Below are 72,089 nucleotides of genomic sequence, written 5' to 3' on the forward strand. Positions count from 1 at the left end.
ATCTTAAAATGCGCACACTTTTTATTGTTTGTTGCTGTGCTTTTAATTGAATTTTATGATCAATCTTATTGGATATAATAAATTGAGTGTGGTACCTGCGTCATAATTCATATATTTTAAGGTAACCACAGTGTAATTACACGTAAATTTATTATAATTTAAAAAATTATATTTAATATTTTTGAAGTTTGTTTTTGTCTAATAAATTTAGTCCATTCGATAGTCAAAATTCATTGAATTTGTTGATATTAAAAAAAAAAAAACTGATATTTACCCTTAATTGACTTATTACTAACTCATTGCAAATCAAATAATATTTTTGACTAAATTGCTCTTATAACAGTGTAATTAGACTACCTCCGCAACATTAAAAACGTGAGACGTATAGGGATAATTTGATCATAAAAATTTTTATTTGATCTGTAATAAATTAATAATAAGTTAATTGAGGATAAATATATATTTTTTTCTGATTTTTTTTGTCAATGTCAATAAATTCTGTTAATTTTAACCAATGTAGATACTTATTTATTAGATGGAAGCAAACATTAAAAATTGTAAATTAATTTTTCAAACTACAATAAATTCAAATGTTATTACATAAAATTTTAAAGAACAAGAATATAATAATCCTTTATTTAAATTTTATATATTAATATGACACGAAAATATAATAAAAGATACGCATACACAGTATATAAGGGTGCTTACATGAGTGGATTAATAGGGCATAGACTTTTTACCCATTTGTCTTTGTGTGTAAATAGGGAGAGAGGAGAGAGGAGAGAGGAGAGAGAAGGGCATCCATGTTAATATTTTCTGTCTATCCTGACCAGAAAAATGTCCTCTTCTACTAGAAATGGTTGTGTGCACCTCTCATCAAACGCTGTGCTTCCTGTCCTTATTAAACTCTTAACTCACTTATTAATAAGCATTTGTTTATTTCTCTCACACATCCACACACACGTACTCAGCTCTCTCTTCCTGCACCTGCTCACACACAGTACACACACTGCACAACTCTCCATCTCCACCCTCTCTCTCTCTCTCTCTCTCACTTAGAGGCACATACAGAGAAAGAGAGAGAGAGGTCACCCCAAATGATCTCATCTCTTACACAGATTTAGCCCAACACGCCCAGGTTTAACCCATTGAGAAACTCCAGAAAACACACACCACACACACACACACACAGACTTCTCTCTCCCATCTCCCAATACCTATCCCACAAAGCACGAAGCGGCTCTTCATTGTTCACCCATTTCTTAACCAACCCACATTACTCCACACACACACAAAGTGACAGAACACGGACAAGAGTTACAGCACATGCATTCATGAGCAGAATCCTGGGGAATCGATCATCTGGTGCTGGTGCTGGTGCTTGTGGCTGCTATACCGCTTTCAAATCTCACTGTCGCACGAGAGAAATTTCAGAATAATTTGTTTTCATTAAATGGGGTGTCTCATATCTCAGCTGGCCGCCAAATTTGCTTTCTTCCCACCTACGCCGCCCACTTACAAGGTCAAGAAAAGGGACGACGGCAAGCTGGTGGCCGTCTCAACGACGTCGTCCCTGCCAATAGCCATCGATGATTCCTCCCTGGATGTGTTGTCCATTCAGACTAAAAGGGGCAACAAGATTGTAGCTTTTTACTTGAGGAACCCGTACGCGAGGCTTACTTTGTTGTACTCTCATGGCAATGCGGCTGATCTGGGACAGCTCTATGACCTCTTTGTTCAGCTCAAAGCCAACCTTAGAGTTAATCTCATTGGGTCTGCTCCTCTGTCTATCTTTCTTTTGCTCTCTTTTGAGTTCTCATCTTGAGCCCAAAAATTGAAAAAACAAATAATGGAATCTTGTTGATCTCTTGCCCATTTGCTCTGGTCGAAAAATTTGGGTTTTTGTTTTTCCTTTTTCCTTCTAATATTTTGAGAAACTTACAAGTCATCTTTGATTGTGTATATAAATTTTGGTCTACGTATTTTGTACATAAGGCAAGAAAGTTTGGTTCTTTTAATATTTTGCTGCTGTTGGTTCACCATTCGATTTTGTTAAGATTTTTCTTCAAGTAATGGAAGTGTAATTTTTCTTTTTAATATTTTAAAAAGTTTTTATTTTGGATATGGTGAATTTTGTGTTGTGTGATATGTGGGGTTTTCAAGTAAATATACAGACACATGTGCCTCACACACTGCGTTGGTAATCGTTCACCTTTTCAGTCAACCTTTCCTCTGCAAAAGTTCAATTGGGTTTCTTCAAGAGAAGGGCTTCCAAGATTTATTTTTTTCCTATGGTGAAGCTTTTATGCTTCTGTTTCTACAATAATGGGCTTAGATCTGAAATTGTTGTTGATTATGTAACAAACCAGTGATCCAGTCTGCAATATTTTGTCCACGATGTTCATTGACTGCTGGGTCTTGTCTGGATTGTCCAAAATGGACAATGGATTTTCACTTTGATTGAATAAAAGCTGAAAAATAATGTAAATGTCGTTCCTAGTCCTTTTCCTGCTTTCAATTCTTGTTGTATTGCTAATCTTCTTGTGTGAAAGTGATGGGTTTTACTGGCGATTCACTAGTAAAAGTTTAAAAAAGAATTTAATGGTGCCTCAGGATATGGACATCTTGTTACTTTGCATTTTTGGAGGTTTGTGCTTCTGGACAGTGACTTTTCCATCTATAATTTCATCTTGATCTTGATTTCTCTGTCTATCTGTGTTTTCTTGTGTTTGTCAGATGCAATGATTCTGAAGCTCAACTCCGGGAAAGCTTTTTGAGTCCTATTTGCTTCTTTTTCTGCTTGTGTAGCTAAGAAAAGAACAAAATCTCTTCGCTTTTGTTCATTTTTCAGAAATGTTTTTACAGGGCTTATGTCAATAGTGGACCATTACTTGTATGCATGGAGAACGATTTTATTTGTCCCACACAAATCAAATGGAGATCAGTTAACATTATCAACTTACTCCCCCATGTTTATGTGAATATTAGGAAGTGTGTGATTGTCTTGTACAGTTGCACTTTCTTTTCTTTTCATGTGTGTAATTCAATGAATCGACTTAATTCTCCTAAGGTTTATTTGCTAAAAAGTTACTTTGACTAATTAATCATGTTACACTGAGTTGGTTCTGATTGTATTGTGCAGGTATGACTATTCGGGTTATGGAGCTTCTACTGGTAAGGTAATTTCAATCCACTCAACATGATGTTAATCACTTTTCTAACTTCTCCTCTTTCTAAAAGGAATTAGTAAATGTTTTCTTCATATACTGAAGTGTAAATAGGAAAAGACATCTCGCATATTCTTGCTTATAAAGGTACGTCTGCGAGAAATTGCCTAATATTTGGTATAAAAGAATGTATACATAAATATAAACTCACCATTCCATTGTTTCTAATTTGTGAATAATCTCAATTATCATTTGATATCAGATTCCCTCTGGTTGCATTCTTGGATTACTGTAAACATAAATGGTTTTTTCTTGTTCCTGTAAACCAAATCTTCTAGTTAAAAAAATATTTGTTTCCTTGATAATGATCCAGCCAAGTGAATATGACACATATGCGGACATAGAGGCTGTATACGAGTGTCTTCAAACTGAGTATGGGATTAGCCAAGAAGATTTGATTCTATATGGGCAATCAGTTGGAAGTGGACCCACATTACATCTAGCAGCTAAATTGCCGAGGTTGAGAGGTGTTGTTTTGCACAGTGCTATCCTGTCTGGCCTTCGTGTTCTCTGTCACGTGAAGTTCACTCTGTGCTGTGATATTTACAAGGTTAGTATCATTATACTGTCCCAGAAAGGAACATACGGTGGAGTTGCTTATGAGCCAATCTGGAAAATAATACATAAAGTATTTAGTTTCTGATGTATTTCCTCAGCAATGTCTTCGAATACTCGAGCTGGTGCAAGATTATCTAACATGGCTGTTAATCTTAACACATATTTTGGGTGTAACTAACTAAACAGGTTAAAGAATCTTAAGCTTGGCAAGTTATTTGTTCTGAAAAGCTCTTGTAACTAGAGTTTTGTATCTCTTGCCGAATTGTGGGCATCTCAAAGTTCTGCCACCTGCGCTATAATTGCTGCTCATTCCTCATGCTGAAACCTTTTGCTGTCAGTTATAGTTACTAACTATATCTATCTATGCAGAATGCGAACAAAATCCGGAAGGTCAAGTCTCCTGTGCTTGTTATTCATGTAAGTGATTGTGGAATCTTTAGACATTTGGAATTAAAATATTTGAATTGCTCATTGACTAAGAAATTGCTATGCTTCAGTATTCATATTTAAGCAATATCTGTATAGCCTGTTACACGCATCTTTTATTCGATGTGTTTCATTGGCTCCTTGGTTTCGAAATTCTTTCTTTAGCTTGCTAATGCTTAATGCTACATAATCTTACCACCTGAAGGCTAGTATAGCTCGCATTAACAGTACATACCTTTCTTAAGGCATAGTTCCCATGTGGGCCTACTTGTTTTCAGTCTAATGAAAATTAATGTCATAAAATTGAAAGTCGTGTGTAAGAGGTCCAGCGTCTCTGTTAGTTGGTGTAGGATCTTACTACTATTTTTTTGAGTACTTGTGAAGAGAATAATGTGGCTTCTGTTAGATTTGCTGCAAAGACAGGGGAAATGGCCATAGATTGATATCTGAAGTCTTCAAAAGTAGATAGTACACTAAAGTACTTGTTAGTGCTGTCTGATTCCACAAAGATTTTGGCCAGGAATTCATCTTTCATTCTGATGAAGCAATGCCTCTTGAACAAGAAACCTCAATATCTCCAACAATTAGGACCTGGACTAGACTTACCATAGGGACATGAAAAATTGGATGAGAAAGCACAATCTTGAACTCAACAAAAGTGGAAAGAAATTAGGTTCTCTCTACGATTCCTGCCCTCATAGTATCTGATAGAGAAAGCTGAACATGGGAATCTCTTCAAGGTGGGAAGGCAATTTAGATTCACTCCATGATTCCTAAAATCTCCAAGAAGATATAATCTGATGATAGTCTCACATTAAATTTCCAATAATTCATTTGGTAGATTATACAAGCGATGTGCTAAAGGAGTAAAGTAGATCATATTTGTGGACTTGTAGATATCATGAAAATGCAAGGCTAAACAATAGACTCCAACTTAAAAAAGTTCATTAGACTAATAAAGGCAAACTGTCGAGAGAGCAGTCGAAGAACCAAGAAAGAGTGAGATCACCAGAATGCTATTGACATATTAGCATTACCTGCATTATCTTAACATGCGATTTCAGATGAACCTTTTCCCTTTGTTCTTTTTCAACGAACTCATGTAAGGGTAATTGTTTAGTGCAGTTTGGTTCCTGCAACTGAGATGCTAAGTTGGTTTCAAAAGAGGTCGCAGTTCAGTTTCCTTGTCATCTCCTTTGCTTCTCTCCAAGATACTGTTCTTTTCTTTGCATTCTTCCTCTGAACTTTAGCATTTGTATTTTGCTCTGAGGTCACTAAATACCATCAACAATGAGCTTGTTTGAACTTTGATAATCCACCCTTCGATGTAAGACTATCAACTTCTTGTTCTACTAGTTTTGGCAGTATACTTGTGAAATTAAAAAGTCAATGCCCTCCCATACTACCATAATCTTCTTTAGTTAGCCCCGCTTTTCTGTGATATGCCTTCTGCCATTGCCTTTCAATTCATTTTGCCTCAGCGGTGTCTGGTTTTAGTTCCATCACTATCTTCAAGTGTTTTTATAGAACTTGACCTCTTTCAATGCAGTTGATAATCATAAAATCGATGATTGATATTATTAAATTGTGTTGAACCAAATTTCTTTCTTATTATCAAGGATCCATGGAAACTTGAAAATATTCTTGTACGAATACTGTGTGGAATACAACATTCTTCCGAAAATCCACTTGGCATCCTATGTTGACTGATCTCTGACATAATTGACGGTGTGTCTTAACATGTTTTCAGAGGGCATGCCAGACATGTTTCATATATATATATATATTCTAATCACCAGAATATCTGCATAAATTTGTCATCCAAATGCCTACACACGTTTTCATGTATATATGTATGCAAATGCTTGTAAAATATATCAATATATTATATATTGGATTATTATGTCTGAGCCATGTAGTGTCCTAAGCTGTGACGATAAGTCAGCATCTGCGCACCATGGGTGATTATGGAAGTTACTGATGGAAATTTTAGTCTTAGTGCTTTGTTGCATGTGAGATCTGACCAAGACAGAATATTGCTGTTGAATAAGAAATTTCTTAAGTTTTAAGATGCGAGGAAAAGACCCTTGGTTACATAAAGGAGAATGAGAAGATTAAATAAGAAAAAGATTGGAGCCTCTCCAAAATTTAGGTGCTGATCTTCTGTCTGTATTATGTTTCGATCAAGTTGATAAGATCCTAACTCCTAAATAGTGGATAGGTTAATGTGGGACATTAAAGATTGATGCTCCATAATATTTTTAGTCAATGATTAATGTTAAAAGATAAATTCATCACTTGATAAATTTGTGCTCACTAGGGTTATAAGCAAGTTGGAATAAACATGTCTTTTGAGCTTGTGTTAATATCTTTTACGATACCAAACTCATAAAGCCAGCAATCTAATGAAATATTCATGGAGATTATGTATAAATTTTCTATATTTAAGAATCTACCAGGAACTAAATGATCCTCCATATGTTCCAGTTTTGGTTGCTTGAATTTCCTTCTCGGCTCGCTTAGAATAAAGCTCCATCTCCTAAATTGTTGTTTCCTTCTGTTGAATGACCACCCCATCTCAAGATGCATAGTAGGCCGGGCTGGGCTAACTAAACTCGGGACTGAATTGAACCAATAAAAAAATGGCCTGGTTCGGCCTAGGCCTACCTCAGTCTTGGGCTGGTCCCATGAATCAATACTTGGGACCAGCCCAGCCCAATGGCTGAGGACCACCTGGTCCTAGATTGGGCTTGTTGGGTCTTTTCTTTAAGTTCATTAATATATATTCTTAACTATTATTTTTCTATATATAAATTTCGTGTAATTTAATTTATTATTTATTTATTTCAAAAAACAATTATAAATTTAAGTAATTGTTTATAAGAAAACCTCATATCATAAAAAAGATAAAATAAACAAGTATATTCAGGCCTGGTTTGGGTTTCAACCGGGCCGGTCCATTGGCTGGGCGTGGGTTTAAAAATGGACCCAATTGGGGCCCACTTAGAGACCCAGGACTGCCCCAATACCGGCCATAAACATTAGTGAGCCAGTCTTGGGACGGACTTTTTTGAACCCCATCTAAAAGGTGAAGTTGTTAAAGAAGAGAATCATTTAATATTTATATATAGTACGCCTCCTCATGTGCAGGCTGTATTCGTTTTATTTGTCAAGCTTTGCACATGTAACTCTGTTTTTTTAATAAATGGGTGGCAGTGAGACTGGTAGCTATGAGCTCTTCTTTGACTCGACTTTAATACCATGTTGAATGAATGCATCATCTAAAGATAAAAGTTTAAACTGTTGGAGAGAAAAATCACCGTATTTAATATTTCTAACACGGTAACACCTAGGAATTACCATGCCTATTAAAATAATGATGTTACACTACGAAGTCTCAACCACTACTTAGAAGGTAGTAATATAATACACTGCTAAATTTCAACCACTATTTTGAGGGTAATACTGTGATACCTAACTAGGTCTCAACTACTGCTACTCCGATGCAATAATCTAAAGATACACTGAACTTAGAATTTTACATCTATCTAAAACTTCATACCAAGTTTAGTGTGAGTCAGTTTTATGGGATGGAGGAAGTGTTTTCGGGATTGGAGACAAGTGTTGTAAACGAATATTTGCTGTAACCTTTAAGATAGAATTCTGTTTTCATTTAAGATTATGGCGGTATATTATGCAGTTCCATGTGGGTGAGTGGCTATGAACTCAAGTAGGTGACCTACAACACGAATGATGTAGATGAGGAAAATTTGCTGGATTAGAAATGAGTCTTTAATAACGAGTATATTCCTGTTGAACTTGCCAAAAATGGCCCACTCTGTAGATATTCCTAGTGAAGCGAACCTTGAAACTATGTTGTCGGTCGAATTGACCATTGATGGATCCCACGTAATTTTGTCCATCGAGATTTCTATAGTTTATTATACTGTTTGTGATCGACTATTTTAATCCTAGCCAAGGTTGATTCCTATCACTATATATTAGCTTCTAGAGCTTTATTTGTGTTTGGCATGAAGATACGCTGGATGATTAGTCTGAATAGATACTTGTAATTATTCATGTTGTCCAGACAAATGGATATAGAATGTCGCAAATTGTGGCATAGGGATCAAGGTTTGTTGGATGGAGAAAGACCCCTCGTACATCTCAAGTGAGAAGGAGACAATGTTTTCTTTGCTGCATTCCCAGCCACATAACTTACCCCTCTTTCGTTTTGACTTGACTGTCTTTGTTTGAACAATTTATACTTGGAATTCAAGCACTGCTCATCATCCAACACTGGTTATTCCTCTTACATCCCTGCTCACATGTCTTGCACGATATTATGAGCTCTCCTATGTTTTCTTTGCTTCTTTCAACTCTTAAGCTCCACTTATCCTTTCTTTGGCAGAAATTATTTGACTCTCACAAACTAATAAAAATCTCTGATCCGTGAGAAAGTAATGATAATTGTGCCTTGTACTTATAAATTCCTTATTTTCAATCTATATTATATTTCTCAAAGGAGAGTAGAGCCCGTGAAGCATCCCTGAAAGTTTATGACTCTTTAATGGTTAAATAATTACCAGAATGGTCAATTATTAATAAGCACACAATTCTTCAAGGGAAGGAATAGTAGGTGTCAGAGTATTTATGAAAAATGTAGGGGTTTGCATAATTTTACTATCTTCCATGGGTTGTTAGTGTATTTTCCCAAACATTTAAGTAATCCAATTGTTTAATTTACACGCTTTCTGTTTTGTGTAACCTTTAATTTCAAGTCACTTCGTTTCCTTATGTTTTCTGTCTTCAGTCGCTAAACATAACAATCAGAAGAATTTTTGTCTACTTGACCTCAACTGCTTCTATTCAAACTCTTGATTTTTGCTTTGAAGTACGTGCAATAATATGTTCTCAAACTTTGTTGAGCACCGATCATTCTCGTTTCTTGTTTTTCTGGATGAGTCTTGATTCGTTTAATTTGTTGCGAGATTGTCTGAATACTTTCCACAGCCCCTCTTTGCAATTTCACAGTTACGGGTTATGCAATTTACAGGGAACGGAGGATGATGTGGTAAATTGGTTGCATGGTGATGGATTGTGGAAAAAGGCAAGGGAACCGTATGAGCCCTTGTGGATTAAAGGAGGAGGCCACTGCAACTTGGAGCTGTATCCCGATTACATCCGCCATCTCTGCAGGTTTGTTCAAGAAATGGAGAATATGAATACTGAAATTCGGCTCAGAAAGATCCGACAGACTCTCCCCCTTCAGAAAAGGTCCAAGTCCGCTTCCAGGAACTCTACCAACAGTTGCTGTAAAATTCAGTTCAGACGACCCAAATGCCCGGAATGTTTGAATCCTAGCTGCATAAAATCCTGCTGCTGGTGGCCAAAATGCCCCAAGTGGCGGCCAAAATGCCCGGCGTGCTTCAAACCAAGCTGCTCCATGTGTTCGTGTCGGTGCAAGAAATGCTCGTGCAGGTGCACCATGTGCTCGTGTTTGTGTGCTGCCAAGTGTTCATGCTGGTGATATTTAACAGGGGGTATAATAAGAACGTTAATGATGAAGAGGAGAAAGGCTTAGATTGTTGTACAGATTGGAGCTCTTTAACACCCTTCTAATGGTGCAGTAGCCTGTGACATTTAGGAGTTCAAATTCTATACAATGCATTTTTCACTTTTCTTGCTTTTATAATGGGATTCACTATTGTAATCCTTTTCTTGCATTATATAGGTGGAAATATGAGTTTGTTTGTACCATTTTTTCTTCTTTTTCTACTCAATCTCATTGCAAGACCTCAAATGCAACTACCTTACTTTTGGGCTCTGCTGTGCTCTCAAACACTTTCACACTACATAATTCTATGGTCCATTAGTTTCTAGACGAGGTCACTAGTTTGGGTCTTTCCACTGTGCTAGTCTGGATCTATTTTATCGGGAAGAATGCAAGCAATTCCCTTATGATATCACAAATGAGCAAATTACTCTCTTATAAAAAAATAAATAGTGATTTATTTCTCTATACTTTTTAAAATATTACAATTACCCCCTTATAATTTTTAAAATCAAGCAAGGAGGTAAATTACTTTATTTTGAAAAGTATAGGGGGTAAATTAGTATATTTTTTTTATAAAGGGGTAATGTGCTCATTTTCAATATCACATGAGTGAATCACTATTCACCCCTATTTTATCTGTTGTAGAGAGCCTTTGATTTGACTAATATGTTAAAACATATAGAAACTTTCTCATAATTTTTTTTGTGTAATTTTCAATTGCTTGTGTGAAATTTATTATAATCATAAATTTTTTCCCGTTATTTGAAAAATTATAAATGCCCTTCTGAAATTACAAATCATCTAATAAATAACCTCCTCTGATAGTTCACTGTAGGAAGGTGTTTGTTAAGAAATTTATAATTTTAAAAGATATTTGTAATTTTTCAAATAATAAAGGTGTATTTATAATTAAGACAAACTTAGAGGAGCTTCTTATAATTTAACTAATTTTTTTTAAATAAAATAATATGTATTTTGAGGATGAAAGAAAATGCCTCTATTATTTTCTTATAGTTTTGTTTATTCATGTGGATGTGTAATACATATAGCTACCAAATCTATGGTTAAAACCTCATAGAGAAATATTGATGTTTGTTTTACTATTAATTTTTTTTTTGATATTATATTATGCGTACATTTACTTTATCAATTAAAAAAAATAAAAACACAAAAAAATAAATATAATAATATAATTTATCGTTAGAATTATTCTATAATGGAGGTCGTTTTTAAAATTGATTTGGATCTGATATCTATTAAATAGCACTAAAAAATGAAAAAAAATGCAATAATATAATGAATCATTATTTTTATTTTTTTTTAAGTATCACGGTTCTAAAATTAAATGTAGAAAAATCTTTTTTATTCCAAATATTAATTTACTCAATTCTGATCCATTCAGTTTTTAAATTTTTTATTGAACTATAAATAATTTTACTATTTCAAGATATAATATCTATCATTACAAATTTAAGTTTATATTAGAATAAATATATAATTATTTAATTAAATAAATATATCATGAACAATTAAATGGGTAGTAGACATAAAAAAGAGTGTACCCATAAATTGGTGAATTTGCATGAACTCCGTGTAGTTATTAATAGCCTATTAGGAGGGTTTTTTTTACATACTTTTTAAAACATATGGGGATTTTATGCATTTTGCCCGTTGTTAATAGATACGTTTCACCACTTTTATGATTAAAAAAAATCCATACATAATAACTTATTAAATGGCCTAATTAATAACTATTTTTACAATATCAATCATATTTTTATTAGTAATTATATTAATAAAACTATAATATGTAATACGAATATTTGATTTCATTCACACTTTTTATAATATAGTAATCTTTATCAATGGTTTTGTGCCTATTTTTTTTTGGGGAATGGATATTTGTGGTGATTGTTTAGAATTAGCATTTAAATCTTGTGATATATACTTTTTCAAGGAGCAATTTCTGTCGTATATTGTTGAAAATATTAAAATTTCCTCTACTATATTATAAATGATGAAGAAAACCATATAATATAGGCAGTAGCTATACTTTAAATAATTAAATTACATTTTTAGTCTATCTTAGTACAAATTGAAAGCCCTTTTTGTTGATTTAATTGATTGTCATTCGTCTTTTAACCTATTTTACTCTTCAAAATTGTTATTATAAATGACAATTTATTTACTTAATTTTTATTTAATATCTAACCTAACTGTTTTAATATGATAAGTGATCTAATTAATGCTCATTTATCTTTATGCTAGGAAGTCTGTCAGTGCATTAACTCCATTGTGTTTTTGTGAATTTTTCTAGTCATTTTGTGTTGTGCACTATAAAAAGATTATTTTAGTGGGACGATTTTTGTAACGTCTTTTTTATTAATTTATAACGTTTTTTTTAATTGTAATGGTCTTCATAATGAAAAGACCTACCGCAGTTAAACGAGGCGTTACAATTTTTTTTTAACGATTTTATAGTTTTACTAAAATAAAAATTAAAAATAATACCAGAATAAATCAAAAGACACTCGAATTAACATTATTGAAGGCCTAAATTAATACTTGAGGAGATCAAAGTGTCAAGTTCCACCTCCGAAGTTGTCAAAATTGAAAATCACATCCTTGAATTAAAAAATAAAAAATTTCAATACAGATTTTATACCCACAAAATATTTAATTAGATTAAAATATTCATTTGTGCAAAATGAGTGTGCCAGAAACCAGATTGCCTCCACCTCCTCCATATTTATCCAAATGCTATTGGGTTGGGAAACATTTTAACTGTTATGTTTCATGGGATGTAATTTATTTTATTATTAGCATTATGTATGTATATATGTTCCAATGAGTGTATATATGGACACAGTGATGTTATCTAAAAATAAGTTTGGAGTCTGGGTTTGAAAACTACGGACGTTTATAAATAAAGAAGCAAGAAGCAGTTGGGGATCATAAGAAATTTTCTCCGATTCTTCAAAGCATAATAGTTTAAATTTTTAAGTCTTTGTAGTTTTTAATTTTCAGTTTTATGGGGGTTTCCCCAACGAGTCAAGTCCTCTTTTCATATGAGAGACCAATCAGTTGTCTCCTCCAACTGAAAAAATAATATTTTATGTAATATTCCATATACTTCTTCAATAAAAGTAAGATTTTTATACAATTTGTTGTCCAAAATTCTATTAAGTCTCTATATTGGAGTACTTTCTAAGGTAGCAAACGAAATAGGATTGTGTTGTTTGTTGTTGAATGAGCCAAGTACCTGAGAACCATATGTTGGGATAGTGTGGTTGGAGGAAGTTCGTAAAATCGAGGGTAATGCTTAAGCGTGAATCATGTTTGTGCTTTAATTATAGTTAATAATAAATAGTTGTAGCAAATAGTTATTAACTACGGTCACATATTGGTTGGTGGCCGTGGTTTTTGCGAAGGTGGCTAAACATTTGCTATGGTTAAAAGTCAAGACAAATATTTTGACCATAGCTCTTAACCGTGGCAAATAATTTTTTCATGATAGAAAAGCTAGTTTTCTGAATTATTGTTTGACCATAGTTTGTGACGTTCGTAGAATTTTCCACGTAATTGGGAGACTAATTGGTAATTATTAGAATTTTACATTTAATTAGTAAACAAATTATAGACTAAATTTGAGATATAATAAAATTTGAACGGATTAAATTGGAGTTTGTTATAATATTTGAAAGCAAATTATATTAATTAAGAAAATTAGGAAGTATGTAATGGGTATTTTAAGAAAAATTTAATTAAATAAATAAAATAATAATAATATTATATATAATAATATGTTTATATAAACATATATATATATATATATATATATATATATATAAATGATAAGAGAAGAGAGAGTGGATGAGAGTGGCGGCCACCTCTCCTCTCTCATTACACCTATATATATGACATATACATATATATAAATTTCTACTTCAGAAATTTGCAATTCCTCGCGGGCGAAAGAAGAAATAGGTAATTTATGTTTTAATTTTTATTAATGTATATAATTATATTATTTAATTTGTCTTTTTATTAAATATACTTTATATAGAACGATGTACTATTTTACCAGAGTATTTTATGATTTTGGCTATTTAAATTAGTGTCGTATTAACTATCACATTTGCTATAAAAATGATATAGTTGAGTAATTAAAATATTAGATTTTTTAGATTTAATTATTATTATAGCTAATTTACACAATTCCATTGAAATGATTAACCAAATACGTAATTCTATGTTTTGTTGCTTAATTAAATTATATAGTAGCGATAAACTGATAGAAAATTCATAAAAATATCTCGAAAAATTATATTTAAGAAATATTATGTTATTAAAGAGGAAAAATGAGATTTTAACGATAATATCATTTACGGATGTTATTAAAAACTATAGTTATAAATATATATAAAAGGTTTGATTAAATGAATTCTCATGAATTATTTGGTAAATTAAATATATGTTTGAAAAGCTTAGAAAATGTAGTTATTTAAAAGAAAATAGAATAGGGATTGGACCTTAATATAAATAGAATATTACAAGATTGGTAGAAAATATACGAACATTGTATAATAGTTTATTTAGAGTTTATGATATTGTATATATATTGATTATACGTATAATATTTTGTTATAGGACGTGACGACAAAGTAGATGGTTGAGCAGTCCCTCGTGAAATCGAAGCATTTTGAGATATAAGGTAAGTATAGCTAATTGGATTTATATATATATATATATCTATATGTGTACTATTGTATATATTATATATATTGGGTTCTTGGATGCGAACGTGAACTTTGCATTATATTATTATGCGTGGCTTTCGTATATTGATTGTTTATATAATTAGTTGTGGATTATTTGTTAGATTACCTTAATATCGGTAGAATTGCTACTATGTGTCATATGTGTTTGTAATAGTTGGACGTCAGAATGGTATGATGACGTGATCGTATAATTGATTGTGATGAAATCAAATTGGGAGTTATTATTGAGGAAGTGATTATTATAAAGAATAGAATGACGATTGTGAGTTGAAATAAAAGATGATGCTTACCTAGTTGGGAACACAGTCAATGGTTTATGAAAATGTGATTGATAATGAGATATGAAAAATATATGATTTAAGCTAGGTACCATGGCGCGTAGGGTACCGGGATATTTCGGCGCAGCGGAGAATATCCTATATTGTTAGCTACACACAGGGGTGGTGTGGGGGTACCATGTTTGTTGCGATGTCCTGTACTAATATTGCTACACAGCTGAAGTAAAAGAGTATGGGGACATCACACAACGAATATCCTGTGCTGTATATGATATGACAATGGCCGGCGAAACCATTGACTGATGTACTCCAGCTAGAGTAAGTGGGGCCCTTAACTAATAAATGATAACGAATGAATATTATGTCGCGGATTGGTTTACAGTTGTGAGTATGTATTACTTCTTATATCTGATGTTGCTATATGATGAATGACTATTGTCGATGTGACTGTATTTACGTGAATCATTACCTATGTATATATATAGAGGCTGATTAGTTATACTTATTGAGTAGGCAGCTCATTCCTTGCCACGTACTTTTCAGAAGATAGGCACATTGACTAGCCACATCGGACTTCGAGCCGTGATGTGGTCTTTATTAGGTGGGTCAGTCGGAACATCTGAAACCAGAGTTTTTGATTGTTGGGTTGTTAAATATTTTGGTCTTTTATCGGGATTTGTGTTTTAGGTTGTGGTATGATTTTTCTTGAGGTTATGTACATGAGAACATCCAGTGAAGGTGAATATAAACTTTTGGAGGTATCTATAATCTTTTGTGGTATATATATATTATTAATAAATTAAAATTTATTTTACGAGTTGAAAGAGAATTACTTATAGAATGAGTTCTGATTAAAAAAAAGATGAAATAGTAATAATTAGATGTAGCGAGTAGGGGATGCTACATAGTTAAAATAATCATTTATTATAATTTTTAGTCATAATTATTAGTATTGCAGCTAATAATTTTTTTTTGGTACTGTGTTCATTATTTGGTGTTTTTTTTGTTTGAGCTCACATTTATAGAAGTCTGTAAGTGGGCTCTGTTCTTTGTTTGATTTTTTGTCTGTAATGAAACTTTCATGGCTTTCCACTTAAGAAAAATCTATGAGCAGGTAGGTTATAGATTATGTAAAATCATAAGAAATTGCAAAATTTAAAAACCAGATTTGTGCTAATGGAAAACAAAAGAGATAGTTAATTACACTTACAGTACCTCTAAAAATGCGAAATTATCTTTTTGTCTAAAAAAATTCCAAAATTACAGTTACAATTTTTTCGAAAATTCACCGTTTATACTTGACTCATTTAGTTATGGTTTGGACAAATAATGCTGAAGTTAGTAAAAAATTTACATAAATTTTTATTTTACCCTTTATTTAATATTTTCATGTAACAATTTGTACCTATAAGGGAAAAAATGTAATGATGTTAACCACATTATATATGTATATATATTATATTTATTCATTTAAGTACAAAAACATACACGAAAATGTTATATGAAGGGCAAAATTAAAAATTTTATGTATTTTTTTGCTAACTTCGACATTTTTAATTCAGAATAGCATCAAGTGTAAAAGGAGAATTTTCAGAGAGATGTAACTGTAATTTCAGAACATTTCAAGGAAAAAGGTATATTTCACATTTCAAAAGGGGTTTAAGTATATAATCAACTCCAAAAAATACTATTTTTTGTTCTTTCTTTTTCTTTTTACTTTCTCGGGGGCGAGGTGTTATTATAGCACAATTTGAAGAAAATCAACTAAATTTGGGTGTAAAACAACAAACGTAGTTGTTCCCTTCTTCTACTAAAAGATAAATCGTAGAAGAAGAAGTAGATTTTGCTCGAATCAAATTTGATAATATGTGATCAATCACATCAAAAATATTATTTTATATATATAAAAAATACGCTCATCATTTTAATTCAGACTAAATTTTCTATAAGTTTATTAATAATATCTCCATAAAAATTAATGAATGATGAGTTTACAATTGAATTTATAGTCTTTGATTACAAAAATTACAAAGATGTAGGAGCAGCAAGAGGAGCAGCAACTGGCCCAGGGGTGACGCCATCATGACTCAAAATTGCCAACATGGCTCGATGATTCTCTTCTTGATTCTTGCAAAGAGTTGGCAAAGATACTCCTACACAATTTATAGCATCTATTTAGTTAATGATCGAATCTTGGGTCCATCCGTGTTGCAAAAAACAAATCATTGAATATATGCTTTGATTATGCTTCAAGAAATACTGAATATACAAGCAAGGTATATTAATAAAAAGAGATTACTAAGTAATATTTTATATGGAATAATTATAGAAAATTACCTTCACTGGCAGCAAGATTGAAAAAGAGGTCAACAATGTTAGGGCAGTTATGGTAGCAAGCAGGAGAACAGAGATGGGCAGTGAACTCCGATGAGAGAAAGACGTCGGAGGATATTCCTACGGATTCACGGCAAACACCGCACGCTTTCACACATTGTTCTGTCTCAATGTATCCAGATAATTTCTCCACCACAACCTCTGATGTCTTACACTTTTTTTCTTGTGTATTTTTATGGCTCTCCAACACACACCTCTTTCCCGATGATGCAATCGCAAAAGAACACAAGTTTGCAGGTAAATTATCACAAATCACGTCCGCTGTACAAAACAAAAATTAGAAAAATATTCAATCATATTATTACAAAAAAATGTATAATATGTATGTATGTCTAATTTTTTAACATATTTATTGTTATCATTATGAGAATCAAAATGATACAGAATATAACACAATATCTGAATATATATGGAAGGCATACCTAGTGTTCCCTGAATGAAGAGAGAGCAAGTAAAGAAGAGAATCAATGATAATTTCATTGAAGAACCCATTATTTTGTTTTGATGTGGGGTTTCTTTTCTTTGCCTTTTGTTTTCTTTCTTTTTTCTTTTGGGGTGGAGGTGTTGGAGATTTCTGATGTGATGGAATTTATATACAATGAAGAAGAGGGAGAGAGGGGGAGGGAGAAAATTTTTGTGACCACAAAAATTTTGTTGAGAAAAAAATACAAAGTCTTTGAATCCTCTAAACCACAAAAGCTATATGTATGTCCTTAAAAATAGGGGTAATTATTTAAAAAATATAGAAAAAATAAAAAATTAGAAATGTAACGTGAATTGAAAATATTTAGAAAAGTAATTTACAATTAAAAAAAAAAAGGAATTTCCTATGTCACCGCGGTGACATAGATTTAAAAACAAAAAATTAATGATTACCACGGTGGTAATTATATTTTAAAAAAAATAAATTAATGAGCTACAGCTGTAACTGATCGTGGTGGCAATAATCTATGTATTTTATATAAATCTAATTAGAATTAATAAAATTAATTAATTTATTAAAAATATATATTAATGAATCAGGGATTAGAGTGGGCGTGACGGTATGGTTGGGAAGAAGGGTAAATTTTTTAAAATAAATAATTTAATAATTTAAAATATCTTATTAATAAATAAATTAGTATTTTATTAATTATAATATAATTTATATAAAATACATAAATTATTTTTTAATTTTAATTTTAGTAAAATTTAGTTATAAATAAAAATAGAGGATAAATAAATTTTTAATTTTAATAATTTTTCTAAGGGATAACTTGCATATTAATTAAATAATTTAATATTTTAATTATTAAAAGGTGAAACTTTATACAAAGATTCAATAAAAAACTATTATAATAATTTATATTTAAATTAAAAATTAGTATAAATAATAAAAAAAGTATAAGGGGTCACATTACTCATTTTAAATATTACTTTTACACTCCTTCGACTTTTTGATAATTATAAAAACACCCCTAAGGGCATTTCTATCCTTGAAAAATTATTTTACAGCTTGACCTAGTCAATAGGGGCATTTTTGAGTTTTAAAGGGGTCCAGGGGTGGTTTCTGTAATTTTTCAAAAGGAAGGGGTAGTTCGTGTAATTTTCTTTGCTTTGACAAAAAAAAATTAATACACACATATCTTCGCCGAATAAAAAAAAGTTGCATATCCCGATCCTTCTTTATAGGCAACACTGTCTCTCTCCTTTATCCAAATTTAAATCTTATGTATTTAAAATATATATGTAACTTAAAATCATTCCTACACTCCATACAAAATTATTTCTAGCTCAGCAAATGTAGTACTACGAGATATTTTCATAAATCCCATCATACGACGATCATAACTTACAGAACCATTTCAATTAATTCTTTGACCTCCAAAATGTATAACAATATCAACTATGTTCTGCTCTATCATATCTTCACAACAAAAACAAATACATATCAAAATCTCAACTTTTAATAATATTATAATAAGAATCTTCAAATGCATAACTAACAGAAAACTTTAATAAAAAGACTTACTATAACCTTTTTTAATGGTAAATCTTCAACTTGTTACAAGAATAATAGAAAGAAGGTCTTTTTTACTGAAGAAGAAAACATAATTGTGAATGAAAATGGAGTTAAGGTGTTTAAAACACAAAAAACCATGATATTTTTTGTGCAGTTTTATTGGACGAATGGGTCCTATCCTTCCTATCATTGAGTGCAGCCTGCAGGAAATTTAAATGTTTTCTAAAAATGTGGCAGCACCGCGAAATGGGGTATTGGTGCTGCCTATATATTTTTAAACCTTGAAAAAGTACCTCACCTTTGTAAAATTTTTTTTTTTGATATTTTTTAAATAATTTCTCAATCTGTTTCACCTCAAAGAGTATAATTCTTTAAGTTCAAATAAAAAAAAAAATAGAGTATTTCTCAATTTTCTTATTTGAATGTAACATATTGGGCAAAATTACACGTTTTAGTCCCATAAAAAATATGAGCTTAAAAAATTATAGCCCTCTACTTTACAAAATTTTTAAATAATCCCAAAATTAAAAAAACTCTACAGCTTAGTCATGCGTTTGGATATTCAAAATGGTCCCAAAACTGACAAAAATTCGACACATTTAGTCCTCTGCCTTATAGAATTTATGGAACTAAATATTTTGAATTTTTTCAAGTTTTGGACAATATTGAAAAATTTATAAAGCATAGAATTAAATATGTAGAGTTTTTCCAATTTTCGGATATTTTGAAAATATCGTAAAGCATATAATTAAAAATAAAGAACCCCTATCATATAGAACTAAATATGTAATTTTGCCAATATACTAATTTAAAACAAGATGTGTGATGGGGATAGACCAGCAATGGTAGCGAAAACATCAAAATACCCTTATAGAATAAGGATCTGCATAATTTTTTTGCTCGGGTCATGTGCCACCCGGTTTGACCCGACCCATTGTCCGCAACTATAATTTTTGATTAGTAAGTACTTAGAAGATCGAAATCACGACATGTGAACCTGTAAAATTACAGACACTTGGCCTATAAACACCCAAAGATATTTTGGTGCTTGATACATTATTACTGTCACAAAAGCTTCCCTACTTTTCCTTCGATTTCACTTCTACTGAATTACACATCAGATGGTCTTTGTTAGGAATTACCCAACAAACTTAATTATAGCACCCCCTACTTCACTATATTTAATTATCACTATTTCACCATTTCCTTAATTACAACTGTTCTATAAGCAATTTATTTGCAACCCATAAAATAAATTTTATTTTGTCAATATAATATATAAATATTACAAGAGATAATAGATATCACCAAAAATTTATATTTACTCTCTCCAGATATCCTCATATAAATAACCTCAAAGGAAAATAGCGCAAAAATCAGCATTACAAAATTTTAAACCCGAACCCGCCAAAAGACAAGTATATTTAATAACCACACAACCAAAAGGTCGGGTTTTAAATGTCACGGCTAACCCACCTAATAAGAATAATGGCATGGCTCAAAGTCCAGTATATCTATTTAGTGTGATCTATCTCCTGAAAAGTACGTGAGAGGAATAAGTAGCCTACTCAGTAATTATAGCTACTAGTCTATATATATAAACATGAGTTAATTATTTTTTTATTATAGAAAAAAAATTATTTTATCATAATTATTTTTAAAAGAATAACACAAATATGACGAGTCGCGATTTGAAATCGCGACTCGTCATTAAATATTTAAAAAAATAGGCAAAATTTTCCAAGTCGGGAAACAAAATCCCGACTTCAAGTCGGGATTTTGAATCCCGACTTGGAGTCGGGATCTTAAAACCCGACTTCAAGTCGGGATCCTGAATCCCGACTTGAAGTCAGGATTTTATTTCCCGACTTGGGAATTTTGCTTTTTTTTTTTCGTTTAAATTATTATTATATAATTTAATTTATATATAATTAATTTTAACAATATACTAAAATCCAAAATTAATAAAATTAACATTGCATTAACTTAAAAAATTACAATTAAGGGTACAAATGTAATAGTTATTTATTTTGTATAATTGTAAAAAATTACATTAAATATATAAATGTAAAAGTGTATATTTTTGTACAATTGTAAAAAATACAAAAAATATACAATTAATCCTGGCTACCCGGTACTGGCACATCCGATTGTGTTGAAGAATTTCTTTGTTGTGCTTGTTGTCATGCACGCCTTTGCGCCCAATCCATCTCGTTGTGAATACGTGTTGTTTGATTTCGACCAGGGCGCGAAGAGATGCGAATAGTAGGATCGTGGACCAACTCAAATCCCGGTACATCCCAATAATCTTCGGAATGTACAGGTTCAAATGACTTAGAATATGTATTCTTATAAGTCATTATATCGTAATAATCCTTCACCATTGATGCAACATTAATCATGAATGCAGCGCATACCTTTTGAGCGTGACTGCAAGGTATACCAAATTGAGTCCATTTGCCGCAAGAACATTCTCGGTTCGCAATTTTGACAACATGGGTGTTGACTCCATGTCCACCGTGACGTCTTGTAACAACCGAGGCGGACTGTTGGAACTGATGGTGTTTGGTGACGGTATGTTCAACAGAATTTTGATGCCCACGTGTGAACATCTTATATGCAAAACCCGTCCACAGTTGGTTGTTGGTCAACATTACAGTACTTCTTGCTAACCTCTCACGGAAATAATGGACACTTCGCTGAAACGTCATCTCAGCAATTGCTGTCAACGGTAGGCGGCGAGCCCCTTTCAATACTCCATTTATGCATTCCGACATATTTGTCGTCAGAATTCCGCATCGCCATCCACCGTCATGTGATGCTGTCCATTTTTCCTTGTCGATCCTATCTAACCACTGAAACGCCTCGAGGGACTGTTTCTTTATCTCCTCCATAGTGCGATTGAATTTTCTGATCTGATATTCAGAGCCAGCTCTCCAACAACGATCCTTCAACACGACATTTTTGTATTTACTGTTGAAATTGGAACACACGTGCCGCAAGTAATATCGGTGCACGCCGTTAGGTGGCACGAAATCCAGACATTCACGTACAGCTCTTGTGATACCAGCATAGCGGTCAGAAATAAGGCAGATACCCCGTCGCCCTCGTATAATGTGTCTGCTCAATTGTCTAAGAAACCACTTCCAAGATAAAAGTGATTCTTCATCGACAACAGCAAAAGCAAGAGGAAGTACCTGTTGATTTCCATCCATGGCAGCAGCAATCAACATCTTGTGCTTGTACTTTGTGTATAGATGGGTCCCATCTACACTGATAAGGTTGCGACAGTGTTGGAACCCTTCAATGCACGGCTTGAACGCCCAGAATACCTACCCTATCACATATGCACCGGTTGATGTGTCGCGGGCTTTATGTTGCCATTCAACAATCGTTCCTGGATTATATTTTTGGAGGGCTTCCAAGTATTTGGGTAGCTTTTGAACGGAGCTCTCCCATGTGCCATAAACCATCTCACGTGCCATTTTCAAACTGTACCATGCCTTTTGATATGCTATATCGTATCCGGTATGGTCTTTCACAGTCTGGATGACATGCTTGATTCCGTACGACGGGTTGCATTTTACATGTCCTAACAATAAAGAAGCAACATATACTCTATCTAAATTACCGTGTTCGAGGGACATTTGATTCAATATACATGTATGGTCCCCTCCGTATTTTGTTATTGCCCACCTTTCCATTTTTGGTTTGTAAATGCCTCGCAGCTCCCATCTACACCGCATAGCTGCAAAAAATAAACACGAATCAGTCGAATAATTTTGTATGTTTAGACATATACGACAAAAATATATATATATATATATATACCTTCGGTGGTATGCCTACACAATACTTTCCACTTGGTCTTTGAACTCTCAGGTACCCAATACTCGCGTCGGGCATATCATATTGAGTGATCTTTCACCGCCTCGATTAAAGCTTCTTTATTTTTGAAAAGCATTCCCACATCAAGTCTGCCTTCGTTTTTGTCATAAAATTTTGCATACCTTAAGTTCGGTACATCAATAGAATCCACTGGTACCTTCGGGAATGTTTGTTCAAAAAATGGTATGGAGCGGTAAAATGTTTCCTGAGAAGTTCGTTGTGCCGTAACCGGCTGAGAGGATGTTGACGTACCTTGTGCAACATTTTCGGCGACAACATTTATGTTAACATCTTCGTTTCCATCCTCAGGTGGAATTGGATAATCCACTTCATCCGGTTCGGAAGCTGCATCTGATTCATTAGCCAGGCTGTCCGCAATAGGGTCTTCTGGCTCGGCAATGTGTTGTGCAGAAGTTGGTATAAAATGGGAGGTGGATGGAGTATGTGAGTGGATGGGCTCTGTGTAATTAAGTTCAATATATATATTATATATATATATAATATATTTATATTATATATATATAATATAAATATATTATATATATAATATAAATATATTATATATATAATATATATATATATATTAAAGGGGGCTGGCAAAGGGCCAGCCCCCTTTAATGTGGAGGTCTGGCGCTGCCAGCCCTCTTTAATGAGGGCTGGCCGCTAAAGAGGGCTGGCAGCGGCCAGCCCTCATTAAGGTTGGCAGCGCCAGCCTTTGACCAAGGCTGGCGCTGCCAGCCTTTAAATTTTTTTAAATTTTTTTTTTAAATCAACACCTCATCACTGCATTAGTGGAGAGGTGGCGATCGGAGACGCACACTTTTCATTTTCGTGTAGGGGAAGCCACAATTACCCTACAAGATGTACAAATAATTTGGGCACTCCCAATAGACGGCGAGCCGGTGACTGAAATTGATTTCGACCGCACAACACAACAATGGCAAGAATATTGCCTGACTTACATAGGCTTTAGTCCGGATGCAAATGTGTTGAAGGGCTCGAGATTACAGGCATGGCAATTACATCTCATTTGGCGGCGGTCGAAATTACTTATAATACTCCCCAGGCTGTCGTCGTCCAGTACGCACGTGCCGTTGCATTACTTTTATTTGGGGGATTGATGTGCCCAGATTCCTCAGGTAACTATGTCTCATTACTATATCTTTCAAAATTAGAAGATATAGAAACCGCGAGGAACTACAATTGGGGGAGTGCTGTGCTGGCATTTTTATATCGCGAATTGTGCAATGCCAGCACAAAAGGCAAAGCGGCAATTGGTGGAGCGCTGCAATTGCTACAGGTAAAATTGACTTAAAAAGTCTTACACAATTTTATTTTTTTTTTGCTATTGATATTCATTAATAACACATATTTGTATTGTTCGTGTAGATTTAGGCGTGGTCACGGATTACGCTACTTTGTCCTGGACTTGGTGCCCAACGACTATTTATGGGCCAAGTGCAAATGGACAATAATCGCTGGCTCCCAGCAGCACCATATGGTGCTACTTGGAATTGTCAGCACACTTTCACCACTACAGTTCGGGGAACTGTACGAGTAATACGAGAAATTTTGGATGAGATGCAGGCGGATCAGGTAACTAAATTTTAATATTATTCGTATATTTATACCGTTTCCTTAAATTCATATTAATTTACATCTTTGTTTTTATTACAGTTCATATGGCAGCCGTATGACATGGACTCGGATGTCATTATGGCTTACGCCGATGAATTGAACCCCCAGTTGTGGAGGTCATCTGTTCCGTTAATATTCTACGCAATAGTTGAAATGCATCGTCCCGAACGAGTTGTTCGCCAATTCGGGATGAGGCAGAATGTACCAGAATCGACGGATATCCGTGATATGAGCCTCCATCAGATTTCCCGTAAAAATCACGCGGGCGCAGATTGGTCTTTGCAACACATACAATACATCAATAGATGGCAAAGACGATATGACACGGTTGTACATAGGCCACTCATTTCTAATAGAAGGGAAACAGAACGAGGTTATTGGGAGTGGTACTACAACATAACAAGAAATTTCGTGTCGTCATCTACTGATAGACGTGTGGAAAGCGGGTACCAACCTGGAGAAACACCTATGTTGCAAGTTGTGGTACGTTATTATATAATATTACATGTTTTATTTTATATATATTTTTAACAACACAAGGCTAATTATTTTTCTACACTTTTCAGGCAAATGAGGTGAATGCCCTTGAAACTTTATGTCGATCTAGACCACCAAATATCGAAGGATATAGTCAATTGGTGGATAGATTTGAACATGGGTTACATATTATCAGGGAGGCTATAACCCAACAGCCACAACAAATTGCTTCTCCATCCGATGATGCTCCCACAACATCCCACAGGCAAAGAAGAAGTTCTAGCCGAATGTCAACTGGTTCAGTTGAACGTCGTGATTTTGGGGTGGATATAGCTGGTCCTTCTACAGTATATCCACCTCAAGATTATTACGTACCTCAACCGCCTCAAGATTATTATATGCCTCAACCATCTCAAGGTGATTGGTTTCAATCGACTCCATATATGTCAAATCAAACACAAGATTTTTCTTTTGACCTTGGTCTTGGTTTTAATCAACCATATACACAAGGATATAATATTTCACCAGTTCCATTTCCATCATTTGGTGCATATCGTGACAATGTGGAGTCAAGTTCTGAAACATCAAGTCGGTTTGTTGGTGAAGAAAATGAGGCACAAAATGAGCTAGTTCAAAATGTGGGCGAGGAAATTAGAAGACCACGACGTCAACGCCACAGACGACATTGTGGAACGGGTGGACATTTTTGATATTTGTAATTGTATAATTTAATGTAATTTTTTACAATTATACAAAATAAATAACTATTACATTTGTACCCTTAATTGTAATTTTTTAAGTTAATGCAATGTTAATTTTATTAATTTTGGATTTTAGTATATTGTTAAAATTAATTATATATAAATTAAATTATATAATAATAATTTAAACGAAAAAAAAAAAAAGCAAAATTCCCAAGTCGGGAAACAAAATCCCGACTTCAAGTCGGGATTCAGGATCCCGACTTGAAGTCGGGTTTTAAGATCCCGACTCCAAGTCGGGATTCAAAATCCCGACTTGAAGTCGGGATTTTGTTTCCCGACTTGGGAAATTTTGCCTATTTTTTTAAATATTTAATGACGAGTCGCGATTTCAAATCGCGACTCGTCATATTTGTGTTATTCTTTTAAAAATAATTATGATAAAATAATATTTTTTTTTATAATAAAAAAATAATTAACTCATATAAACATTGTAATACATGTCCACAAATTATCGGGGACTAAAAGTAAAATTATCCCATTATGTCTCAATTGTCGTACATTCCGCTCTATCATATACACATAATTCAAACAGTGGTAGAAAATGTAGAAGAGCAAAGAAATATCAAACTCACAATCTGCAGTAAATATTTATAAATTAATAATGTGGGACCAGATAATTTTATTAATTTAAAAATATATTAATTACTGATTTATTAATTTAAAAAGATATTTTTTTTTATTCAACGAAGATATATATATTGTATTGACTAATTGACTGACGGTGCATTTCAACTTTCTCGTCATTACACGGTTTGAAATTGAACCCCACCCAAGACTTTAAGCCATAATCAAGTCAACCCTCACAGTTAATATATTTAATTCGACATGTTTCCAAGAAGGAAGGCTGATAATGACTCGATTCGAAATATACGATCTCCTTTGGGCGATTCAAATATAATTTTTCCAAGTTGTTAATGGGTCGTGAGGATTGAAACACATACGTAAGGTTCGTCGGGTTCGTCCCCAACTAAGTCTTTCTGACGCTCAAATTAGTTAGGATCGAGATAAAAATACGCGATTAGAAGGTGTACAATCAAATATAATAAATGTAAGTTACCTCAAATGATTCGTATTTTGATATTTTTAGGGCCATATATACACTGTTGACGGGGCTACATGTCATAATCTAGATGTTTCTTAACTTTTATCTTACGTTGGACAATCTATCCTGCCATTCTGGGTCAGTTTGCTGGGTTTTGGTACGGGTTGGAGCTCCGACGACCCAACCCGCAAGCTAGAACGTGGGTTCTGCAATATTTTGTTTATTTTGCAATCAAGAGAGGGATTTTTTTGTCCTTTTAGCATGAAATAAGAGTAATCCGCATCAGATAATTTCTCTTCAAAATAAGCTGTACGCAGGAAAGATCACTACTACTAACAGTTCTCACTGCAATGGAAAATTGATTGGAGAATATGGTTCACATAAGAATGGAGAAAATCCGTGCAACACTGCTAGAACTGCAAGCAGTTGTAGGCAGGTGCTTCAAGTACTACATTGTTTGGAACAAGGCTGTTCCTTTCATCTCAGGCATGTATCTGAGCTACTCTCTCTCTCTCTCTCTCTCTCTCTCAACATTTTAACCTTGTAGATGATGGGTTTTTTTCTTTTGTCTCCAGGTTTGGTGTTTGTTCATGCTTGGGTTGAGTATGCGTTGATTCTGGTCCTGATCACGCATCTGACCGACGAGTTCTTGCATTTGCCGAAAGCTGCTTTGGTTGTGAATTTGCAAGATGGGGTAACAGCGATTCTAGGTCTGGTTGTTGCTTATGTGTCCGATGCTTATCTGGGTCCATTTCTAGCAGTAGTCTGCTCAACTGTTGCTTATATCATTGTGAGTACTGCTAGCTTTTGTTATGTCAAACTCAGATGATATATACACTTTGTTCAAGTATAAAGCTTTTCTCTGGCACGCTTGTCTAAACGTTTATGCTCAAATCAATGTACGTAGTAGCCAGCAATACGGTGGTTTTAATGGTTAAATCAGTAGTTTTTTACTAACATGTCACTAAATTGAATTTTACTGAGAGAGCTCGTCATTCTATGTGGACGTATTAGAGGTTATAGGTAGTCGGTTGGTAATTTTGATGGAGGACAAGCTTATTGTTTACAATTCCCAAGAGAATTAAACTTGGGCTTAAAGACAAAAATAGTCCCCTAACATTGGCCATTTCTCGTTTTAATCCTTTAACTTTTGCGTTCTCATTTTAGTCCCGTAACTTTTTAAAATACTCAATTTTGGTCCTTCGACAGAATCTGACAGAATCTGAAAGGAATCTGTGCGGAGCTGGGCTAAATTCTGGACCATTTTACCCCTGAACTACTTTCAAGCGCGGATTTTAGTCCATCTTCACTATTCTTGCATTTTTCATCCATGCTCGCCAAGAATGATATCAGAGCCTAGGTTTATTGAAGAAATATATGATTATATTACATCTTGATATTATTTATCCACTAATGGAGGAGACTCTTTGAGAGAAAATGGAACCGAACGAAAGTTCGAGTTACTCTGAAAATAGAAAATATTTCTAGATTCTGGAAATACAGAGAAGAAAATTTCTTATGAAAATTCTTGACAAGTGTTACAACAGTCCCAAGAGGATTGATCCAAGACTTTTCATGCCGGAAGAGGAAAAAGAATGGCTAAGAAATTTCGAAGTCCAACAAATGCTACTAGGGAATGCAGTGAGGCGTTTACACTCCACTGAAGTCCATGGTAGAATCCCAACCAGGAGAAGCGGAACGGGTAAATTCCTACATAATTTCAGTTCTAAAAATTATGACTGATTGGAAGGAACTCGAGCCGGATACATCAAAGATCTCTCAAGATCTGAGGGAGATCCAAAAGACGGTTCAAGACTATGGACATAGGTTAATCCATATACCTATGAAAATAGAATCTTTGAGCCAAAAGGTGGACGAGGTCCTTAAGATCCTTCCCGATCTACACAAGAGTCTTACAGATCTGAGGGCAGAAATTACAGATCTAAAGAGAAATCAACGAGAGAGCCCTGAGACATCTAGAACTAAACAGGAGCGAATCAGGGACGCCCTTGGAGCAGTACCTCTTCTACACCAGAAGGGGAAGGCCACGGAGATTCCAAAGCCGAAGTCAAGAGAAAATTTAATTATTACTTCTATTAGATCTATAAAATAATGAAAGTAACAAGAGCAGATCTATCAGATCTACAAGAATTGATGGAATTCTTTTTCCAACTCGGGATCGTGGATTTAGTAAATATCCAAACAAATGAGAGCACTCCAGCACTACCACCGCCGGAGGAAGTACATGCTCTAATGATCCTCCACAGGATCAACCAATGAGAGAAAGTGCGGATTTCCACACTAATGCCACTCCAACGTTTATGGGAACCAGGCTAAAGGAAAATCCAAGAAGAAATCCAAAAAGAGTGCAGGAGAATACACCTTGGGCAAGGACCATGCTCCAGCCCTTACATCCATATGGCGCTATACTAAACCTGCATATTATCGATTTCCAAAATATCGAGAAATTGATAGACGAATTGATTGCAGCAATCAAGATAGCAACAACTACCCTAGAGCTCGACAAAGAAAACTTCATAAAGCTTGTGGAGTTGAGCTTAGAGGGATCTGCAAAGATCGGATGGGATAATACCCCAAAAGATACCAAAGCCAGCATCCTTGTCGGAGATTCAAAAGGTGCGATAGCAGACCGGCTAGGAAGGCTTATTAAAATACACTTCATCGGAGATGGATACTTCGAAGGAAGTAGAGCAGAAAAGGCTAGAGAATATGCACAGGCTCTCTTCAGCCTTGAACTTAGAAGTATTTGCGCACTAGATGAATACATCTATTGGTTTCGCAAGTATTTCTTCCAGAGTAGAGTAGCAACTCCAATGTTCTTCGCAAAAATATGCAGTCCATGGAGGGAAATGTTGATCCAGTCATACAGAGTACCTGAAAGACAGCTAGATTCAGTGGCGTGAAGAATGACTTTTCTTAAAGACAAACTGAAGGATTGGTGTTATCAAGCATCCATCCAGAAGAATATGAAAAGACTGAGAGTTAAAATCAAACGAACCCCTCTCTGTTGTGATAACAATAATTTTTCAACTATTATAGGAGAATCAAGTGAGCCAAGAAAAAGGAGGAAGCAGAGTAGTGACTCCTACCCTAGGAGTTCCAGAAGAACCTTTTCCCGGTAGAGATCATGGTGGACCAAGTCCAAAGCCAGAAATACAAATCTGGACAAAGAACAGGACCAACAAGGGTTTCATCCCAAGGATCTAGACGAACAGATGCAAGATCCACTGGAAGAACCCCTACAAGAAGAACTTTCAAACGGGCCCATACCCGAGCCAATGAAAGTTTCAAAGACTGCAATTGCTGGACTTGCGGAGCAAAAGGACATATATCACCCGACTGCCCGTAGAAACGTGGTGAATTGAGGAAATTTGAAGCCACTGATGATATCCTAGATGCAGTATACTATGGCGATTTGGTACCCATCTACCAATTCGAAGATCTTCCTTCAGACGAAAGCATCTATGAAGAGGAAATAGAGACTGATTCGGATGGATCTTCAACCGAGTCAGAATAATTACAACGAGGGAGATCGGCTTCAAACTTCTGAAAGTCTATCAGGATTCTTTTTCAGAATAACGGTGTCAAATAAAATCATGGAGAGAATCATGCGGCAAGATTCCAACCTTAGCTCATACGATGGATTTAGGATTGGAGGAATTGGGAAAGTCCTGAACCAGATAGGACTAAACCAAAGGAAGCATCACATAATCTACAACGTGAGTTCAGGTGAGTTTGCCTGGTAATGTGAGGAGATGCAATTAATTCCTAAAGAAGAAATTCTTGAAGAATTAAGGAAGCTTAGAGAAGAAATAGCTGTTACTATGAAATGGATCCACATAGGAACTATTGAAGTAGTAATAAAAGCAACTTTTAAGGAAGGAATTGATTCAGAAATACGTTTATCGATAATGGATAGAAGAATCAATAACTTAAGAGATGGATGTCTTGGGACAATGATAGGTAATCTGTATGCAGGAAAATTGATGTTTGACATTCATCCTAGGATTGCATACAACCTAGCAGACCAAGATTTTAGTAGAGTCTTGATCCTTTATCAAGATTTCAAAAGAAAAGATTTAATCAAAGAAGGTAATAGACCATATTTTATAACTTATAGAATAGCTTATGCCCTTTCCAATACCCATCATTCAGATTTGTTTCTTAGGAAAGAGTATATTGAGATTCCTAGAATTTTTAAGGAGTTCGCCAAGGTAATGATACCAGATCCTATTAGGACACCTAAAATAGGTGGTGTTGATATTGTTATAAAAGATCACCTAGTCTTAGATCGGACACCTAGCTCTAGGACTGAGTTTAGTAGTCGGATGTCTTTTTCAAAAGATAGGATTATAGGCTACAAAAGAAAGGAGAAAGAGTTATTAAAAGATTTAACTCCTCAAGAGATTAGAGTAGATAACATAAAGCTTAGATGCCCTGAACGATGGAAAGAAATACAAGTTATATTCGACATCACTAAGAAAGAAAATTATTTTCCTTGTGATGACTTATATCATTTACAGCAACCTGTTGTTGGAAAATATGAGGGAATGCTAGAAATAGCAGGCCATGAAATTTTAGTTGCAGGTGTTGTAGGACGAGAAAATGGGAGTATGACTTTCGGGTTAAATTTTCTCGAAGATCATAAACCATGGGGAAGAAAAGATAACAGAATGGAATTCAATCTTGATGGTGTTATCATAAGGATTGAATAATGAGTCCCTTTCCGATATACATATCTGTTGGTATGTTGTATGATCAATATAAGATAGAGTATTTTGTAGTTTATATTGATTCAGGATCAGGAATTTGCACGACAAAACCTGGAGTTTTCCCTAAGGAAGCAAAGGAAACCTTACCCGTAAAATCATGATACTCAATAAGGGAATACGAGAAGCCAAAATCATGATTGGAGGAGCATTTGGATCACCCTAGTTTAGGGTAAAAACACTTCCTATATACTTTCATGATACAGGTGCCGATATCCTACTAGGTAACAATTTCATTTAAACATTTGCAAGATATATGCAGGATAATCAGAGGAATCTGTTAATCTTTACTACTAACTATGGTAGTCAGATACAGCTGTTGCAAAGAGAAAAGACATTTAACAGGATAATGTCAATAAATTTTCGCAGCAAACGTGGTGATTTTGATGTTAGATTAACTCATCCAAAAATGCAAGACAAGAGAAAATTTGGTAAGATCCTTTTGTCTTTCAGGCAGTAGGGACTCATAGACAGCGATAGCTTCTATAAGGAATCTGAGGAGGAGGTTCTGAACCTTAAAGAAGCACTACTGAAAATAAAATCGCTAGACATCAGCGAAGAGAGCAGGCTTTCTCTTGAAAATGTTAAGAGGCTTATTCAGAGGAACTTCAGTGAAAATCCTCTGGCTTGGTGGGATAGGAACAAGATTGAAGCTACTCTGAAGGTCAAAGATGAGTGCAAATACGAGTATGTTCGATACAAACCTATTCAGGTGAACATGGAGGATAAGAAGGATATGCAGATGATAATCAAAGAGCATATCAGTATTGGACTTATTGAACCTGGAATCTCTACCTACAGTAGCCCTGGATTTCTGATAAGAAACCATGGTGAGATTAAGAGAGGTAAACCCAGGTTGGTTATTAACTATCAAGGTATTAATAAGATATTAGAATTTGATGGTTATTACATTTCTAGTAGAGAACACTTAATTGATTCCATTAAATGAGCAAAAGTGTTTTCTAAATTCAATTGCAAATCTGGTTTCTATCAGATTAAGATGAAAAATGAATCAAAGAAATTTACTGCATTCTCCACACCACGGGGACAATATATCTGGAATGTGCTTCCAATGGGTTTAGCTAACGTACCCCAGATATTCCAAAGAAAAATGGATAATCTTTTTAAAGATTACATTGAATTCATGTTTGTCTATATTGACTACATATTAATTGCAGCAAAAAATATGAAGGAACGTATTAAACATCTTGAAATATTTTCTGATGCATGCCATAGAGAAGGTTTAGTACTTTCTTGAAAAAAAGCTACTATTGCAGTCAATAAGATTGAATTTTTAGGAATCCTTATTAACGAAATAGGAATTGAGTTGCAGGACCATATTGTGGAGAAAAATCCGCAATTTCCCAGATGTAATCAAAGACAAGAAGCAATTGCAAAGCTTCTTGGGAGTTGTTAATTTTGCAGGAATCTTTATTAAGGATCTTACAAGATACAGAAAGGATTTTCGACCACTTCTGAAAGAAACGAAGAGTTCAAAGTGGAAATAGAAAGAAATCTACACCAAAAGGGTTCGGGAGCTGAAACAAGTTTGCAGTAACCTTCCAAAGCTTGCTATACCACAAGACGTGAATGAATTGGTAGTCTACACAGACGCCAATGATTACAGATGGGCGGCAGTACTCATGAAGAGGACAACTGTAGGGGAAGGACCCTGTAGATATACCGGAGGGTTGTTCTCAGAACAACAGACCAAAGTTTGGCACATAAACAAGAAAGAATTCTTTGCGATTTCGAAGGCTTTCAAAAAATGGCCTTTATTTTTATTCTAATTTATTCTTTAAGAAAGCTTTGACATTAGTATTATCAACTTTTAAAGTGAATTCTTTAGCAAGTAAAAATAAAAGGCCATTTTCTGAAAGCCTTCAAAATCGCAAAGAATTCTTTCTTGTTTAAGTGCCAAACTTTGGTCTGTTGTTCTGAGAACATCCCTCCGGTATATCTACAGGGTCCTTCCCCTATAGTTGTCCTCTTCATGAGTACTGCCGCCCATCTGTAATCATTGGCGTCTGTGTAGACTACCAATTCATTCTCGTCTTGTGGTATAGCAAGCTTTGGAAGGTTACTGCAAACTTGTTTCAGCTCCCGAACCCTTTTGGTGTGGATTTCTTCCCATTTTCACTTTGAACTCTTTGTTTCTTTCAGAAGTGGTTGAAAATCCTTTCTGTATGATTTCCTAACAAGAGATGGAGGCGTATGAAGCAAATTCCATCATGTTGAGACTTAGGCACCTTCGAGAAAACCTCAAGGAGCTTGACAGAAAGTTCGGACAGCTAGCAGTTAATGCCCAAGTTGCCCGACAAATTCAAAGAGCCGATCTAGACACTGTCCAGGTCGCAATAAGGAGTTCCTTATTAGCATCCACCTCGCTATGGAACGACTTACGAGAATCAATTCGGAAGGCATCACTTTCAGGGATGACTCACGAGTTGAGGGAGCATAACCCAAAATATGCCTTTAGAGTACAGGGCTCTACACCTGTAGCGTCGGATTCAAGTACCGATTGCACAAGGCCATCACTAGACTCTAGTGAAACGACAACAATTGAATCACAGGAAGTGTAAACTCCTGTAGGTTCAAGTCAACCCAGCACCTTTGGGGTTAAAGAGGGAGAGATTAACCTTAGGCCAATGACAGGCACCTCTAAGGCTAATACCAACGAATTGATATCTTCTTCTGCTTGGCAGGATTATTAGCGTATGTGGAAAAAATTAATTTCCCGCAAAGGAGTCAACCCAGGCAAGACCATTATCGTAACGTCCAGAAAATATAACAGAGTCTAGATGTTAGAAGGGTCTAAAATAGAAATTGTCAGAAAATGGTATGATTTTGGAGCTCTTGCTTCAGTTCATACTATGTCACCGAGTTTTCCAGAAATCTCAAAACTTCCGGAGTGGATTAGTGGGGCGGTCTTTGATTCATGGCAAAACAACCCCCACTTGAAAAGAGGCGATGTTCTGGAGATAAAATTTGTTTCAGTAGCTCCAGAAACTGCAGGAAAGGGGTCTCATCCAGCATTCCATTTTATGAAGCTGCAGAGACCAGATATGGTAGCTTTCAACAAAATTAAAGCTGCCTCAGGAGAAGCTCCCTTTGTATCAGCCATTAGTGAAGATAGTATCTCTATCAGGAGAGCTTGGGGATTATGGGTCTATCTCTCAAAGATGGACAAAGTCAAGTATCCATTCAAGATTTTCTCAAACAAAGTGAATGGATCATTCCTGTTAAATTCCAGGACAGGAAAAAGCACGAAGTTCTCTGAAAGCTTATTCGAGAGAAAAAGGATGTTAATTTGGGAAAATAAGCTGTCGGCAATTGAAGCCACAAGGATGAAGATGTGCAACATGTTGCATGTTGGGCAATGGCATAACCATATATGCCCTTGCTGCGAGAAACACAAAAAGCCCCTGTTCGGGACAAAGATTCGGGTCACGAAAAATAAACCCGAACGGGACCAAGACAAAGAAAAGGGAAAAATTTTTACCAAGAGAAGTAAAAGTTAAACGATGTAAAAATTCGAGAGGATAAGACTGTCGACAGAAAACAACAAAAGCCAACAGTTAGCAACGCAGCCAGTTGGAAATCATGTGACCGACAAACCATTATGACCGGCAACTGGAAATCACAAGGCGATGACGAGCGCAATGAAATCATCACAAAACAAGTTTGGAGTCCGAATTTCAAGTCCGGGGACGCCTATAAATAAAGATGCAATGAAGCAGAAGGGGGACATCAGAAAAACTTCTCCTACTCTTCAAAGCATTATTCTGAGTGTTTCCAATCATTCTAGTATTTTAATCTTTCGGTTTATGGGGGTTTCCCCAATGAGTCTAGTCCTCTATCCTATGAGAGGCTAAACAGTTGTCTCCTCCAACGAAGAAATAGTATCAATGTAATATTTTCGATATTTTTCAATAAAGAAAGGCTTCTATTCCACTTGTTTATCGAAGATATTAATAAGTCTCTATTTCAAAACACCTTTTACGCCCTAAGGTAGGAAACGAAATAGGGCTGTGCTGTTTTGTTACTGAAGGAACCAAGTTTCTACGAACCATCTGTTGCGGTAGTGTGGTTGGAAGAAGTCCGTAAAACTGAGGACTTGGAATACCCGGAAGCAGGACGGTCAAACCAAGGTATGAATTTATAGAGGCTTAGTTATATTTCGGAAGCATGATGGGCCAAACTAGGGCATGTGTATAGACTATATTCATTTTTCCTAAGAAGGGCAAAATGGTCACTAATTTGGCTGGAGGACGAAAATGAGAAAATTTAAAAAGATACGGGACTAAATTGAGAAATTGAAAATTAGGGGACAAAAATGAGAAATCGCTCAAGTTACAGGACTAAAATTGTTTGAAAGCTTAAACTTGTCTTCTCATTTTCATGTTGGAAAATTTCAGTTCGAAGTAATTGAAACAACATTTTGAAATATTACAATCGAATTTAGAAATCAAAAGCAATTAAAGTCACGTTGGAATAAGTGACATAAAGCAATTAGAAATGCTATTTATGACAAGAAATTTAAATCGAAAACTTACAACGAGAATTGTATCATAACAATTCTCAGTCCAATTGAAATCGTTAATTTTACCAAATCACAGAATTACTGCTTGGCTTGAAGAAAATCTACGTTCCGTATCAGTAGTGCACTAGGTTCAACATAATTTCTCCCAGGATAAGACGGTTACAGTTCTTTCGATTTTAGTACTATACCGAAGAACACCTCGATCAAATACTTAGAAGCTCGAAATCAAAACTTTATAACTCAAATCTTTAAAAGAATACTATAGATGCTGAGAGAGAGGGAGAGAAAAATCTCAACAACTAGAATTGTTGTTTGCTCTCTTTATTTTATTGTTGTCTACTCCAAGTTATAAAGACATGCCAAAAAACCAATCATAAAGAGGGTAATGAAATCAACCATAATGGCCTTAATTTGGCCAAATGAAATAGCCAGTATGAAACGGATGAGTAATAACAAGGCCATTCAATTCCTCTTCAATTCTGTGAGTTACATTTCAGCGGTTATAGTTTTTCAGCAGACTTACTGACCTGATGGGTATACACTTGTAACCCTGCAATAAGACCAGATTACCCTTCATTAAGGGCATTAAAGTCATTTCGCGATCAGGATCTGGGCCTCTTGTAACGGGCGGGTCGCGGAGGACCCGAACCGGGTCGCACAAACCGACTGAAAACCCAGACAATGGAAGTCGTTCGATCAGAACATGAGCCAGTAGGATAAGGCCACGTGGCCCAGTACTTGATACCCAGCTGTGCTCTATAAATAGACCCCAATGCGCCATTATTGAGGTAACTGTTGCGCACTTATTGAGTTAGAACTTTGAGATCGCATACAATTCTCTCGATCAATCCAACTTGAGCGTCGGAGGGTCATTGTCGGGGACGTGCCTGACGAGCTCACGGTTCGTGTTTTATTCTCAGGGAACCCAAAATTTGATCTAAAAAGAGTTGGTCTATCTGGAGTGAGATCGTCTCAGGAGATCGCTAATTTCGACCCAAATCAGTTGGCGCCGTCTGTGGGAACATCTGAGAATTCATTATCATAATAGAATGTTCATCGAGGAGAAACGCCGAAGAGGAGGAGACACCGAGAAAAGGAGGAGCAACTATCTAGTTAACCCAAGACGAACTACAGAGAATGATAGAAGAAGCTAGTCGGAAGGCAATTGTGGAATATGAAAGAAGAACAGCGACTCCACTGGTTAAGGAAACGGCGAGGAGGCAGTTGTTTGAGAATGTTGAGCCACAGAGAGAGTCGAGAGTGCAAGGCGAACAAGAGCACCGTAGCAAGCGACCAACATCATCTAATGCCGGCTCCAGCAGTCATGTTCGCGCGAAGAGAAGGGAGCCCGTGATATCCCGGGCCGAGGTCGAGAGCGTGGGTAAACAGATACACAGCTTGAACAAGCAAATTGATAAGCTGAAGAAACGAGGAGAGATAGTCTCCCAAAACAAAAATTCTCCTTTCTGCAATGACATTCTGGTCCAGACAGTCGAGCCGGGTTTCAGAGTGCCCGACTTACTGAGGTATGACGGGATGAGAGATCCCCAAGAACACGTGGCCGTATTCGAGATGGTGCTGAATTTATATGGGCAGTCAGCCCCCATCATGGAAAAATTATTTGTGACCACACTTACAGGAAAAGCTCAAGAATAGTTCACTAATTTGCCCCGAGGAAGTATTGAATCATACGAGCAACTCATACAAAAATTCAACTTTCACTTTGCAAGGAAGAAGAAGCAGAAGAGGTCAGCCACCCATTTATTCAATATCCGCCAAAGGAAAGATGAGACACTGAAGAATTTCAACGGGAGATTCAATAATGAGACCTTAGAGGTGCAAGAATTGAGGATCGATATGCTTGTGAGCATCCTCATCCATGGGCTACGAAAGGGTCCTTTCACGTCTGCTCTCGCACGCGATCCGCCCAGCAACGTCGAACAGCTAATGGCGTTAGCACAAAATACATTGATGAAGAGGAGATGAACGCAATGAAAGACTCCGAACGGAGAGAGCGCGACTATGCACCCAGACGACCTCATGAGAATAGAGAAGGGGGTGGCAGCAAGCAAAAACCGGAGAAACAGAAGGAGCCCAAGTATATCCCAAAATACCATAACTACACTCCGTTGGCCATGTCGCGAGAAAAAGCTTTAATGATGGTGGAAAATGCGGATGTTTTGAAATGGCCGAGACATACGAGGTACACCCCCTCCAAAAAAATTTCTAACAAGTATTGCAGGTTTCATCGGGAGAGGGGTCACAATACCGAGTAGTGTTTTCAGTTAAAAGATGAAATCGAGAGACTAGTTAGGCAGGGATATTTTCGAGATCGCGTCCCCCCAAATTTCAAAATCAGTGGGGAAGGAAGGAGAAGCAGATCAAGGAGCCGAGATCGAGATCAAAACCCAGGTCCCTCGAGAACTGATAGGACCCCGATCGGCGGGAGCAATGCACCCACAAAGGGAGTAATATACACGATCGGAGGAGGGCTGAGAGCCGGAGACTCGAGTCGAACACTGAAAAGGTGCGCTCGAACTGTGGAATCGAGCAGGGAAAGAGAATTTGTGCTGAAGGTGGATGATGAAGAGGCCATCTCGTTCGATAGTTCCGACAGATTGAAGAATGGCGGGGATCAGAACAACCCGATGGTCGTCAAGCTAGATATCGCGAACTTCACTGTCCACATGGTGCTGATCGACAGTGGCAGTTCAGCGGACATCAATTTCAAGAGCGTGGTGGATAAGATGGGGCTAGAGAACGCACGGCTCGAACCCGTAAAAATCCCGTTAGTGGGCTTTGGAGGAAGCGAAATGGCCTCACTGGGGAAGATCGAGCTACCAGTGTCCATGGGAGAAGAGCCGAAAAGAAAGACCTTGATGGTCAAATTTCTGGTAGTAGACACCCCATTTACATACAACGTCATCTTAGGTCGGCCAGGGCTGAACTCGTTCCGAGCGGTCATCTCCACGTACCACATGAACATGAAGTTCCTTACTGAATACGGGATTGGAGAAGTGTCGTGCGACCAGAAGGAAGCTTGAAAGTGTTACAATCTGTCGTTGAAAGGGGAGCCAAAGCCGAAGAAGCAAAAAACTAAAGAGGACGCTGAACCCCGACCATACGAGGCCGAGCACTTGAAACCCAGCGAAGAATACAAGGCGATTCAGCTCGTGCCCGACGAGTCTAGTAAAACGACCTGAATAGGGTCCAGCATGAAGGATGGAGAGATGGCCATGATCGAATTTCTGAGAAAAAATGCTGATATGTTCGCATGGAGCCCATCAGATTTCACAAGGGTCGATCCGGAGGTCATTATGCATCGACTGAATGTTGACCCGATGGTTCGACCTGTACAACAGAGGAAGAGGTCGTTTGGCAGTGACAAAAATGAAGTCATCAGACAGGAGGCCGAAAAGCTGCTTAAAGTCGGGTACGTATTGGAGGTCCAATACACTGATTGGCTTTCTAACGTGGTGCTCGTCCCAAAATCCTCTGGGAAGTGGTGCATGTGCGTTGATTTTACAGACTTGAACAAAGCTTGCCCAAAGGATCCGTACCCACTGCCTCGGATCGACATGATGGTAGACTCGACCACTGGTTTCGAAATCTTCTCAATGATGGATGCTTATCAAGGATATCACCAGATTCGAATGGCTGAAGAGGATAGAGACAAAACCTCATTCGTCACTGAGAAGGGGATTTATTGCTACAATATGATGCCATTCGGACTAAAGAATGCGGGTGCGACCTATCAACGGTTGGTCAATAAGATGTTCGGTGACTTGCTGGGGAAGACCATGAAAGTATACGTTGATGATATATTGGTCAAGAGCAAGAGGTCGCAGGACCATATCGAGGACCTCGCACAAGCCTTCCGTATTATGAGAACATATGGCATGAAACTGAACCCGGACAAGTGCACCTTCGGAGTAAGAGGAGGAAAATTTCTGGGATACATAGTTAGTGAATGAGGAATTGAGGCAAACCCAGAAAAAATTCAGGCTATTATGAGTTTGAGATCGCCGACTTCGATCAAAGAAGTTCAGAAGCTTACGGGCAAGATCGCATCACTGAGCAGGTTCATATCTCGATCGGCAGATAGAAGCTTACCGTTCTTCAAGATCCTGAGGAAAGCGAAAAACTTTACATGGACCGTGGAATGCGACCAGGCGCTACAGGCGTTGAAAGAATATCTTACCCAACCCCCCTTACTCGCAAACCCTAAGGAAGGAGAGATATTGTTTTTGTATCTGGCGGTATCCGAGAATGCGGTTAGCTCCGTATTGGTGATGGAGGAAGGAAATAATCAAAACCCGGTCTACTACGTCAGCAAGATGCTTCAAGGTGCAGAATCCCGGTATTCAGAAATGGAAAGGCTAGCTCTGGCTTTAGTGGTAACGGCTCGGAAACTGCGACCCTACTTCCAGTCGCATAAAGTGGTGGTACTAACAAACCAACCTCTCAAGCACGTGATGTCGCGACCTGAAGCCTCCGAGAGATTAATCAAGTGGGCGGTCGAACTGGGACAGTACGACATTGACTATCAGCCTAGGACGGCCCAAAAAGCACAGGTGCTGGCAGATTTCGTGATGGAGTTGTCCGGCGACCAGAAAGAGCCAGAAACAGCCGAACAACCTTGCCTGAAATGGATGTTACATGTGCATGGATCCTCCAATGCCAATAATGGAGGAGCAGGCGTACTAATCCAAGGACCCAAGGGGGTAGAGATCGAAGTTGCAGCTCACTTATCATTCCCAGTGACGAACAATGAAGCAGAGTATGAGGCACTCATACTGGGTTTAGAGCTCGCACATGACGCCGGTGCCCGAGATCTGGAGGTTTTCACGGACTCGCAATTGATTGCTCTACAGATCGAAGGAACATACGAGACGAGGGAGAGGACGATGTCATCCTACAAAGAGGTCGTGCAGCGATTAATGGGTAAATTTGAGAAGTGTTCTGTTTTGCAGATCCCTAGGGCAGAAAATGACAAGGCAGATGCCTTATCTAAATTCAGAGCTGCAATGAACGGAATTCGAGATCGAAAAATCACGGCCCTAGTGCGCGAGCGATTGGTCCTTTCAAACAGAGCCGAGGTGCAGGTAGTCTCAGAGATAGGGTCGTGGAAGGACGAAATCGTGAAGTATCTTGAGGACGGTACCCTGCTCAGCGACCCCATTGCTGCGAAAAGAGTCAAATTTCGAGCTACCCGATTTACTATGTTAGCCGGCCAGCTTTACAAACGAACGGTGGATGGGCCTCTCTTGAAATGTTTATACGAGCAGAGAGCCCTTTACGTGATGCGGGAAATCCATGAGGGAAGTTGCGGAAATCACTCGGGTGCGAGATCACTCGCACAAAAAATCATGCGACAGGGATATTTCTGGCCTACTTTAGTCAAAGACTCTAAAGACCTGGTGCGAAAATGCGAGAGCTGCCAAAAATACGCTTCCCTGATACATCAGCCGGCGACCCCAATGGAGCCAATCAAAATAGCGTGTCCGTTCGATAAGTGGGGAATCGATATTGTCAGACCCTTTCCACCCGCCCAAGCTCAAAAGAAATTCATCATCGTGGCAGTCGAGTATTTCTCCAAGTGGGTCGAAGCAGAAGCAGTAGCCAAGATATCTGAGAAGGAAGTCATCAACTTCATCTGGAAGAACATTATTTGCAGATTCGGGATACCTCGAATATCAATATCTGATAATGGCACCCAATTTCAGGGGAGAAAGATTATAGAATGGTGCAAGGAGCTGAAGATCGCACAACACCTTCACTGCAGTTGCGAGCCCTCAAGCAAACGGACAAACTGAAGTAACTAACCGGACGATCTTGCAGCACTTGAAGACACGCCTCGAAAACAAGGGATCATGGGTTGACGAGCTGCCGGGAGTTCTATGGGCTTATCACACGACTCCGCGATCTACCATGGGTGAGACCCCCTTCTGCTTAGTATACGGAACAGAAGCTATCATTCTAGCAGAAATTGGGGAGGAGTCGCAAAGAATCATGCAGTACGATCCCGAAGCTAACCGAGATGAGCGAAGTTTCGACCTCACGGTGATTGAAGAAAAGAGAGAGGTCGCGTATGCCCAAATTCTGCACCACAAGGGATTGATGATGAAGAGCCATGATCGCAAGATTCGACCACGCCAACTTCAAGTAGGAGATCTCGTGTTGAAAAAGGTAGAAGCTTCCAAGCACATAGGAAAGTTAGAGCCGCCATGGGAGGGACCATACAAGGTAACCGAGATCAGAAAGAAGGGTACATACAGGCTACAAGACATGCAGGGTCGAAACTTGCCACGCCCCTGGAATATACAGAACCTGAAGAAGTTCTACGCATGAACAGGAAAGTCGTACTATGGAGCCTGTGAAAGGCCATCAACAAAGAAGATCGAGTCTAGTGCCTGTGAAAGGCCATCAACCTGGAGGAGGTCGAATTCTGGAGCCTATGAAAGGCCATCAACAAAGAGATCGAGTCTGGTGCCTGTGAAAGGCCATCAACCTGGAGGAGGTCGAATTCTCGAGCCTGTGAAAGGCCATCAACAAAGAGATCGAGTCTGGTGCCTGTGAAAGGCCACCAACCTGGAGGAGGTCAAATTCTGGTGCCTGCGAAAGGCCAACAACCAAGTGATCGAATTCCAGAGCCTGTGAAAGGCCGTCAATCATGTAAAGGTTAGGGATATCGCATTCAGTATACTGGATATAGTCATCACTGGATATAGCATCAACTGTAATTTCCTCGGAACAATTTATAAAACTGCGTACATTTTTATTGCTTATCTTCGACTCCGCGATCTACCACGGGTGAGACCCCCTTCTGCTTAGTATACGGAACAGAAGCTATCATTCCAGCAGAAATTGGGGAGGAGTCACAAAGAATCATGCAGTACGATCCCGAAGCTAACCGAGATTTCGACCTCACGGTGATTGAAGAAAAGAGAGAGGTCGCGTATGCCCAAATTCTGCACCACAAGGGATTGATGATGAAGAGCCATGATCGCAAGATTCGACCACGCCAACTTCAAGTAGGAGATCTCGTGTTGAAAAAGGTAGAAGCTTCCAAGCACGTAGGGAAGTTAGAGCCGCTATGGGAGGGACCATACAAGGTAACCGAGATCAGAAAGAAGGGTACATACAGGCTGCAAGACATGCAAGGTCGAAACTTGCCACGCCCCTGGAATATATAGAACCTGAAGAAGTTCTACGCATGAACAGGAAAGTCGTACTATGGAGCCTGTGAAAGACCATCAACAAAGAAGATCGAGTCTAGTGCCTGTGAAAGGCCATCAACCTGGAGGAGGTCGAATTCTGGAGCCTGTGAAAGGCCATCAATAAAGAGATCGAGTTTGGTGCCTGTGAAAGGCCATCAACCTAGAAGAGGTCGAATTCTCGAGCCTGTGAAAGGCCATCAACAAAGAGATCGAGTCTGGTGCCTGTGAAAGGCCACCAACCTGGAGGAGGTCGAATTCTAGTGCCTGCGAAAGGCCAACAACCAAGTGATCGAATTCCGGAACCTGTGAAAGGCCGTCAATCATGTAAAGGTTAGGGATATCGCATTCAGTATACTGGATATAGCATCAACTGTAATTTCCTCGGAACAATTTATAAAACTGCGTACATTTTTATTGCTTATCTTCGTACGTGCACACTTTCATGTCTTTGTTGTTATCTACTAAGCAAAGTAAGCCAATCATGCGATCTGAAAAAGACGCATTCAATTAAACACGAACTGAAAAAGACGCGTCCAACCGTGCGATCTGAAAAAGACGCATCCAATTAAACGCGAATTGAAAAAGACGCGTCCAACCGTGCGATCTGAAAAAAACGCATCCAATTAAACGCGAACTGAAAAAGACGCGTCCAATCGTGCGATCTGAAAAAGACGCATCCAATCAAACGCGAACTGAAAAAGACGCGTCCAATCGTGCGATCTGAAAAAGACGCATCCAATCAAACGTGAACTGAAAAAGACGCGTCCAATCGTGCGATCTGAAAAAGACGCATCCAATTAAACGCGAACTGAAAACGACGCGTCCAATCATGCGATCTGAAACAGATGTGTTCAAATTCTACGATCTAAAAAGACAACCTAAATGTGCAATCTGAAAAAGATGTACTTCACACGCCGACTGAAAGAACGATCGAAAGAAGACAAGTTTTGTGCGATCCAGAAGACGTGCAATCTTTGAACGAAAGGAGGCATTCAGTAAATAAAAAGAGAAACAAAGTACACAAGCTGCCAAAAGTCAGTCTTTCCATTGATCGAATGTCATTTACAGGGCGATCATAAACCTACACCCCAATGTCCTATTCTCAAAAGAATTACATTTCCAAAAAACGGTCTATAGGTTTTACAGTTCGAGAGTGGTCAGGTCAGAATCCTATTACAAAAATGGGGAGATTGGGACGAGTCACGCATTAGCCTCCGCTTCCAGCTCGTCTCTCAAGGCCATAAACTCATCATCCTTCAGGTCAGGATCAGCAGGATAAGGCTGGAGGCCACCATCAAGCGCGATGCTAAGTTGACCGCGACCGAAAGATTCTTGAAGTCCGCCAAGCTTTGTGATCTGAGACAGGCAGGTCTCATAACCCTTAGCGTATGAATCCGCGGAATTGAGCTCGAGGGCAGTCGTGAAAGTGTCCGTCTTCAAAAAGTCACGAACTGCAGACATCCTGGAGTTAGCCAAGACTTGCTGATGTTCTTCGATAGGAATGCGACCAGCTTGGCCTTCTTCCACTCCATGCTTGTGGCCTTCTTCACGTCCAGCTTCGAACGCTTCCCTCTTGGCCTCCGCTAAAGCCACCTCCTTCTCAGAGAGAAGAACCTCCCTCTCCTTCCTGGCAGCATCGAGCTCGGCCTCTATGCTCGTGACTTTCTCACCAAGGACCAGCATACTATCTGCATGCTTGAGGTCTGCCTCATCTCGCTGTACCAGTTGAGCCTTGAGATTTTACACCTTCTGGTCTGTTTGAATGAAACTCCTTCGATAGTGGGTGCACTTCAGAGTGAGACTCCGGAGGAAGGTCATGGCCTGCAAGGTCGAATAAAGCCAGTAAGAAAGCAGAACGAAGAGATAGACAATCAGCCAAGAGAATACCTGAATTAGGGAATGAGCCCCGAACTCTTCGAGCCGAATGGGGTTGTTCGTCACCAGCGAACCTTGATCGCGAACGGAGATGATGGAATCATAAAGATCGAAAGTGTCATTCCCTGCTTCGCCATAGAGAGTCGAACTGGACATGCTATCCCATTTTGGGGGCGGTTGGTTACCTCGAAGGGCCGCCCTGCTCTCCTCCCAACATGCCACGAGCTGGGCTACCCTAAAAAATTTGTCCCGATTGTCATTCTCGCCAGTCTTCTCCGCAGCTTCCCTAGTCATCCTGCTCAACACGTTCGAGCTATGCAGTTTGGATTGGGGAAGGTTAGAGGTTTCTGCAGGCTCCTTCCCTTTGCCCTTATCATTTGGCCCTTGCTTGGCCTTATTTCCCGAACCTCGTTTGGGTGAGGATCGCTTCCTCTTTTTAGGTCGCTCCTCAGTGGGAGGACCTCGCCTTTCCTGCTCGACCCCCTGGTCGCCACTGACTTCGTCCAAGTTTAATTCTAACTCCGAAGAGTTGTAGCCATGGTGACCTCCAGGAGTAGAAGGCGTCTCCTCACTATCGACCAGGATGGGTTGCTGGCCGACGGGGCTCGCAGATACAAGAGCCTTCGAAGGAACCGGGGAGGGCGAACCAGAAGGGGGATCAGATGAAGCTGCAACCTCTTTCCCCTTCCTCAATTTATTTTGGGCCGCTATCATCCGTATAGCATTGCGTGAACTCATGATTAGATTATCTGCAAAAATTAGAGAAGTCAGTACATACGAGCACACCAACAACGGAATGAATGGGACCGGAAGAGAAAAATCACCTAAGGACTCTTCGATATGGAGGGACGCTGGAGAGAGCCCAGATAGTTGCAAAACCTTCTCAGTGAGAAGTTTCTTGGGGTCGTACTTATAAGCCTTTAGGCTCCTTATCTGATCACCCTCCAGCCCCCCTCCACTTGTTTTCGGGATGGGTTTATACTTGGTCCATTCGTTTTTAAAAGGCCATACACCTCTAGGAGATCGAATGAAAATATAGCGATCTAACCAGACCCCTACATTCGACTTCAGGGCGCTCAAGTATCCACAGTCGGGCTTGGCCGAAAGATAGAAAAAACCTCTACTACCGGATCGTTTCGAGGTGGTGAAAGAGTACAAACTCCAAAAATTATCAAAACTGGGTTTTATACCTAGGAATTGCAATTACAACAAAAAGGACGATATGAGACATTGAATTGGGGGAAAGTTGGATAGGGCACAACCCCAGTTTATTCAAAATCGAGGCTATAGGGGGAGCCAAAGGGAATCGCAGTCCGGCATCGAGGTGTTTGATAGAAAAAGCACTAAAACCCTTGGGGGAACGATGCATGCGATCAAACTAGCAGGGATGATAATTTCGTAACTGGAGGGTATATGGTATTTTTCTCTAATCTTGAGAACGGGAGTCCTAACTTTGCTGACTACAGCTTCCCAAGGGTTTTTAGCGAGCCTATCCTCGAATTTCGCGAGAGTTGAGGGGCCGGCATGTTCATCGGTGAGTTTTGAAATCGGAAACTTTTTGTTCCTCTTTGGAGAGGTAGAAAAAGACCCATGAGAAGACCCAGACATGGACCTAGATGCGGACTCTGACGTAGACCCAGACACAGACTTAGAGGTAGACCCGGACGCAGACTCAGAATGGGTCACAGGAGACCCTGAGCCAGGTCGCGACTTAGAATTCAAACTGGAACTAGAGGACATCGTACCTTAAAACAGGATGGCTCTGGAAGCTGCAGATCGAATGCGAACTTCAAGTCGTGAGTGCAGGTCACTGGAAGTCTATATATGGGGCAGGCGTGAGAGTTTGAATGACCGGTATATTTATAGGCAGACCCCTCTTGAAATACGCGCCACAGATCAACCACTGAGATGCCGACACGTGTCCGCCTGGGTAACCGATCGACGGATGCGACTGTTCGACTTCTTCAAAGGCAAGGGTCATGCACTTTGAAAAAGTGGGGGAGTAATGATGGGTATACACTTGTAACCCTGCAATAAGACCAGATTACCCTTCATTAAGGGCATTAAAGTCATTTCGCGATCAGGATCCGCGCCTCTTGTAACGGGCGGGTCGCGGAGGACCCGACCCGGGTCGCACAAACCGACTGAAGACCCGGACAATGGAAGTCGTTCGATCAGAACATGAGCCAATAGGATAAGGCCACGTGGCCCAGTACTTGATACCCAGCTGTGCTTTATAAATAGACCCCGATGCGTCATTATTGAGGTAACTGTTGCGCACTTATTGAGTTAGAACTTTGAGATCGCATACAATTCTCTCGATCAATCTAACTTGAGCGTCGGAGGGTCATTGTCGAGGACGTGCCCGACGAGCTCACGGTTCGTGTTTTATTCTCAGGGAACCCGAAATCTGATCTAGGAAGAGTTGGTCTATCTGCAATGAGATCGTCTCAGGAGATCGCTAATTTCGACCCGGATCATGACCTATTTTCCGAATTCAAACGAGTGAATCTTATACGGAATTGAAGCTCTGTGGGTCTAATTTCAAATGGTCCAAGTTTCAAGTCCATTGGAAATTTTCACAGAAAGTTATGACTGTTTTAACAAGGGCCGACAAAAACAAAGAATGATATCTAGAATTTTGTTTTTGCATTTATTCTATGTCCAAAATTCTATGCTTATTAGCTGATGTTTAGGCACGACTTGTAATCTGATGTTATCCGGGCACAATTTAGAATACAGAATTTCTAAGATATACTCCTCTTCTCTTCCTTCAAAAGTATAATTATACAATTGAACCTAACATAACTTCTAACACTTAGTCTCTAGTGTGTTGATACTCGAGCAACATTGACTAAGTTGAGCAATGTCATTTTAAGTTTTGGCTGAAAAAGATACTTGGCAACAGGTAAGTTCCCTTAGTTGGAATAGATGTGTCGATAAACTCCATCCAACTTAATTTTGTACTTATCAAACATAGATGAATAAAAATCAACTTAGGGATTATGTACCACAAAGTGCAGCCAAGTTGCAGGTGTTGTTATTGCTATTATGATTTGATCCACCTGGGACGTTTCCTATTTCTACAGGGATTAACACTGTTGTTTCTCGGGGCGTGGCATCTAAAAAGTATTGAGCTACAATTACTGTACGTGGCATTGATACTGGTAGCTTTAGGCCGAGCGGGCCTTGATATCCCACTCAAGGAGTTTCTTGCCTATCAATTTAGAGAAGAGGGGTCATATGCAGACGAGGAACAATTAGAGAGTCGTAGAAAGATATGGTGGCGTCCGGCTTATATTTTAGGTATCTGTGCATCTGTTTATGTGTTTGCAAATGCTGAATGGATCCAGCTCTCAAAGATAGCAGCAATTGCTATGGGGGTAGCCTTTGTGTTATTCGTAGGAGGCGCAGCATTTAAGTATAAGTACAAGCCACCTGCTAAGGAAAGCATGCTAAACAACATGCTGCAAATCCTGCGTGCAGCAGTATCGAAGAGACATCTTAGGAATAGTACTCCTTCCAGAAATGTCATTCCAATACTAAGGTAAACAGTTCTTTTTCCTCTTTTGTTGGATCAAGTTCATGTAGGATGTAATTAGAACTAACGATTTGAGCAGGTGGTTAGATGCAGCTTCGGTTGAGGAACCTTCACCTAGTCGGGCAGAACAAATGAGGCTAGGAAGACTTTGGAGTCCTGAAGATGTACAGAAAGTGAAGATTCTGCTCTCTATGGTCCCTCTGTGGACAACGTTACTCGGTTATGGTCTACTGCAGGCCACAGGAAGCACTTTCTTTTATGAACAAGTCGGTTGCATGGACAGTCGTCTGGGTCAAATTTCGGAAGTTCCCATACTTATTTTTGTGATAGTGCAGAGTTCAACTAGGTTCATAGTCTCGCGTCTTTGTGATTTACTATTTCCGTCTTATTGGAGTCAGAAAGTTCCAGGGCAAGTTATGCTTACAAGGATTGGAGCTGGAATGGCAATTTCACCAGTATGCTGCATAGTTGCTTGGAGGATCGAGACGTACAGGCTGCAGAAGTATGTCAGCCACGAAGTTTCTGTCACTGTTTTCTGGCTAATCCCACAGTTCTTCTTACTGGGATTCGTGGAAGGGCTAGTGTTTGATGGGATGGAAGAAGTGTTTGCTGCGCATGTTCCTGAATCGTTCAGGAAGTACGGGCAGTCTTTCACTCAATTCGCTCTCAACATTGGGAATTTCGTCAGCTTAGTTTTTATCTTAATCTTCCACGGCTTGTTCAACGACTACTTAAACACGAGTGGATTGGCGACGTATTATGCGTTGTTAGCTTACATATGCTTTGTGAATTTCCTGTTTTACTGCGGTGTTGCAACCTATTACGTGAAGGAATCCTATTATGAGAAAGACGAATCACCTATTGAGCAAGAACTACAGCAAATCCAGAATTTGGACAGCCATGAAGCTCAGCTGACTGAGCAAGAACTAGAGCAAATCCAGAATTTGGACAGCCATAAAGCTACTGATCATCTGCTGGCTAAATAAACTTGAAGGGCTATAAGGAGATTGCCTATTGCAATCCCAGCAATTTCTTTTCTGCTTCTGTCACTTGTACTCATCACATGATTATAAGTTGATTTCAAATATGTTTAAGGTGCCTGGAAAATACTACGCTCCTTGTTCGTACCAAAAAAATATAGTTAATTTATAATAGAAAAATATTAATAATGAAAATAGAAGGAAAAAAAAAGAAGTAAATGATGAGTATATATAGATCTCCGACAGCTTTACTTAATTACAACTACAATCGTGTTATGTGAAAAATTGTCAATTTTTTCTTGATATTTGATATAGTTATGTAACACTTAAATGGAGATACGAAAATATCAATATAACTCTTACAAAGGGTGTTGATAACATCAATGTTGTGATTTTCTATTTCTTTTTACTTTTACATCTTCAAATTACAAAATTTTTGTTTAATTTTTTTATTTTAATTTATTTTCCACTTCTAATTAGTATCAATAAATTTAGGAAATGAATTACAAATGATAGAATCAAGTTGTTCCCACATTAATTAAAAAATTACTACCGATTCTTTTGAAATACAATTGTGTGCAATAACGATTTTTTTTTAGTGAATAGTTAAAATTATATTTTAAATTTCAATAATCAACGATCAACATTGATACTCTATCAAACATTTTTTCTCAAGCCCAAAGTTAAAGAAGCAGACCACCATACAGTCCAGTAGGGCTAGCCCATCTATTTATACTAATCTGATAGGCTCAAAAGCAAGTCCAATCTAGTAAGATGACTCAGTAGATAACGGGAACGATATGTCATACATGCTTTAGCCATCATGAGACTAGGGCTAGCAAATGAATCGAGCCATGGCGAACTCTCAGGTATCCCTGCTCACAATTGATTGTATAACTCGCGAGCCAGCTCGCGAGTTTTTTTTAAAATTTTTTTATATATATATTTAACTCATATATTATAATTATTAAGTAATATAACATATTTTTAATTTAGCTAATGATAAAATATTATAGTTTTCTTTATATAAAAATATGCTTAATCAACAAGTGAGTAAGTTCATAGTATTTTTTATTTTATATTAATTATTGATTTTTTAAATTATCTAATAAATGAAAATTAGGAATATATTTTGTTAAAAATAATTTGATTTTGTCAATCTAACATAATAAATAAAAATTCTAAAATAATTTTCATTTGAATGATAAAATTTTAAAAAATTAGAAAATTAAAAAATAATTCGAGCTCGGGCCAAAATTTTTTTGCTAAGCTCGAGTCGTTTACAACACTACGTGAGACATGTCATACCAAAAAAATTCCAACAAATTCTTCTTAGATTAATGACGGCCAACATGGCTGCAGTAGGTAAAATAGACTCCGCAAAACCCAGCTTGACTAGCATAACTCTTTCAAACAATCATAACTGAAGAGGATAAGTCGAAACCGCAATCTATCTTTTTTTTTAATTAGCTAACTCATGCAACTGTACAACAGTGTTTCACAAGCTACAACCACTTTTGGATCTTGTTATCCATTGACCTATAAATAGAGGCTATTGTGTAGTAATAAGGCATAAAGTATTATTCACTCACACTCACTCTTTTCTCTCTATTTTCAGCAAGTTTCTTGCACTTTTGTGCACTCTACACCATTATTCTCACGATATCTTGATACTTTTTTGAGTCACTTCAATTATTTTATCATTATCCTTGCATTGTTTCAATTTTCTGGACTATCCTTTTAGTAAATCTGTACTGATTTAAGCATCAGAGTACTAACCATTGTTTCGTGGGTTAGCTCTTCATTGATCTCATAATTTTCGTGAAGATCTTTGACCATTGTGGTGCTCACTGAACTTTGGTATACATAATTCATGCCGTCCATGGGGAACTAGAGCTAGAGATGTGAGAGATTGCCAACTCAGACAATAAAGGTGAAGAACAACTTTCCTTCCTACTGTAGTAGGTTTTGCAATTCCACCTCCAGAGGAGACAGTAGGGAATCTCAATGCCCTCGTTCCCGCTCTTGACCTAGTAGTCCAATATGTGCCAACCTGCTCTTTTGTGAGCAGCTCCGCCAATTCATTGTGGATACCATCAACTCAACCTTCTAAGGCTCAATTGTTCGTGGAGCAGGATAATCATCCCAACAGGAGAAGCTTAACATTCAAGGAAATCAAGGAACTGCCAAGCTGATTCTCGTTTTACTCCAACAAGATGATCCTACATTAACTAATCTCACCAGCAATGTGGGGGGCAACTAGGAACCTCTGAGAATCTAGCGTTTTATCTGGAAAGAAGCGCTAGAACTCTGCTAATAGGTAAGGAGGGAGGATCTACTGTTGGAGTGCGTTATTCCCTTTAGTGCAGGCACCGTGGCAAAAGAACTCCCTACTCACTTCAGGGCGCCTTAACACCTACCTGCTTACAATGGCACCAGGGTCCCATTAAGCACATTAGTGAGTTTAAGAATGCAACCCTACTGCACAGGTATACTGATGTTATTATATGTTGTGCATTTCTTAACACACTAGTTGAATATGCCTAATAGTACTTCGACCAACTCCCAACTAGATTACTTCATTCTTTTGCAGAGTTTAGCTCTTTTTTTCTATACCAAATCACTAGTAGCATGAAATATCAAAATCAACTATCGGTCTTTTCAGGATAAATAGGAAAAAAATGAGACCTTGAGAGCATATGTCCAACACTTCAAGAACGCCATCTTGGAAGTCTCAACTACCCACCAGGAAGAAAAATGAGACCATGGAAGAAGGGATAATTTTTTTAAAATAAATAATTTAATAATTTATATTTTTAATAAATAAATTATTATTTTATTAATCGAATTTGAAAATTTTCAATCAACTTAAGATTTTGCAATGAATTTTGATCATGTGGAGCAAAAACATTTTTAAAAGAAGCAAAAATGGCGAATCAATGAACTCGAAAAATGACTAACTGGCATTAATTCATGTCCCATCTTGGACGAACTGAGAGAATAAGAACTGCACTTGAAAGGAACTTAAGTGCCTAGCGGCTTAAGATGAAACATTCTAGAAACAACGTAGCAAGGAGTTGTGGCTACGGTAAGGTGATCAACGCACTAAAGTTTTACCCAGAAGGGCTAACGGAATATCCCAGACAAATTTTATAAAGAGAATCAGGGACACTTACAATTTGTGGGTAGGATCAAAAGTGGGAATCCAGCCGTGCACATACTTAATTTTGAAATTCCTAACACTATAAGAGAGCAGAATTCCAAACAACTATTTTACGCCTTTGAGCCCGCATAGAACCGTTGATTATATCTCGCTCAAAGTCTGATTGTTGTGAATAGCGTATCAAAGTCACCTCGTCTATAAAAGACGAAAATATATCCATCAAAAATTTCACCTTTCAAAGATGGACTCCAAGACGAAAATATATCCATCAAAAAATTCCTAACACTAGAAGAGAGCAGGCTTTTAGTGATATTTTCAAGAGCCATAAGGACTACCACCTCACAGGGACATTGAGCACCAGATTTTGTTTCTTTACCAAAAATAATACCCCCCGACAGGTACAACTATATTCAGAAAGGGGAGATTGGAAACATAGTAAAGGGTATATTAGATGATGGAATCATAAGGCACACCTATGTTGTTTGTTAAGAAATAGATGGCACACATGGAGGCTTTGTGTAGATTATAGATACTTGAACAAAATGACTGTAAAGCATAACTGTAGCAATATCAGCCTCCATTCTGAAGCTTCAGACTTCGTCTTCAACAACAGCAATTCACCTGGAGACGAAGCTGTCTTTTGCCTATTTATAAAATCGCGTTTCTCTGTTTTACGTTTTTATAAGTAGATAGGCACTTTCGTTCTTTAATCAGTCAGCATCCAACTAGCACACACATGGACTTGTTAGTTAGGAACAATTATCTTCTTCCTCTTCTTTGTTTCAGTCTGTATATATAGCACAACTACTCTGTAACCATTTCAGTTTTTCAGATGAATGAATACAAGCATTCATTCTTGATATTCAGCATGTATTTTCTCTTTTCTGCATTGCATGCTTTCTCACATGGTATCAAAGCCTTCGGTTGAAGGTCTCTAGATATCTAAATTCAATACAGATACCTGATACAATTTCTCTGCAAATTTGGGCAAAAATGGCAAAAATGTCTACTACCTCGACACTACCTGAAAGGCTGCAACTCCATGGGTCTGATCACCCAGGAATGGCGCTGGTAAGCGCATCTCTAAATGGAAATAATTACCTCAATTGGAGCTTCGGAGTTAAACGTGCATTGCGTGCAAAGATGAAACTCGATTTTGTCGATGGAACATCTGTGAAACCAAACGCAAATGATCCTCACTTTGAACAATGGATTAGGGTGAATAATATGGTTACCACCTGGATTTTAAATTCAATATCCAAAGATATAGTAGAAGTGTTTATGTACACAAAATCTTTGAGAAACCTGTGTCAAGACCTTGAACAACGCTATAGTGAATGCAACGGACCGCAAATGTATAAACTTCAAAGGGAAATCAATTCTATGGTACAAGGGAACTCTTCACTCTCGACGTACTTCACGAACATGAAAAGACTATAGGACGAGATGGCAGAGCTGAAACCAACGCCACAGTGCACCTGCAATGACTGCACATGCGGGCGCCTGGAAGGCAGTTGGAGATTCTGCAGGTTTCACACAACTAATGCAATTTCTTATGGGTTTTAACAATGCATTTGATAACGTGCGGCATCAACTTCTAGTTATAGATCAGGTTCCTTCAATCAACCGAGCATACTCCAGGGTTCAAAGTGTGGAGAAACAAAAACGAATTCAAATGGAGATAGCAGATACCACTGAACACCCAGTACTTCATGTCAGGGGTGATGGAAAATCTGATAAAAGGCGAAACATAGCAGATAAACGAACCCAATATTGTACACACTATGAGAGAAATGGACACAATAGAGACTCATGTTTTAAACTCCACGGAACACCGAATTGATACAAAGAACTTGTAGATAAAAGAAAAAGAGAACCAGAGAGGACAAAGGGATATAATATTGCAGCAGCTGCTCGAACAGAGAACCCAACAACCTCTGATTCCAAGGAAGAATTGTTGCATGAGTTGATTCGCATTATGAAAAGCACTATGCAGCCTACTCTACAAAGTAATATGGCACATACTGACGATTTTGTAGGTATTGAATGCGGCTTTTACCAGTTCTGGATCTAGCATTGTGTCTTCTTGGATTGTGGACACAGGGGCAACTAACCATATGTGTGTTAGCGGTTGTTCACTTGATACTATTACATCTTTGTCTCATCCTACATTGATACATTTACCTGATGGTTCAACACAAACTGTTACACATGTTGGACATATCTGTTTACATAAGAACTTCACACTCACAGATGTCTTAATTGTCCCTTCATTCAAGTTCAATCTCTTATCTGTATCTAAATTGTGTTCTTCCTTATCTGCTAAAGTATCTTTCCATGCATCTCATTGCGTGTTTCAGGACCTGAAGACTAGAGGGGTTCTGGCTGTGGGAAAAAGAATAGGAAATCTGTATCTATTGAACAATCTTTCCTTTGAACCTACTGTCATTTCTTCTTATGTAAACAATGATCCTTCTTGCTTTACATCACATACTTGTGATGACTCTTTGTGGCATAAACGACTAGGGCATCCATCCCCTATTTTACTTCAAACATTACAGAAATAAAGAAAGATATTGGTACACACAATTCACACTGTGATATTTGCCACCTTGCCAAACAACATAAACTTTCATTTCCTTCAAGCGCTTCACAATCCCAAATCTATTTGATCTCATTCACGTTGATTTGTGGGGACCTTACCACATTAACTCCTTATCTGGATGTCATTACTTCCTTACAGTGATAGATGATTTCAGCCGTGCTACGTGGACTTTTCTGTTGAAATATAAATCACAGGTGCCTCAAATCCTAGAACACTACTTCTTGATGGTCCAAACTCAATTCCAGCTCAATGTCAAAAATGCCCCCTCAATGCCAATCCTTGTTTACTTCCTTAGGAATCCTTCACCAAACTACATGCCCATACACACCACAACAAAACGGTGTGATAGAGCACAAACACAGGTATGTTTTAGAGGTAGCTCGATCTTTACTTTTTCAGTCTCACTTGCCTAAACATTTTTGGGGGGAATCAATACTTGCTGCAACTTATCTCATCAATAGATTACCATCCTTTATACTTGACTGGAAATTACCCTTCGAGCTCTTATATAAGAAACCTCCTGATCTCTACGCCACAAACACCATGCCTCACAAGCTTAAGTTTGATAAGTGTGCTTCAAAATGTATATTCTTGGGATACTATCAGTCAAAGAAAGCATATAAGGTATACGATCTTGATTCTAACACTCTCTTCGCTTCTAGAGACGTCATCTTCCATGAATCCTTTTTTCCTTTTCAATCCTTGCCCACTACCACTGACAACATCTCATTGCCCTTACCTATATCTGACTCTCAGGATTCTAACGTCCAACCTCAAGTTCCACCTTTATCCACCCCATCCTCTGCTACTGAAACACATGAACCTGTTCCAGTCTTACGTCGTTCTCAAAGGGTCACTGCTAAGCCTTCTTGGTTATCCGATTATGAATGCAACTGTTCGTTAACTGGTTCTTCTTATATGCCTACTTCTTTTACTGCTACACACATACAGTATGTTGCTCATTTGTCCACTTTGCAGGAACTACAAAGCTACATTCAAGCTTGTAAAGACTAACATTGAGTTGATGCAATGAACTAGGAACTACGAGCTCTTGCAGACAATCAAACTTGGGTTCTTACCTCCCTTCCACCTGGGAAACGGACCATTGGCTCGCGTTGGGTGTATAAAGTAAAGCTCAAACCTGACGGCACCGTTGATCGGTACAAAGCTCGCTTGGTGGCCAAGGGGTACAACCAAGTCGAAGGCGTGGATTACTTTGATTCCTTCTCCCCCGTAGCGAAATCAATCACAATTCATTTGCTCCTTTCCTTGGCTGCCTCCAAGTCATGGCCATTGTTGCAGCTCGACGTCAACAACGCTTTCCTTCATGGCCATTTGGAAGAAGACGTTTACATGGAGCCCCCTGTCGGTCTTCTTGATGTTGTTCCTGGTCAAGTCTGCAAGCTACAAAAGTCCTTTTATGGTCTTAAACAGGTATCACGCCAATGGAATCTCGAGCTCACTAACAGCTCTTTTCTTTTGGATTTCGCCAGTCGTCTCATGAGCATTGCCTTTTTGTCAAGCAGTCTGCTCTTGAATTTACTGTTCTTTTAGTCTACGTTGATGATATCATCTTAACTGGTTCATCTGAGCAGGCTCTTCAATTTGTCAAAGATCATCTACAGCGCCTATTCCCTATAAAGGACCTCGAGCCTGCGGAATACTTCCTCGACCTTGAGATTGCACGTTCGTCTCACTGCCTTCATGTCTCTCAACACAAATATCTCTTGGACATCTTGACAGACTATTCCATGCTCAATGTAACTCTTGCTCCTACTCCCCTCCCTTTCGGTCTAAAATTGGTGCTCGATGATGGTGCTTTATTATCTGATCCCAGTTGCTACCGGCGCCTCGTTGGCCGCCTTTTTTACTTGGGCTTTACACGACCCTACATCTCCTTTGTCGTGCAACAGTTGAGCCAATTTCTCTAGGCTCCTCGCACTTCTCATTGGGATACAGCCTTCCATATCCTTCGCTACTTGAAAGGTACTTCGTCAACTGGCATATTCTTCTCTTCCTCCAGCCCTGTTCAGCTTAGTGCTTTCTCGGATGCTTCTTGGGTTGATTCTCGCCGGTCCATCATTGGTTATTGTATCTTCTTGGGCTCCTCTTTGATCTCCTGGAAGACAAAAAAGCAGGCAACCGTTTCTCGTTCTTCAAGTGAGGTGGAATATAGGGCGATGGCCTCCAATGTTCGCGAGTTGCTTTGGCTTTCTTTTGTGATGCGTGACTTGGGTATTCCTGTTAACTCGCCCATTCTTTTTTGGTGTGATAATAAAGCTGCCTTGCGCATCACCGCCAACCCCGTCTTCTATAAGCGAATTAAACACCTCGACATCGACTGCCACTTAGTCCGTGATCCGTACAAACTTGGGTTTATTTACCCTTCGCACATTCCAGGTTCTGGCCAAGTTGCTGATGTCTTCACTAAATCCCTGCCTACTGCCGTTTTCTCTTGCCTGTTGTCCAAGCTGCGCCTCTCATCTTCGGCTCCACCTTGAGGGGGGGCTATAGCAATATCAGCCTCCATTCTGCAGCTTCAGATTTCATCTTCAACAGCAGCAACTCACCTGGAGACGCAGCTGTCTTTTGCCTATTTATAAAATCGTGTTTCTTTGTTTTACATTTTTATAAGTAGATAAGCACTTTCTTTCTTTAATCAGTCAGCATCCAACTGGCACACACGTGGACTTTTTAGTTAGGAAAAGTTATCTTCTTCCTCTTCTTTGTTTCAGTCTGTATATATAGCACAACTACTCTGAAACCATTTCAGTTTTTCAGATGAATGAATACAGGCATTCATTCTTGATATTCAGCATGTATTTTCTCTTTTATTGCATTTCATGTTTTCTCACAATAACTTTCGAATCCCTGCCATTAATGAGTTGCTAGATGAACTACATGGTGCTTGTTTTGTTTTTGTTTTTCTTTTTTCAAAAATTTACCTCAGATCTGGCTACTTTCTAGAGAAGAATGAAGGTTGATGATATTTTTAAAATGAGTTATGTTACTCACCAAGACCACCATGAGTTTATGGTTATGTCATTTGACCTTTGTAATGCGTCGTCTACCTTTCATTCACTTAGTAAAATAGTGTTTCGTCCATCCTTAAGGAAGTTCATATTAGTTCTCTTTCATGACATTTTAGTATATAGCAAGTCATGGCAGGAACTCCAAAAGCACCTGCAACTCACCTTGGAGATTCTAGGACAACTCAGTTATATGCCTAGAGGAGCAAATATGATTTTGTAAGTGTCAGATTGAAATATTTGGGGGCATGTAATTACAGTTGTATAGCCTGCAAAGGCCATTGAGTGATGCACTCCAGTTTGGTTAAGCAGCACCCTAAAAAAATAAACGATAACGTCAAATAGTATCCATGTGTTGATTTATGATTGTGGGCATATGTTATTTTCTCATCTGATGTTGCTATATGACGAAGATTTATTGGTCGGTGTGACTGCATCATACTTGACTTACTGCATACGTGTATGTATACAGACTAGTTAGCTATACTTATTGAGTAGACAGCTCATTACTTATCGTACATATTTTTCACGGAATAAGTCACAAAGCGACTATCTAAATTGGATCATAAGTCGGTCATCAATATCACTAGGTGGGTCATCAGTGTCATCTTAATTAGGGAGTTCTAGCTACATAATTGGATAAGCATTAAGCTTTTCAATAGATTTGTATTTTAAATTTTGTAACAACTAGAAACTGTAATATTCTCCTTTCCCTATACTTAAAAAATGCTAAGGTCGAAGATAGAATACAAAATCTTGATGGCGTATATAAAATACATTAAGTAAGAATACCAGCTACGAATGTAGGAAAATATGATAACTGATTTAAATAATGAGTTCCAACTGGATATAGGGTCATAAATGGCACTCTTTCAAGGTAACATGGCCCTTGATGTGTAGAAGGCAGCAAACTTGGTGGCCAGTGACTGAGCTAGAAAAATAGTTTAGCCCTATCATAATATAATTAGTTAATCTGTTGAAAAAATTATTAAATTCGCAAAAAGTCACCAAAATAAAAACAAGAGAAAACTGGATTGCTGCAACTAATTGATCAAGACAGGAGGCTTGTTTTTCACTGGAAATACGAGTCGTTGAGATTGGTTCAGCTTGGATTTGCTGATGACCTATTACTATTCTGTCGGGCTGAGCTAGAGTCCATACAAGTGCTCAAGCAGGGACTCGACTTATTTGGGAATTTGTCCGGCATTCGAGTCAGCGCCCAAAAGAGTAACTTTATTATCTCACGGTCAGCTATGGGGATTCGGGATTTGCTTCTTGACCAACTCCATTTCCAAGACGGACTTCTGCCAATGAAGTATTTGGGACTTCCTCTTATCTCATCACGGCTCACTATTTTGAACTGCCGACCCTTACTATTAAAACTGGATCAACGCATTACAGGATGGGAGGGCACAGCTTTATCTTATGCAGGATGAGTACAGATCATTAAATCTGTTCTTACTGCCCTTAGTATCTATTGGGCGTCCGCTTCTATTCTACCCAAAAGCATCATTCGAGAGATAGAAAAATGGTTGAGGACCTTCTTATGGAAGGGATCATCTGCTCGAGGGTATGCAAAGGTGGCATGGGATTGCGTATGTCGTCCTATTGATGAAGGTGATCAAGGAATTCAAGATATTACTACTCTTAACCGCGCACTTATGGGACTCAAATTGTGGCAGATTATCCGCGGCAACCGAGCTTCTATTTAGGTTGATTGGATATATCATACACGCCTGAGAAAGGCTACTATCTGGACGGCCCCTGAGCGAGGGGGTTCTTGGGGTTGGAGGAAACTCCTTCGCTACGCCACTTCTCCGGCCTTTTATTCATTATTTTATAGGGGATGGAACTACTTTTTCGCCATGGCACGATCCTTGGCATGATCTTGGTCCACTCATCCAGCAGTTTCCGCAGGGCCCTCGACTTACAAATACTTTGGAGACAGACAAGGTTGCGGTTTTCCTTTTAGATGGGCAATGGTGTTGGCCCTCTATCACTGACACTCACTCCTTACAGCTCTTGCAGTCTTTTCCACCCATCCATGGAGGGGCTGCTCCTATCCTTTGGCGGTCAAGAGATACACAACTAACAGTTGATATGATGATTCGTTCACTACAGGATGAAAGGTCCAAGGTAGGCTGGTCTTCACTATTGATGGGCCGCTTCAAAATCCCTAGACATACTTTTGTATTATGGCTGGTGATCCTTGGTAGACTCTCTACTATGGATAAGCCTTGGTTGGCTCATATTAATAGTTCCTGCGTACTTTGTTCTGATGGTGCTGATGAGACCCATGATCATCTTTTTTTTTGCTGCACTTATTCACGTGGCTGCTTGACGGTGATTCGACGCACACTTCGATTTGATTGGCCCAACCGAGCTTGGGCTATTGATGTCTTATGGGCTGCTCGTAGATGGAGAGGCAAACACTATGTTTCTACGGCCTACCGTGCTCTTTTGGCCTCGTGTGTGTACCATATTTGGCGTGAGCACAACATTAGGCGATATGATGGAGTACATAGAGATACACGCACTGTGGGTGCGCTAATGGTTCAAAATGTGGAGCAGATGATTCTTAGTGTAGAATTACCTAGTGCTATTAGCACTTGTGCGCTTTATCGCTTATGGCGGATTCCTTGGCCTGTCGAGGAAACCGCTTAGATTAAGCAAGATGTATTGTACTATTATACTTTTTTTTACTTAATGAAATTTACTTTCATCAAAAAAAAAAACAAGACGAAATTGATGACGTAAAAAAGTGAGTGACAAATTTTATATTTTCACTAATTATATATATTTAGTGATAATAATTTTTATTTTATCTCAATAAAGAATTTTATAATTTCAACAGTGTTTATTGATATTTAGAATTATTTTGTTATTAGTAAAAATTAGAAACAAAAAATAGTGCATAAAGTTGTCTCTTTGACAATTAGACACATATACAAGACGACCTAATGATAATAAATAATTTATGTCATTATATTTTACTATTATTTAGTTGTCAATATAGATGCATCACTAATTATTTATAGTGATAATTTCATACACAATTTTTTATATTAATAATTATGTAATGATAAAATCAAAAATTATTATCATTTAATATATTTTTTAGGGACAACTTTAAGTTATCACTTATATTTTGTTACTAATATTAAATTTCTTTGTAGTGAGTTTTAAGTTTGTATAATACTATTTACAAATTAAATGAAACATATCATGATAATATAATTAGTAAAGACTATAGAAACTAGTATTTTTTTTTTTTTTTGAGAGAAAAGGTAATATATAAAAATTGGGAACCAAGCCCTATCAGCCGCGAGGGCTAGATAGGTGTTGGTTTCGCCCCTGGTGGTGGCTTTTCCGTTTTGTGCTTCGATTTACTGATTGGGTATTATTAGCCTATCAGCCGCGAGGGCTAGACTTGGGTCATATTTAAATTTTGAGCATAAAAAATACTTCAGGGGCATCATCAGTATTATTAAAATCGTACCTAAATTTATAATAATAACCTTCTTCCATAAACAATGATGGTTATAATATAGTTCATAAAAATAATACTTGTTCATTCACTTCAATGGACAAATCTCTTGTGTATATATTGTGATCTTTATGAACTTCTAAAAATTTTGTTAATATTAATGCACCATAATTTGAAAAACAAAATTTGTTTACATTACTGATCTGAGTAAAAGAATTTCCTTTGATCACACATATTGTGCGAAAATTTCAAAAAATTACTCAATGCAGTGTCGGATATATGTCGGGTACGAGCACGTCTCGAACACAGCATCCATATATCCAAAAATATATATATAAAAAAAAAAAGACATGGGGTTGTACACGCCACAGACACACCAACACATTTTGGACACGTTTAGAATTTTTTTTTATAATTTCAAAAAGTTTTGAGCTATCTTTAAAAAAAATAATTTTGGGCTAAATAAAAAAGAAGAAGAATTACTTCACTCCTCTCAGACTAAAAATTTTTGGGATAAGATTACTAAACTTTCAACAAATGATCAGGATGATTTATCTAATTTGAATTATTAAAATATAATCATTGAGTATTTTTTAAGATAAACTGATTATGTATATTTTTTAAATCATATTTAGTTAAAAATGTAAATTTAAGACATGTTTATTTCATATTGTATCCAATAGTATTTGATGAAAATTGCTTGTTTTGATTGTTTCTTGTCATGTTGCCAACCTTGGATGGACTTGTCTTTTAATATTTTCAGAACATGTACATGATACACAGGCTTGGTTTGAATGTTTTTGTTGTTTTGGTGACTGAAATCTGCATATGTATAATATTCATTCCATTGATGATTTGAATCCAATTCTAATTTTTGTCCAAGCCATTTTCTGTTTTGGTTTTATTGTACATATGTTTAGTCCATTTTGTTACACATTGTTTAAGGCTTTTACTTTTCCAATTTTTGGTTGTTTCTTTTTTCTACTTGTTCAGTTTAGTGCAAATGTAATAAAAAATAATAAATATTCTTCTATGGGAATTAGCCTACAAGACATCGATTAGCACTCGAATGCTAAAGTCAGTAACTGAATTTAAAAAAATTCAAATAGAAAAAGTTGAATAAAATTCAAAGATAATATTGAAATAATTGATTTGGAGTGCTTGAATATAATAATGAGAGTTTATATACGAGTGCAGAGTGCATGAAATCAACAGAAAGAACATAGCCTCATTGTTCGAGTAAAAAAGTATGTTAAGTGAGAAGTCACTTACCTATTGACTTACATTAAGTCATTATTATAGAGAAATTTTGGGGAGATCCCTGAGTTGGTTATTGGAAAACTGGATACTACTAGAATTCTCTGAAAATCAGTTTTAAATTATTTATTTATCTTCTTAAAGATATGATTGTTTGAATGTGTCGTGCCCAATCACCTGCGAATGTAGGAAAATATGATAACTGATTTCAATAATGAGTTCCAACTGGATATAGGGTCATAAACACTCTTTCAAGGTAACGTGGCCCTTGATGTGTAGAAGTTAGCTGACGTGGTGGCCTGTGACGGAGTCAGAAAAATAGTTTAGCCCTATCATAATATAATTAGTTAATTTGTTGAAAAAAAAATATTAAATTTTGCCAAAAGTCACCACACAAAAAAAAAAAGCCATAAAAAGGTGATTGACAATTTTTACATTGTCACTAGTTATATGTATTTAGTGATAATAATTTTTAATCTCAATAATGTGTTTATTGATATTTAGAATAATTTTGTTATTAGTAAAAATTAGAAAAAAAAATAGTGCATTACATTGTCTCTATAGACAATTAGACACATATATAAGACGACTTAATGAAAATAAATAATTTTATGTCATTATATTATATTGTTATTCAGTTGTCAATATAGATGTATCACTAATTATCTATAGTGATAATTTCATACGTAATTCTTCACACAAATAATTATGTAATGACAAGATCAAAATTATTATCATTTAATATATTTTTTAGTGACAACTTTAAGTTATCACTTATATTTTGTTACTAATATTAAATTTCGTTGTAGTGAGTTTTGAGTTTGTACAGTAATACTCACAAATTAAATGAAACATATCATGGTAATATAATTAGTAAAAGTCGTGAAAGTATTTTCTTTTTATTTGTTTTTTTGGAGAGGAAAGGTAATATATAAAAATTGGGGGCCAAGCCTTGTCGGCCGCGAGGGCTCGACAGGTGCTGGTTTCGCCGTAGTGATAGCCTTTCCGTTTAGTGTTTGGGCTTACTGATTGAACCAGGTTCACAAGCCTTGCCTCATCGATTTGGGTGGTAGAAAAGGGCCAGAGTCCTTACCTGGAGCTTGCATCTGGGCTAGCAGGATTTTAGACATGATGAGTTGAACGAATGGAGGGTCGACTCCTTGATTTAGGCATGGGTCATATTTGAATTTTCAGCATAATTTAGTTCATAAAAATTATACTTATTCAATCACTTCAATGGACAAATCTCTTGTGTGTGTATTGTGATCTTTATGAACTTCTAAACATTTTGTTAATATATGCACCATAATTCGTAAAACAAAATTTGCTTGTATTACTAATCTGAGTAAAAGAATTTCTTTTGATTACACATATTGTGTGGAGATTTTAAAAAATTACTTAATGCAGTGTCGGATACATATCGGCTACGGACACGTTTCGGACACAATATCTACATGTCCAAAAATATAAAATTAAAAATGACACGGGGTTAGACACGCCGCTGGCGCACCGACACATTTTGAATACGTTTAGAATTTTTTTAATAATTTCAAAAATATTTGAGTTATCTTTTAAAAAAAAATAATTTTGGGCTAAATAAAAAAAAAGATGAATTGATTCACTCCTGTTGGACTAAATGTTTTTGGGATAAAATTACTAAACTTTCAACGAATGATCAGGATGATTTATCTAATTTGAATTATTAAAAAATTTGCATTGAATATTATTTTAAAATTGAACTTATTATATATAATCGTGTCAGTATTGTATTATGTTCTCATTTTTAATATTTTTTGTATTATTATATCAAAATTGCATCGTGTCCGTTGTCATATATCGTAGCATATAATTAAAAGATTTATGAATTATTACACTCGTTAAAATATGATAGAAAATTCCTAGAATAAAATGACATACTGTGGATGGATCAATACGTGTAAAGCGAACAAAAGACGCAGTCCACGTGGTGCAACATTCCTCCGCCGTTTACGGCCGGCAATCTGCCTCAGATTGATATGATTTTGGGACAACGATAAAGGCCCACTTGTGAGTTTGTGAATGCTGCAATCAATTTTTAATGGCCTACCCTTCCCACACAATTGCAATCATTTTGGGGAGTGTTTGGCAAATGGTAAAAATAAATGGGGCTAATTATAATGATGTCCATTAAAGTTTGTCATAATTATAAATATTTTTTGTTATTAAAAAATTAAAAGTACCTCTATGATGTTTCATAAAGTTATGTAATCCTTAGATGGAGGTATGAAATTATCAACTTTGCATTTATCGTGTTTTTTTATTTTTTACAAAATATTAAAAATTTGTAAAAAGATTGGACGAGGTGGATAAAAAAAATTATCCACTTAGTCTATAAAAAATTAAAAAAAAATAAAAAAATATTATAATTTTTAATCGAGAAGGGAATTTTAGTCAGTTCACCACAAAAAATGGATGAGAAAAACCTAAAAGATTGGGCTAATTGTTAGACGATCGTTAAAATCAGAGAGATATTAATAATTTTTAAATAACAAGTAGGTATTCATAATTATGCCAAAGTTTAGGGGAGGTCATTGTAATTTATCCATATAAATATTACTATTTTATATACATAGGATGAAAATAATATTTTTATTTTTTATTTTTTATTTAAATTGATTAAGTTAAGTGAATGTAAATAAAAAAATTATAAATAATTTTTTTGATAAATTTCTATAATTTATTGATAAAATTGTAAACAATAAATTGTTTAGTGAATAAAACTTTACATACTTTTATTTATGTGCTTCCAAAAGTGATTAAGAGTTACTGAGATTTTATTACTCGAATACTTGTGGTAATAGTAGGTATAGTGTACTATGGGGCACATATTACCTATTTTTTATTTGATGTGTAATGTATATATGTATACATACTCCAAGTACATGAGATATCTCTTGTGTGTGTATAGTGTATAGGCTTGTGTATATGATACAAAAGACAATACTCCTCTCGTACTTATCATCTTAACCACTATCTTCTCCTTCTCGGTTCTCTCTATTCTTTTTCCTCTTAAACTAGTTTCAAATTAGAGTAAGGTCCTCGTGAGTTTGATATACACTTTACCTCTAGTTAATACTATATTCTAAGTCCCTTATACTAATACACTTTACCTTTACCAAGGTTTGTTATAGAATACCTTGTGGTATAGTGTCCTCTATGTAGAGGAGGTCTCGTTGATCCTCGCTTGAGCACACAGCTGGAGGATAAAGCTTGAAGGAAGTTTTCAAATCGAAAAGGTAAAATTTCATGATTACATTTCCGTCACTCTATGAAATAATAGCCGCTTGTTTTATACTTGTTGAGTGTCGAATGTCCGGAATTAAGGGACTAGATCTCATTCGGTTTAGAATTTAAAATATGCTTCTTTTCATGCTTTCTTTGCGTTCTTGCCAAGTCTCGAGCCATACCGATTCTTTTAGATGTCAAACAAAACAATGAAAATAATCATGCATTAAGACTCTGATCTCATCCCATATAATGAATTTAAGATTGGAGGAATCAGGAAAGTCCTCAACCAAATAGAGTTGAATCAGAGAAAGCATCATATAATCTACAAAGTAAGTTCAGATGAGTTTGGCGATTTCTTTGGAACTTACTGGTAATGTGATGGAAATGCAACTTATTCCTAAAAAAGAAATTCTTGAAGAATTAAGTAAGTTTAGAGAAGAAGCAGTTGTCACTATAAAATAGATCCACATAGAAACTATTGAAATAGTAATAAAAGCAACTTTTAAGGAACGAATTGGTTCAGAAATGCATTTATCAATCATGGATAGAAGAATTAATAACTTAATAGATGGATGTCTTGGAACAATGATAGAAAACTTGTATGCAGGAAAATTAATATTTGATATTCATCCTAGGATTGCATACAACCTAGCTAACCAAGATTTCTATCGTGTTTTAATTCTTCAGCACGATTTTAAGAGAAAAGATATCATGAAGAAGGAAATAGACCATATTCTATAGCATAAAGAATAGCTTATGACCTTTCCAATACACACCATTCTGATTTGTATTTTAGGAAAGAGTATATTGAGATTTCTAAAATTTTCAAGAAATTCCTTAAGAATGACACTGGATCTAATTAGTATACCTAGAATAGCTAGTGTTGATATCATAATAAAGGATCACTCAGTTTTAGAATAAACACTTAGCTTTAGAACTGAATTTAGTAGCAGAATGTGCTTTTCAGAAAATAGGATTATAGGCTATATAGGAAAAAAGAAGGAGTTGTTAAAAGCTTTAACTCCTCCAGCAATTAGGATAGATAATGTAAAACTTAGATGCCCTGAAAACTAAAAATAAATTCAAGTTGAATTTGACATTATTGAAAAAGAAAATTATTTTTCGTGTGATGACTTATATCATTTTCAGCAACCTGTTATTGGTAAATACGAGGGCATGCTAGAAATAACATACCATGAGATCACGGTTGCAGGTGTTGTAGGACAAGAAAATGAGATTATGACTTTGAGGCTAAGTATCCTCGAATATCATAAACCATGGGGAAGAAAAAACAACAGTATGGAATTCAGTCTAGATGGTGTTACCATTAGAATTGAATGACTAGTCCCTTTACTATATACATATTAGTAGTACGTTATATGAGCAATATAAGTCAGAATATTTTTTAGCTTATATTCAAGGTCAAGGATTTGTACAGCAAAACTCAGAGTTTTCCCAAGTGAAGCTATGGAAATCTTACCCATTATTGTAGGAAGAGATTTTTTCACAAAAAAATTCTAATACTCAATAAAGGAGTACAAGAAACCAAAATCATGATTAGAGAAATATTTTGAACACCTAGGTTCAAGATAAAAACTCCTCCTATCTACTTTCATAATACAGGTGCAGATATTTTGGTGAAAAAAAAATATCTCGACCGTTGCAAATGATAACTACGCAAATTGTCACGATTTTATAGTGATCTAATCTTCTTTTTTGAGCCAAAATATTCCTAATCATGTGAATTTATTGCATATTCAACTAAAAAGGGATGATATGGGATAAAGATGGCAAAATCAAGCTAAAATCGAAAATTGAAGGCACCAAAAAGGAAAAAAAAAGATTTCAAGATAGTTTTGCGGGATTGATTAAACGTGCCCACGCTTAGTAATTTGGTCAACACGGATGAAGAAAGGAAATGCGTGATTTCTGCAAGAGAAAAGAAGAAATGATGTGCTTAGATTTGGAAAAGATTCCTTAAAATATGTTATTTTTGATTTATTTATCTTTTTAGAACTAATCATGTACTTATCCCCCCCCCCCAGTCTAGATTCGTAGGAGACTTTTATTATAAATAGGAGGTCTCTTCATTTGAAGGGGGATCCTAGAATTCAATAGAATACTTTATTTTATTAGCTTATTTCACTTTCATACTCTCTCCTTTAGTTTTAATTTATTGTCGGTGTTAATAGAATTCCACTTCTTAGTGTATTCTTCCATTAATCTGTCCGGCTAGATTCTTTATTTTCTGGTTAAGGTTATGGTGATTGCTTGATTCGTAACATATTGTGAGATCTAATATGCTCTTTTTACACTTAATTAATAAATATTCATACTATTCCCTATGCTTTTATTACAAACGTCTGATTTTTGAATAATATGGTCAATTATTCATCATAAAAAATGCTCGCTTAGCTAATTGGACTTTACAAATCCGTGTAATTGTTTGTTTAGTTTAATACTTAGTAGCAACATAGCATAATTAATTATGTCATAGTAATTAGTTATGTTATGGGGAATGCATGATCTAGTTTAAACGAATTATCCTCGTAGGAATTTATTGATTAGAATCAGGCCTTTCTAATTCTTAATGCTATTAATAGATTAAATCTTGTGGACGTTCCCAGAGTTGTCTGTTAATTAGGGATCTAGCCAACGGTCATACCTTGGCTGACGAAAAGGTAAGGAAAGGTGAGGTTGTTAGGTCATACCAACAACTATAACTGATTTATTTGTTTATACAAGTGTTATTTTTGCATCAATGATCAAATCATAAGAATCAAGCAAGATCCCGACCTTAACCGGAAAAGCTTTCTCCCATATACTCACCAGGTAAATTTTAACTGTTTTCTAGTTTTTTTTTAGTTTGTTATTATTCTTCTCTATCATCAAACATCTCCCCCCATTATTTTCTTTTTTTTTCTTTAAAGAAATCAACTTAAACCAGTCCCTGTGGAATCGACCCTACTCCCACTTTAACAAGTATATTAGGAATTCTTATTTCCTACGTCTTGTTGATCTCGCCCGAAGAGGCCCACCGAAAGAGTTACGGGAGTTTATCTCTTCTTTTCTCCCTGAAAGGGAAATTCATGAGTGAAGGCTCCCAGGAGTCGCGCTTACCATAGCAAAAAAGAAGGACTCTTTCCACACCTGGAAATCGCATGTTGTGCTCCAGCTTGCAGGCCAAGGAGTCACCTGCGGTTATGAAGGATTTGGTGATCTCGACACCCACCAGCAAAATATTTACAGGATAACCACAAAAAAATATTGATTTTTACTACTGACTGTGGTAGTGAGTTACAGGTTTTGCAAAGAGAAAAGGCATTTAATAGAATAATGGCCATAAACTTTCGCAACAAATGTGGTGATGATGCCAAATTAACTAATCCTATAATCCAGGATAAAAGAAACTTTGGTATGACTCTTTTGTCTTTCCGGTAATAAGGTTTCAGCAAGGCTTCTAAAGAGAACTTTAGGATTTTTAAAGAAGTGAGTCAACATTATATGTCATTAGACATAAACGAAAAGAATAAGCTTTATCGGAAAAATGTTAAGAGACTTATGTAGAGGAATTTCAACAAGAACCCTCTAGTATGGTGGGATAGAAACAAGATCGAAGCTGCTTGAAAATCAAAGACGAATGTAAGTACAAGTATGTTTGATACAAACCTATCTAGATGAACATTGAGGATAAGAAGGATATGCAGGAGATCATCAAGGAGCATATGATTAATCTTAAATTCATCGAGCTTGGAGTCTTTGATGGTTAATACATTTCCAAGTAGAGAACACTTAATCGATTGCATTAAAAGTGCAAAAGAGTTTTTCAAATTTGATTGCAAATCTAGTTTTTATAAAATCATGAAGGAAAATGATTCAAAAAAATACACTGCATTTTCACCACAAAGACTATATATCTGGATGTACATCCAATGAGACTTGCTAATGCACTCTAGATATTTAAAAAAAAATGGATAATCTTTTCAAAGACTATCTCGAGTTTATGTTTGTCGATATAGATGATATTTTAATTGCATCTATAAATATACAGAATCACATTAAACATCTTAAAATATTTTCTGATGCATGCCATAGAGAGGATTTAGTGCTTTCTGAAAAGAGAGCTATTATAGTTGTCTATTAAATTGAATTTCTAAGAATTCTTATTGATGAAATAGGTATTGAGTCAGAGGAGCACATTATGGAGAAAATTTGCAATTTTCTTGACACTCTTAATGATAAGAAGCAACTCCAAAGCTTCTTGAAAGTTGTCAATTTTGCATAAATCTTTATTAAGGATCTTGTAAAGTACAAAAAAGATTTTCGATTGCTCTTAAAAGAAACAAAAAGTTCAAAGTGGAAATGAGAGAAAATTTACACCCAAAGGGTTCACAATAACCTGCCAAAGTTTGTTAGCACACAAGATAAAGATAAATTGGTAATCTATACAGATGCGAATGACTACATATGGACAGCAGTGCTCATAAAAAGGACAACTACTTATGAAAAACCATGTAGATATACATAATGATTGTTCCCAGGGCAACAAGCAAAAGTTTGACATATCAATGAGGAGTTCTTTGCTGTTTGGAAGGCGTTGAGAAAATGGCCTTTGTTCTTACTAAGCAAATAATTTACTTTAATAGTTGATTACGAATGTTAACGCTTACCTTAAAAAGAAACTCGAATAAAAAATTGAGAAATCTCATATTATTAGATGGCAAGATGAATGTCAATATTATTATTATAATATTGCTATTATTAAATCTCATGAAAATATTCTTGGAGATTTCTCGACAAGAGATGGAGGCATCTGAAGCAAACTCAATCATTGTAAGGCTCATGTATTTTAGAAAAAACCTTGAGGAGTTGGATAAGATGTTTGGATAGCTTACGCGAAAGCCCAAATACCTGGCCAAGTCCAACAAGCTGATCTTGACACTATTCGTATCACCATCAAGAGTACCAAACTGGCCTCTAGCTCGTTATGCCACGACCTACTGGAACCAATTCAAAAAGCTTCACCTTCTATGATGGCCCGAGAATTGAGAGAGCAGGGCTCCAAACCTGCAATTAGAGAATAGGGCTCTCTAGCAGCAGATTCAAATACTACTTACACAAGGCCATCGCCAAACTCTAGTGAAGAGGTAACAATTAAATTACAGGAAGTGCAAACTCCTGATAATTCAAGTCAACTAACACTTTTAGGGTTAAAGAAGAAGAAATTAACCTTAGGTCATGACGTGCACTTCTAAGGTTGATACTAACGATTCAGTATCTTCTGTTTCTGCTTGGCA

General features: G+C 36.9%; 3 protein-coding genes and 1 pseudogene across 4 annotated transcripts; 2 read left to right on the plus strand and 2 right to left on the minus strand.

The window, feature by feature from the left end:
• The first annotated feature begins 790 nt into the window (after window positions 1–790).
• Window positions 791–9,974, plus strand: LOC105164480 (alpha/beta-Hydrolases superfamily protein). 2 transcript variants are annotated; one of them, XM_011083125.3, is made up of 5 exons: window positions 791–1,776; window positions 3,146–3,182; window positions 3,544–3,780; window positions 4,158–4,205; window positions 9,271–9,974. In XM_011083125.3, the coding sequence occupies exons 1-5, from the start codon at window positions 1,457–1,459 to the stop codon at window positions 9,742–9,744; spliced, it is 1,116 nt and encodes a 371-aa protein (XP_011081427.1). In that variant the 5' UTR covers window positions 791–1,456; the 3' UTR covers window positions 9,745–9,974. The 2 variants fall into 2 exon arrangements, with proteins under 2 accessions (XP_011081427.1, XP_020550619.1); XM_020694960.2 differs by lacking the exon at window positions 791–1,776 and adding an exon at window positions 1,823–2,297.
• Window positions 9,975–16,687: 6,713 nt separating this feature from the next.
• LOC105164481 (uncharacterized) lies at window positions 16,688–17,804 on the minus strand. The gene is made up of 3 exons (XM_011083135.3): window positions 17,647–17,804; window positions 17,168–17,485; window positions 16,688–16,983 (listed from the first exon to the last, which is right to left on the minus strand). The coding sequence occupies exons 1-3, from the start codon at window positions 17,714–17,716 to the stop codon at window positions 16,856–16,858; spliced, it is 516 nt and encodes a 171-aa protein (XP_011081437.1). The 5' UTR covers window positions 17,717–17,804; the 3' UTR covers window positions 16,688–16,855.
• A 3,605-nt stretch (window positions 17,805–21,409) lies between these two features.
• LOC148787839 (uncharacterized) lies at window positions 21,410–23,941 on the minus strand (annotated as a pseudogene).
• Window positions 23,942–27,198: 3,257 nt separating this feature from the next.
• LOC105155548 (protein NRT1/ PTR FAMILY 5.7-like) lies at window positions 27,199–50,102 on the plus strand. The gene is made up of 4 exons (XM_020692089.2): window positions 27,199–27,521; window positions 27,611–27,825; window positions 48,553–49,010; window positions 49,084–50,102. Exons 1-4 carry the CDS (start codon window positions 27,407–27,409, stop codon window positions 49,988–49,990), a joined length of 1,695 nt encoding a protein of 564 aa, XP_020547748.1. The 5' UTR covers window positions 27,199–27,406; the 3' UTR covers window positions 49,991–50,102.
• Window positions 50,103–72,089: the final 21,987 nt, after the last annotated feature.

The sequence above is a fragment of the Sesamum indicum genome, linkage group LG6 (genome assembly GCF_026168435.1).
Source record: "Sesamum indicum cultivar Baizhima isolate 11 linkage group LG6, ASM2616843v1, whole genome shotgun sequence".
Taxonomy (NCBI): Eukaryota; Viridiplantae; Streptophyta; class Magnoliopsida; order Lamiales; family Pedaliaceae; genus Sesamum; species Sesamum indicum.

What these genes read in the sequence shown, in the direction of transcription:
- LOC105164481 (XM_011083135.3), bottom strand. Translation starts at nt 17,716, where the DNA reads ATGGGTTCTTCAATGAAATTATCATTGATTCTCTTCTTTACTTGCTCT. An exon ending in CTTCATTCAGGGAACACTAG is followed by an intron (nt 17,486 to 17,646) that starts GTATGCCTTCCA and finishes TGTTTTGTACAG; the next exon opens with CGGACGTGATTTGTGATAAT. An exon ending in CAATCTTGCTGCCAGTGAAG is followed by an intron (nt 16,984 to 17,167) that starts GTAATTTTCTAT and finishes TAAATTGTGTAG; the next exon opens with GAGTATCTTTGCCAACTCTT.
- LOC105164480 (XM_011083125.3), top strand. Translation starts at nt 1,457, where the DNA reads ATGGGGTGTCTCATATCTCAGCTGGCCGCCAAATTTGCTTTCTTCCCA. An exon ending in ATGGAGCTTCTACTGGTAAG is followed by an intron (nt 3,183 to 3,543) that starts GTAATTTCAATC and finishes ATAATGATCCAG; the next exon opens with CCAAGTGAATATGACACATA. An exon ending in CTCCTGTGCTTGTTATTCAT is followed by an intron (nt 4,206 to 9,270) that starts GTAAGTGATTGT and finishes TGCAATTTACAG; the next exon opens with GGAACGGAGGATGATGTGGT.
- LOC105155548 (XM_020692089.2), top strand. Translation starts at nt 27,407, where the DNA reads ATGGTTCACATAAGAATGGAGAAAATCCGTGCAACACTGCTAGAACTG. An exon ending in CAACTGTTGCTTATATCATT is followed by an intron (nt 27,826 to 48,552) that starts GTGAGTACTGCT and finishes CTATTTCTACAG; the next exon opens with GGATTAACACTGTTGTTTCT. An exon ending in AATGTCATTCCAATACTAAG is followed by an intron (nt 49,011 to 49,083) that starts GTAAACAGTTCT and finishes CGATTTGAGCAG; the next exon opens with GTGGTTAGATGCAGCTTCGG.